The sequence below is a fragment of the Haliotis asinina genome, chromosome 1 (assembly GCF_037392515.1).
Source record: "Haliotis asinina isolate JCU_RB_2024 chromosome 1, JCU_Hal_asi_v2, whole genome shotgun sequence".
Taxonomy (NCBI): domain Eukaryota; kingdom Metazoa; phylum Mollusca; class Gastropoda; order Lepetellida; family Haliotidae; genus Haliotis; species Haliotis asinina.
Window position 1 is genome coordinate 5,137,343 of NC_090280.1, and position 72,089 is coordinate 5,209,431.

The window sequence follows — 72,089 nt, forward strand, 5'->3', positions numbered from 1 at the left end:
TAGCCTTCTGGGCAAATAAAGACTCTAAGCAAATCGTCGCATGAGAACCAGAGTGTTCTATTTCCACTTTTGGTAAAAATTAAGTTAGGGTGTCTAGGATAAGTATTGGGGTGTATTCTATCTCCAAATAAATTTTCATGGCTGTATGTGCCTTAGAAAGTGTTTTTCCAACAAATAACATAGGTTCTATCTCCAGAAATAAAACAGCTATTCAGTTCCAGAGTGTTCTATGTCATTAACTAATTGAAAGGCTCCATTTTATCACGTGACATGGAGATAGGACACTTTGGACCTAAGACCTTATCTAGACACAATGAAATGTTGAGTAACATTTTGACACTGTTTTTTTAAAACATTAAATATTAAGTAAAGAAAATGCTGCATAAGTGATAATTAACATTCACAATGCTTTTTAACTTTTCATAATTATTATTATCAATATAAGATTTTCATAAATATCCTGTTAAGTTTTGAAATGGAAATGGAAGATTCTAAATAAATGAAGTGTTTATATTACTGTGTACCAAGGACATAGAACATCGTTTTCGGATTTCAAAAAAATATACATTCATATCTTTTGCAGTTCTGAAGTAATGCTGATAAAACTATCAGAAGAGATCCTCATTTAAATTTGAAGTTTTATACAAATACAAGATTTACTTTTGAATGTGTGTAGAGTGTGCAAAAAATACCTAATGAACTAATCCAGAACTCCTCACGGATTTAGAAAGATACTGAATTTCATGGTCTCAAACTGACATATACTGAGTTGCAACCTCTCTTTTCAAGGTCACGCTACTTCAGGTTTTCACAAATTCCATTCACTAAAGTTGACTGCCCACTATTAGTTACAGATTACATATTTGTAACAGGTCTGCTGCAGGCTGAAGCATTACGATGGTTGAACATAAATCACATGTAGATTTCAACTCTTGGCTTTCTTGTGAGTGTACCAAATCTGGAACTATTAAATACTGAACACTGTACCCATTTATGTGATGCAGATTTCATCATTATAAAATCATGCAAAAACCTGGAACACCTCAATGTGAATCACACACATGACACGCCCAGGAGCTTGATGACAATATTCAGTTCAACAAGAAATACTATAACCTGGAGGCATTTGGAGTAAAGTTCACTCTAGATGACTGCTTTAAATTTTTAAGCATTGCATACTTCTCTTCTCTACAGTTTTTGTGTTTTTATCTAAGCCTGGGCGACACATTTACTGAAGCTGAGTTTGCATACTTTATCGTGGAGGAATTCGTTGATTGTTGGTACAGGCTAAATTATGTCTGAAATATTTGACGTCTATCACGTTTTAGCTCTGGTAACTGCTGCAGAAGATGTGCAAAATAATTCCGATGATTCAGCCCAGAAATGAGGTCAATGTTAAAGTTCATGACACCTACAGACAGAGTGTTCATGAGCAACTTAATCTCATAATCATAGTGAAATGCTGACACTACGGCAGAGAATATTTGTTCAGATGATGAGATGGTAGTGATGTTACAGTCAAAGATTCAATTTTGTGTTTTAGAGGAGTTCCAATACAGATACAAAAAGAGTAAACAATTATGTTTTTCTTGGTCATTAAGCTAGACTGATTAAGTTTATTGTTCCAAGATAATGTTAAGATAAAGTTTGATGTTAGTTCACATTTATACATTTGTTATTGACAGCTCTTGACTAGATACATGTCAAATCCACTATCTACACATGTTTTATTGAGGGCTATTATGTGAATGACAAGATGAATAACACCTCAAAATATGTGATCCAAAGTAAAAGGTGTTGCGTGTTAGTTTCTCGTTAACAAATTTGCTTATCAAATTATTAGAAGCAAATTTTGGTTGTGCCTTTTGAAATGGTCATGTTTTCAAATAATGGTCATTAATTTTTTTTTTTGGTCTTTGTGTCGTTCAAAGTGTTATTTAAACACACATAAACATCTCATCAACTGGTTTGTATAATTTTCTGTGTGTTTTTCCTGGCCTTTAATGCCTTTAGAGGCACATAGAACACTCTGGAACTAAGTAAAAGTTCCCTTGAATTTAGATAACTGTTCTCTCTCCAATCAATATTTTGGTATTTTACGGTTTTTGTCACCAATGTAGCGATATGTGATGATTTTTCTGGTTCTACATGACATACTGCATCTCTATACAAAGTTTCAAGCAATTAGGTATAACATTAGTCAAACCGCAGACATACAAATCTTTAGGGTCGTTTATCTCGAAACAAAGTTTTGGGGACTTAGAACACTCTGGTTCTCAGGCGACGAAATGTATAATAACAATAATTCCAACACAAGATCTCTATGATTACCAAATCGGACCACGACCTAAAGTTAACAAGTAATTTAGAAATAGAATTTGTGCAAATACAAAAGTCATATGCACAGGGCTTGGCATGACCAGCCGATTGGTTGAACCGATCCCATTCAAACACCCGTCTAGGCGAAGTCAGGGCCAAAGTGGTGTATTGAGCAACAGGAACACGGTTACAGGCCCCCATTGCCCTCAACCACCAGGACCCCTTTCTCCACCGACACAGGGCCGCAACCCACGGCAAACGGGTTGGTGGACCAAATATCCCCCCGGGTCCATAACGGGGGTGAACGGCTCTTGGTGTTACCCAGCACCCACCACGAGGAGGTGGCCGTTCACGAGTGCCTGAAGTAATAACTTGTTCTGATTGGTAAGCAACAATACCAATACCTTGTCTGGGACCATCTTCCTATCTTTCGTCTTTGCGTAGGAACATTTCTGATACCTCCCAGAAGCTTTCTTCCCGGTGCGTTAAACGCATTGCGGGACCTTCAGTCCTGTTCTGGAGATCTTCTACATATTCATGATTAGTCATGACCCCATTATTTGCGATTTCCACAGTTCACGTAAAACTTGTACTCTAATAATCTTCCTGCCATGCAATAGGCCAAACGATGAAAAAACGTAGAGACTCCCTCGGGTTACATCACTATTATCCGAATAGAAGTGCAGTTATGTGCCTATCCCAATCTTGAGGCCGTTCAGCACGAAACCTTTTCAACTTGGCTTTCAAAGTACCGTTGTATATCTAAACCAAGCCATTACATATGGGGTGATATGGTGTAGTGGTCAACTGTTTCAATGATAACAACATGCTAACCTCTTTAGTTACTGCAGAGGTAAAATGGGAACCCATGTCTGTCAATAACAACTCTACAAAATATCCCCAGTAATGCTTCAGCCACTTATTCGGTCTCAGTCTTCGACATAGCTACGGCTTCGGGATATCTAGTTGCATAATCATACATCAGGCCCAATCACTTCAACTGCTGTTCTCTGAAAAGGTGACACATAAAAATGGAATTCATCTTCAATACAGTTTATATACACATTTGACATATTCTATCTTCTTTGCTGATTCCTTGATATCTTCCAGTTTCAATAAATACGCTATTTTTACTGAGCAACGGAATTTTGCTGGTGAGGTTTTATATTTTCTTATTGTTAATATTGAGAGATAGTGTTCTGTATATACTTTATCCATCATCATTTTGTAGTAGAAACATTTACTTGATAATGACAGAGATGTTGACCAATTTTGAAAAAAATATATCTTTACGTCTTTGCGTAGCTGCACTGATAATAAGAGAATGCGATTCTACAGCTTGGTTTTGCCACACATCGCCAAAGTCGATCGATGATAACAAATATTGCATGTGGGTTACCCAGTTATCTTTCCCTTGACTATCATATAATCTCATCATATCATAACTTTTCTTGGTAATCTATAGGAAGGCATTGCTAATATTCTTAACCAATATCTGACAGTCTTCATATTTGATTCTTTATATAACGGATACCTTCCACATTCTCCATACACCATACAATTTGGCGTTGATAACTTAACTCCAAGAATTTCTTACAAGCCTATAAGTGAACTTTTTCGATAACAAAAAAATGATTTAAAGCTCCATACTTCAGCACCATATAACAGAATTGGATGTATTCTTGAATCGATTATTTTGAAGAATGAATTGTATGACAAGTCACCTAAAACACCTATATTTTTCATTATGCCGATAAGTAGTTTCTCTGCTTGCACGGATGCCTGTGATGTATGAAGTGTCCATGACAGGTGTTGTGTAAAATGTACACCCTGGTACTTATATGACGTAGTCGTTTCTGATCTGACTCCGTTGTACAACCATTTTTCATTTTTAGCTATTTTACCTCCATTTTTGAAAACAACAATTTTAGGGTTTTTTTCTGGTTAACTGGTACTTTCCAGTTCTCGCAATACCTCTCTAGTTCGTTACTTTCACTTTGAAGACCTTTAATTGTACTAGAAAATAATATTATATCGTCCGCAAACAGTAAAAGAAATATTTGAATAATATCTGGATGCAACTGGGCACCGTTCGAACAATTTTCTTGAATTGAATTGGCTAGAAATGTCCAATCTGTCCTGTTGCCATGGATTTCTTTTCGATCTTGTCTGTGCGTATATAAATTCCATTCTTGAGTTTAGTCTAATATAGTGTTACTTCGAGATAAGAGATTCCAATGACTACTGATGGATAAAGTACAAGATTCCAGTCTTGTTACCCATGTCTACTACTTACTTAAATAACGACATGTATAACACAGAGGATTATCGAACTTGGGGCTATACAATTATACTTGTGGACGTCCTCCTTGTACCGTCAACTTTGGTGTCTAATATAATAAAAGTTCCATTTTCATGTTTAGAAACTTTGTATATTCTTAAAATTGTTAAAATAATTACTAAAATTACTAAATAATAAATATATGTGTATCTACAACATATCTCGTCACTACATGACTGCAATATCGCAGATGTGACGTTAAATTTTAACTCACTCACTCTGGTGTTTGAAAGGAAGCAAACTATAGCAAACTGTATTTCCCTATATAATTTCTTTACCTTTTTGCGTCTCTGCACACCCCCTGCAATTCCTGATACTACCGTATTTTTGTTACTTATAGGCATAACATATATCATGTGTAGAATATGTACAACGGCATTGTACCCACTAACATACATTTCTATTTTTGTATAACTTAAAAACAGCGAAGTACCCAAGATCGCCACGTACTTCAACCGTTGAAACAACACAAGTCCTGGTTGCACGTGGATAATCAAAACTAACATAGAAAGATTATCATAAAACCCCAGATGACATCATTTTTGAAAGTAAAATGGAGTAAAAGATTAGTTTTATATAAACAGGGGTTATTTAGGTTTCTGTGAACGGGTACAGTATAAAGCAAACTAATAGAAGATAGAAATGGAAAATGATACGTGCGCTTTTATTTGTAATTACTACACTAGTCGACCTTGACTAAGCACCGACTCATTCGCGCACGTGTTAACTATCCTTGCACGGTAAGAGCCTGCCACATGCCAGGGCGACGTTAATGTTAGACACTGATGAGTGGATCTAATGTACATGTAAATCAGGCTATAGTAGTTCAAACGATAAGTCTGTCGAGCTGTAAAAGCACATCTCGAAGAGGCCCTTAAAGAACAAATTTCCGCAACGTATCAGGTGACCACTTTGGCCTAGATGCTGTCTAGACCCTGACAGAGTAGACAGCATTGAAGGAGATGTTCACAGAGGACGTGACTGACATCACTCCACAGGCCTTGCTGAAGAATCTGTTGTGAAAAGCGTCCTGAGAAGGAAGCAAAGGGGACATTAGGCCATAAGACAGTAGATAAGAAAAGAGGCTCAATCTTATCATTTGTTCTGGTTTTGATTGCGGCTTGTGCCCTTTTGAAACTAGGGTGCCCTTTTCTGTAGAACCTTCACCCTGTATTCCTGTTGTCTGGAGGAAACACTATATACTGTACACATATGCAGTTGTACATTTTCAATTGTCATATGTGTGGGAGCATATGTCCATTGCAGTACTGTTCACAGCAATGTACAGGTTTCATCATTGTGTACATTCATCAGCAATAACTATTTCTCAGTGCATCTGGCGTTTATGTGATTTTAGGAATACATTTACGCAAATGCTGTGAATTGGTTTTGAATTGCTTGAATTTTCACTTACCTTAATTTCTCTAGGTTGTCAATCCTGGGTATGGATGGGACTATGGGAATATGACCATTAGCAAGCGCTCATACAGAGGTCCGACACAAGGAATGCAAACTCTGTCATCACATATATTCTTCAACCACGGTCTAAATGCCAATTACAGACGTACAAACACATAATATTTGTTGCACAGGTATGTATGAGGAGACAGTAAAATTACCTTGCTGGTTGATAAATACAACAAAACAGCAAGCATTACATGCCAATTATACAAATTAAGAAAGTTACGGTCTGTTAACACCGGAGTACACTAATCCGTATATTTCCCTCACCTCTCGTGTATGGCATTGACAATACGAAGTGACCATGAATTTATAACTATTTGAAATCACAGACAATCAATCCTGGGCATGGTTGCATAGGACTGGGAATGTGACCAATGGCAAGAACTGATACAGAGATGCAATGAACATACACCAAACATCAACAAAAACACAAATGAAGTCCATATCACATACAGTACAGACAGCAAATAACAACACATTCGATAAAACACACAAGCAGAACTTGTGTGCTTGTAAACTACACAACTGGTTGAGAATTCGCGCGACAGGACGTTGTGGCCCCACTGTGCTTGCATATTTTTTAGCTACGGCAAGCTGCACACATATACTCTTGGAACGGGTATTATTTCCAAACCGGAAGTCATGCAGTCGTCAAGTTCAGCCTTTTGTGAGGTGGTTCTTCAAGTTTCAATTTCCAGTTTTCATATGTGTTAGTTTGTCTCTCAAATGCAAACATCAAATGGGTTAGGTCGTTTAGTAGCTCCAAACGACAATTGGGTTTGTAGTGCAGATGCATTCACATATGTGCCAGTCGACGCCAGTCTAGTGATCCACAGCTATGACCGCGCTGCGGGAAGTTGCTTTTAAGGGCCTCTTGGAGATATGTCCTACTATACCTCGACAGACCAGTCGTCCTATAGCTAGTATAGCTCGTTTTCAGGTTCTCCGAGACCCATAAATTGGCACGTGAGATTTAAAACATTTATGGTACTGGTAATATTTATTGATGCAAAATGGTTCTCTCAATCATGTAAGTGATATTCTTACTTCAATATATTTCATTGGTATCAGGATATCAACATATATATCTGCATAATTAACTCTGGAGTGCTGGCACGATTGTTGCTCGCTATACACAAAATACAAGACATACAGGGTACACAAGTTTATAAAATTACTTTCATTTTTTAATATAGTTGGTCCACAGATTTCTAATCCAATTATTGCTCCAGAGATAAAATACATATCACAAACATTGACACGGACACACGCGCTGTTGTAGCATCGTGTTGAAGTCACGTGTTACGTCACTTTCGTACGTTATCCGTTACCCGTTGATATATTTACCCACAAGGAAAATTTGCGCGCACCTGAGGCGTGTTCAGAACTGCTAGCGCCCGAGCTGTTGCCTCCCTCGAGCACTCGCATCGATCCTGAACGGAAGCAAGTGCTTGGTAACACTAAACCATTTGTCACCAACTGGTGTTATTCCGGGACAAGTCGAATATCTTATTGTCCTTTTGTTGAATATTACGGAAAGGGTCGAGTGGTGACGTATGACATTATAACACCTGATAAAAGAGCATGCAAACGCTCTGAAACGTCGTGTTATTCACAATAAAGACGTTGACACCCATAAATGTTACTTATCTTATTTAGGTGTTTTTCGAATGCCATTATATATGGTCACCATCTTGGTTCGCTTGGGGAGGCTGCTGTGGGGCTGGTTCGCTGGCGCTCGTTCGGGCACAGGCGTTCAGGGTCGAGCGCTCGCGGTTCTGAACACGCCTCTGCTCTTTCGTCAGCTAGTTTTATGGATTGCTTAAAGTTAAAACATTTGGAGTAATCTAAAATAATAACACGATCTGAAGTAGTTCATACACATTTTGTATTTTCGACAATTGATAAACGAACGGTTTGATATGAAAACTTAATAAACGATGGGGCGACGTACATGTATGTGCTTGTTCGTTCTGGAAATAGCATCAATCGAAATTTAAACAAGTGTTAACTGCACGGAAATACAGAGTACAAAAAGTTGTAAAATTACAACATCTACCTACACTTCTGTTTATAGTTGGTCCAAATGTATGTAATCCAGATATCATGAATGTTCCACGTAAGTATGTAAGTTTGTGTTTCTATAATCTTGAGGATTATTTACAGTCTCCCCATTTAAACTGCAGCTGCCTTGTGGGATATGCACATTGAGAGGTCACTTCCATCGGAATTCCATGGATTTCCTACTGAATGCACGGGACAAGATATGGTAACTGGGTTGTGAGATCAACAGCTGATGGTGACTAGCGGGTTTAGTTATCGGCATGTTCTTTAGAGGTATCAGTTGTTTACTTTCTCGTTCACACTCCAGGAGCAGTGGGGGCGTTAAGGTGCATTACAGTGACAGTAGTGCATATTGTACTGTGCACAGAGCTATTTCTGGGTGAAAATAGACAATTATGAACAAGGGTGACTTGCCTAAGGTGAGACCACGTGTCACACGCGCTTCGTTGTGGAGTGACTGACGTGCTAGAAACAGACAGGAGTCACACGGACGAACACGGTCACCCATCCAAGGCTCAACGTTGCTTAACTTCAACTGATTTGTGACCTGAGCTCACACATACACACACACGTACACACACACACGTACACACACACACGTACACACACACACACACACACACACACACACACACACACACACACACACACACACACACACACACACACACGTACAACTTGATAGATGCGGGTTTTAACGTTTGAGCGTGAAATTCGTCGCCCAGTGAGTGTACGGAATTCCCTATTACTTATGGCCATTCAAGTGATGAGACGATGATGTATTACTCTATATGTTTAATACTGGAGCTACGTGGAGATTTTTTGGTGTATTTTAGACGTATTTGATATTTTCAAGGGTTTTAGTGTTAAGTGTCGTGAGGATATTTTTTTCTAATTTGATTTTGACGTTGTGTATGTTTGATGTTGGGAGACGTATTGATGTCTCTTTGGTTCCATGCGGCGTGACTGTTGTGGGTTTGTTTGTAGTTTGTTTATGTTTGTGTGCCTATTGGTATGCCAAGTAAGCGGATGTATGTTGGGACAGTGGTTTGAAATGGGGGCGTGTTTGGTGTTGTCACTGTATGGACCTTTTCACCTTCTTTGTGGCCATATTGTGCATAATTTCTATTCGTTATTCACATACACATTCGACTGTGTGACTCGTGTACAGACAACCGTCGTATAGCAGTGATAATGCTGAGTGCGGCGTAAAATTAAATTCAATGATCTGGGTAAGTTTACCTCTAACAAAGTGGCATGTGACTAGGTGACATTGTCCCTTTGTGCGTTAAGTGAAGTGCTTCTCACAGATAAATCCCCTCTGCTCATAGCAATACATATCACTCATTCCGAATATGTCAAGTTGTCCACATCGTTGGTCTGCGTTGACGTCTGGTTCATCGACTCCCCATCTGATGTTCGTTGAGTTGTTGAGCCACTTATACACTGTGTTCCCTTCCTTCATCATTCCCACCCATGTAATATGATCTGAGGACACAAATGTCAAAGGGCATGTGTCAGTGTTGGTGAGGAGGAGTAAAACGGGAATAATGTGGCGTTAAAATGGTTGAATTTTTATAGCCATGTGAGTGTGTGTGAGAGATGGTTTGCACAAGTTGGCGCTAGTGACGCTCTTTTAGCGGCAATACAGCTGACATACAATGTCGCACTTCAACAAGAATACTCCTCTTAAATTCATTGAGTGAGTGACGACAACACAATATAGAATGATTTGTTATACTTAAATATCACAGATATGAATGTAAAACTAGCATATAAAACTAAAACATTTTAACTATCAATACAACATAAAACACGTGCTATAGATACGCGCGTATCGGTAAATTACATACAAGAGTCATCAGATGATGGCATATCCCCCCGGCCCCCACATATTTGAAAGGATAAATCATCTGACAGTTACTTGACAGTCTGTCTCAAATGTCTGCCAAGTTTTGCTGAAAGATACTAAATTGCTTTCGTGTTGACCTCCGGAAACGAAGCCCATCCCTCCATTTTGAGATTAAGTCAGAATCGTTTCCATGGAAAACAAGAAAAATGATGAATGATCAAAATCTGCAAATAGCAAAAAGCACCACTTGAGGGTCTGCCCCACATGTCTGCCAAGTTTAGCAGAAAGATATTAAGACGTTTTTGAGTTCTGCTCCGGAAACGAAGCCTGCCCCTTCAATTTGAGACAAAGCGTGAGTCGTTTCCATGGAAAATGGGAAAATGATACATCATCAAAACCTGTAAATAGCAAAAGGCACCATTTTGGGTTCTGCCACACATATCTGCCACACATATCAAGTTTTCATGACAGATATTAGGAGGTTTTTAAGTTGGACTCCGGAAACGAAACACACCTCTCACTTTTGAGAAACGTTTCCATGGAAACCGATAAAATAATAAATCACAAAAACTAGTAAATAGAAAAAGACACCAATTTAGGCTCTGATTGATATATTTACCAAGTTTTGCAGAAAAATATTCAGTAGCTTTTGAGTTAAGCTCCGGAAACGAAGCCCGCCCCACCATTTGACTAAGACCGAAACTTTCCATGGAAAAAACAGAAAAAAACTAAAAATGTCCAAAATCTGTAAGCAGCATAAGGCACAACCATAGGTTCAGAGTATTATATCTATCACTTTTGGTCTAAAATAGTGAACGGTTTTTGAGTTATGCTCCGAAACAATATGATTACGAACGGACGGACTGACAGGCGAGGCGTCGACTATATCCCCCCGCATTACATGCCGGGGAAATAACAAATTGTACCACAAACAATCCCTTCACCCCACTAATTTTAGTTATGTATGCTAACCTCCACGATTGTATCGATTCAGATATTTCACTATAAATGCATCCTTTTCCTCCGAGTCTAGGACAATGAGTTCCGCCCCGTCATCATGGCAGCGTTGTCTCGCCTTTTCCCATTTAACAAGATCCGTGAAGTATTTGAAGCAGAGAGGAATCCCAGCAATTGTGCTGTGAAGCAAATATCCTTCGTCTGTTGGGCAGGTCACTATGGAGTAGAAACAATATGGTGATGTTGATGTGTTTGATTATCCTTATCAATTCTCCGAGAGATCCATTTATGTTAAACAAACGAAGTTTTTTCGAAAAAACCCCAGCAAAACATAAATTAAAGGGACCACAACGTTACATCTAACTACCGCAGTGAGGGTGATTACACCACGAGGATATGGTTATCTTATATACGTGTATTGTGTTAAGCATGGTGAAGATTATTGAAATGAGTGCAATTGTATTTTTCAAATAGAAATAATTACTCTCGAGCAGTTAGTCAAGTTAGCGTTAATAAAACACTCCCAAAGAATAACTTTCCCTGGTGTTGTTACAAGTAATGCTTTTCATGCAAATGTTATGTCAGTGACACCGATACAGGTCGTATTTTCACAACATTGAGAACTAGAATATACCACGGGAATATTGTAACTGCGCATTATGTAATATTATGCGATTTTCAATGCAGAAAGACAATATCTTAACTTTCTTATGTTTTCCTTAATTATTTACAGGATAACAATATCGAAATCTTGAAAAGATGGTGTGTCAAACGTCGTCTGTGTGTATAATTGGCAATGATGCAGGCTTGACAGGGACGACTCAACGGAGTCGCTAATGCTAGGGTTACACTGTGCTGCACGACACGTTCGGAATTATCAGCGTCTTCACATGGGGTTTGAAAATCAGTTGAAGGTGCAAAGTTAACGCGACTTACAGCACTGATATCAAATGAATAAATCCCATAAGTCTTGAACGACGACTGTAGATTTGAATTACATGGCAGTTCACAAACAGAATGTTTTTGCAACAACAACGTTGGAATGTTCCTCGTGAATTTATGTCGGAGATTGTTATAATTCTTTGAAAACGGTCCAAAACAGTCAACCTCCTCAGGCTGTAGAACATGTGACTGACGTGTGCGCCGGTAAAACAAACATTATAAGGTAATATTCACGAGTCTAGGTCATCATTGATACTGACCCATGAGATCTACGTCAATTATAGAGAATGAGCAAGGGACGATCAGCTGACGCTGTGACGGAATTCTTCAGGAAATTGTGTTTAAGATTATGGCGGAATATTTCGGACTTCGACCATGCAGAATCAGAATCAGTTCCAGTTGGTGTTGGTGTCAGTGCTGTCATGTTTTGTTCACACACTCTGTTCCATTTGAATACAAAACACGGCGGTATTACAGCGCCTGTAGCACTACGCCACCTTACAGTGAGTGAGTGAGCTAGTATTTAACGTCACATTGGCAATGTTTCAGCCATATCGTGACACGCCACCTTATAACTGTAGTAGTGCTAGATCTTAGAAAGGCATATGCGGTGGCTTGACCTGACGATACAACGACCGGTGTGATGTTCAACAATTTCCTTCTCATCAGCGTTGTATAGCCGATGTGTGTTTTCCTTCAAGTTTTACTTGTCAAGAATCTAAGTTCTTTGAAGTCGTGTCGGACCGTTTCCTCAGACGTAGCCTTCGCACGCTGTAGATCAAGTGATCTCGCTTTTCGGCCTTTGAGATCAGGCCAACGAGGCAAGACGTAATTCATTGCATAAACAATTGTTTGTCTCTGGTGAATTGCTAAGTCAGTTGTAGGGCCGTCAACTTCTGAACGTGTATATCCAAAGCCAAAATCGTTTTCTTCCGTATCTGAACCAATGCTTGTTTCATTTCAGCTAACGTCAGCCGTGTCAGGCAGTTTAGTTTGCAATTGATGTGGGTTTTTTTTCAATATCAGGGTCTGATCTTTTAGTGTCACAAAGCAAGCAAGCGTTTGTGCCACGCGCGATACGTGATATCAAAATCCATGCAAAGTCTTTCGCTCTATGTTTATTGAAGATTATTTTAAAGATGGACAGAGGTCAAGATCTACTTCATTGCACATTGCTGTCTATTGCCAAATCATATCCTTCTTGAATAGATTTGACATTCTTCTTTTCATAATTCGTGATCGAGTAATCTGCCTTAAGGTTTCCATCAGCACAGTTGAGACAAGTTTATTGTTTCTGTTCAAGATTCATATTCATGAAATTAAAAAACTGAAAATATACTTACCACTTCTTACATAGCTAACGACACTTCTGTGAGTGACTCCAGGAGCCCTGAACACACGAGATCTTGAACACATCTTGGACAAGAAGGAGTATTGGAAGCTGTTACAATGGTCATCTTGACCACACATCACGCCACATTGAATAACCCCATTGACACTGAAGGCACGCCAAAGTCCAGATTCCAGGGGACGTTTGGAAATGACCACACTGGGAACCTTTCTCCATGATTGCTGGGTAATTGACCCCGCCCACACTGACGGCATGAGGAGGAAGAGCTGGATAAAATGGACAGCCTTACTTGTCATGTCTGAACCAAGTATAGATACATGGAATCTGAAATATAGATGTTTTTGTCTTAAACTGTGTTTTCATTTTGGGTTTCTGGGGTTTGACAGAAACCTGAACACAAACCTTGGATAGGTTTGCAATCTCATGATAATCAGGCCGTTTACTCTCTTTATGAAGATCCCTACACGGATCCGTATGTGCTTGCATCTGGTGAATCCTGATCAAACGTTTAGAGAAACCATTCAATGAAAGTAGATGCTAGTGAGGACAGCAAGTATCAGCTTCCTTCAGTCATTTGACTTTATTCTTCAAACTCTTGATTCTGAAAATGTTATGATCTAAATGAAAAACCGCTTAAAACACACAGCACATGAAGCCTATCTGTACACCCTTATAATGTTTAATCAGTATTCCACTGCGTATTATATTCTATAATATTGTAAAGCTAGTCACCATCGAATTCAGATCCACTAAGGAGAGTGACCAGAAAAAGCACCTCAGGTATCTCCCTCAACCAACTTCAAACCACTGTGAACATACGGATCACTACATCCACTACAAGCCTAACTCTTCTCGCGAAATTTAGACTTGTCATCTCTACATTAACCATGTGTGTCATGAATATTTGCTCGACAAAACTACAAGATCTGAAGAAAGCCTCTGTAGACGATAGCCACTATGAATCACAAATAGTCAGCAGAACTAATGTGGCAACACTTGTTACCTCACTCCAAAAGACGTTAACCAGATTTACCGCACGTCAAGATATCCACTCCATACCGCGGTAAATCATCATATCGAATGAGCTGACGTCTAAAACAACAAGCGAGCGAAGACACAAATCTTCACCTCATCCTTTCAACTGACACCACACATACAATGTTGATGAAATAAATCATATCTTGTATGGATCACTTACAACACACGTAATATTGTTGGCTATGCTTGTCTTTGATGACCAAGAAATCCCACTGGGATCCGCATCCCCAAAAGTCTGTTTCAACAGATTTCGCACGGTTAAACTGCTCCCAAAATTGAAGAAGAGAACCGTCTGTATTCTTCACCAAAGATGCTTTACACTCACGATGGCTAGTGAAGGATTACATATGAAACATGTAACTAAATATCACCAAAGCAGTCAGTCACGGTTACTCATCAACTTACCATGACCCCTGGGAATCAATCATAGAGTTGTATTCCTCCCCTTCCATATCTAATGGTGTAGAAGATACGTGGCTCTGTAAAAGATATGTCCGCTGTATCATGTGAGTATTTTATGTTGCGTATTATCTCTCGCTACATCACGAGTGTGTATGAAAAGTGTGTTTCTGAATAATATATCAAATTGATATCATTATAGAACCATGAGCACTGACGTATTTGAGAACCCTTGTTGGAAAGTGCAACTGTGTATATCTGGAACCACTTTATTCAAAATTCATGATAATGGTTTCATGGATAGTAATCGACAATGATAAGAAGTAATTACGAAGAAAAAGAACGATAGGAGGGCACAACAAACTGAGTCGGTGAATGATAGCGGACGTGTTGACTTAAGAGATATGACCAACTACATTTTGGAAAAGTAATAACAGAAGACACATGAAGATACGATGCAAATGTGAAATACTACCAGGGACTGTAGTATAACATTCTACTTTTTGTCAAAACTCGAAGATATAATCAAAGTATTTTATTGATCCCTCAGTTTACAACAGGTGAAACATTAGTCATGAAAACTTGATTAAAATACCCATTACAAAGGAAGATTTGGACTGGAAATAATACTGAATCACTGTCCACCAACTGGCGTATTAAAACTGTTTACAGAAGAATAGATAGACTTAAGTAAAAAGGAATGTGTTTAGAGCTTTAGAGTCAAGGGGCGAGTTTGATTTAGATATGTAGAGAGTCCCATAAAAGAGGGGCGACATGCTGAAAACCAAACCCCTCTTTCCAACAGAGGAAAGCCACACGTGAAGTACTTTCAGGAGCTATTGATCCTGGGAACAATAAGTCCTGACAGGTACATTCTGGATAAGAAAAGATGGCCGATATGGAGGAACAAGGCTATTGAGACACTGCTATTTTCAAAGCTTTCAAAAGTGTATGGTAATCTGAGCTTTGCTGTACGGACAAGGCTGAATAAGCATACTGAGCTTTACCCTTCAAAGCAGTTTGCAATATCATAGTCCATGACTCCCTAGGCCACTTGAGATTTTCAGCAAGCTTTTCAAAATGTAGAAAATATTTGTCTAGTTCTTTCTCATTAAAAGGGGGTACCAGTCTAGCATGCCTTGCAATATCAAAAGAAGAAGAATATCAGGGATGCGATGACTTCTCTAACTTTTCAGAACAGTTTCTAATCATTTTAATTCTATTTCCTTACTATCTCTGTCTCTTTCCATCTCCATCTCAAACGTTTTCATTTCCATTTCTTTTTCTTTTTTCTATTTCCATCTTTTTCAGTTCTAATTTCCAAGTGGTCTGAACATTCTTCCTCAACCATTTCTAAAACTTCAAGTTCTAAAACTCCCTCACCAATAAAGTGATTCAAAACAACCTCCAACCTTTCCTCAAAGCACGTTTGGCATCAAGTTTGAAATGTGAGGAAATATGTAATAAATCTGACTTGCACAAGTCAGGGTCAGGTGACTGTCTCAGGGTAAGGAGACTTAAGAAACCTTCCAAGTTTAAACACCATTTTGCTGGTCCTATTAACTTGTTGCAAAACAACACACATTTGGAATAAATTTCACAAATGATCTCAAATGTCAAATGAATTCTATCCCGGACGAGGCCCCAATTTAGTTACGGTCAAAAATTTGCCGTGACAAAAGGTGTAAGATATTTTCAATGATACTTTATATTGAGCAAACCAAAGGCAAAAATATACAGATTCACGGGAGAGGTTTCAGGTACAATACAACGGAGTCCAGTTTAAGTAAACTTATCCTCAGTACTTTTCGTTACACTCCACCACTGAGTCTAACAAAACCGTATGGGAGGTCGCGTCAGATAACCTTTGAGATTGACCAATCAGAGCACAGCTTACCAAATCGCGAAAGTGCACATTCGCACATCCCTTATCGAAAAGGTTCGTACCCGAACGATTCCGAATGCTATTTAGCGTACGATGGCTTCCGGGTGATGCACACGGCGTACGTACTGCCATGACAACGGTGAGTAAACAGTCGCTGAAAATAAATAGTGTTTTGACAATATTCAAGGATGTTAATTTGCGGAAATATTAGTAAATGGTAACCATGTCAACAGAAACCCCAAGCATATATACTGTAGGTCAAATAACTGTGTTATATGCTGATTTTTGTTTGTGTAGAGATCTGTGTCAGTGACATGAATATTTTAAAAGTCCCTCCGATCCCTAAATATTAGCGGTTGTCTGATTGGTTAAATATACTTAACCGTCTCGCATTTGATTGGACGGTCATTGATCGCTCAAAGGTTACCTGACGCGACCTTCTACTAGGTTTTGTTAGACTCAGTGGTGGAGTGTAACGAAATACACTGAGACGAAGTTTACTTAGACTGAACTGAGGCAATTCTAAAGTAATGGGTCACAAATATAATGTCAACTCACCGAAGTCTCAATGTGTGAGTGAGAAACAGTTATACAGAATAAAACACAGATGTGGCACATGTGTATATACTCCAGTAATCTGTGTCCGTGTCGACAACACGGCAACTAGCCTTTATATATACAGTCATTGATTCAAGAATTTTCGAGCACTTACGACCATCACCACTAGCGTAAAATTCTCTAGAACAGTGTTACTCTCCCGGAAGAAAACAATTAATCAAGGGAGGCAACTCTAGAGCACTTCCTTAAAGCCTCCTGCCAAAGTACGAAAAGTAGTGAAAATCTATGATACGAAATGTGACTCAAAATATTTATCACTTAAAACACTACAGGTTGTGACCCAATAATATTTATTACTTAATTAATAATACAATTACAGAAAATACGCTCTCGTAACAACACTTAAAGGCTGTGCACAGAACTTTCACGTCTGTTCGGTACTGAACATGGAGCCATTGCAAAGATTTTATCAGAGGAGTTATATGACCATATTTCGAACTTACTGATGTGATTCTAGCGGTTCACTTTCTGGAGTTTGTTTCTGAGTTTGTGTTCTTTGGATAGTTGACTGAGAAGGCTTTAGTAGTCTAAGCAGGGAAGCACAATGCTTCTGACCAGGATATTTGTACTCTCTTTAATGATTTATTTTGAATAGCACCACGAGAGTGAAAGTATTGTTATATTGCAAATATTTCACGCTTAATAACTATAATATTCAAAATGTATAAGAATTCACGAATGGACCTATGTAGTATTCTGAAATAGCATCTGAGGTCACGTGATGTAATTTGTGAACTTGCGTACTACGTCAGAACAATAAAGTGGGTGATTGGAACTACTCGCATGTCGTGTGTCCCTGTGCTGGCATGGATCCCACGAAGATACTACAATGGCGACGAGGATGGATGCGTCGTAACGCCTCAAGGGAAGGTGATATACACGCGACATGGACTATGTTAGTGATACGAACTCTCACTAATTGGTGGAACTTTCGAACAGAACTTTGTGTGAGAACCTTTGCACTCATGAAGACGCCATTTATTCTCGTGCATCACATGTATCTCGCCTGTCAGTGTCACGATTCACAGTATGTCGCAAGTTTGGTCTACAGCTGTCTACACCATTTCAACAGCATGTTTTCAATGTGAATATTTATCATATTTGTCATCATGAACTGGGTATTGCTAATATTCACCATATTTAGTCGAACTTGCCTTGACATTCATAAACTTTGACTTTTCCAAACTGTTTAAACAGTGTGTATCGAATATGGCTGAACCTTACCTTGTCGCAGCACCTGTGAACTTTAACGTACATTTACGTCCCCCGCCAGCTCTAAATATGAATTCTACTGATATGAGTAATCAATTTACTGTTTGGATGGAATCTTTCTCTATTTATGGGGTTGCCAGTAGTATAGAAACACAAGAGGATAAGGTTCGAAGGGCAACATTGTTGCACTGTTTAGATGTCAGAGAATTTGCCTTACATTGCCTGGTCAAAAGGACACTTATGATACTGCTAAAACTGTTTTTAGTGCATACTTCAATCCAAAAGAAATGTAGTGGCAGAACGATATAGATTTCGTTCGAGAGCTCAAGGGTCAGATGAGAGTATTGATAATTATGTTACTGACTTGTGAGAACTTGCCAAAACTTAAGAATGAAGATTTTTATGGATATCAACTTCTTTATGAGAGAACACAACGTTTCGGAGTTAATGCTTACTCCTTCATCAGGTGATTGAGAAAGGGATACAGAGGTGTATTTATATGTACAGGTAAAACAATAACAAAGTAACAAGTGGAATGAGTTAACGAAAGCTAGTATAAACTTGTAATTTTGGTGCATCTTTAGATTCAAAAGACCCCCTTTTGGTTTGAATTAAGCTTCTGAGGCATATCAAAAGGCTATGAACTATGTTTTCCATGATATTTCAGGTTTGGAGAAACATATTGATGACTTGATTTGTTATGCAGATTCTCTTGAAGAACTTGAAAATTTGCTCAGAAAAGTTTTTAAAAGATGTAGAGAGTACAATTCTAAGCTCAACCAGGACAAGTGTAAACTTGGTATGACAGAGATAGAGGTTTTAGGACATGTGGTTTCTTCTGAAGGTGTCAGACCTAATCCAAAGAAGGTGTCAGCTGTTGAATTAGTTAAACCTCCAGAAAATGTTTCTGAGTTACGTTCATTTTTAGGAGTGTGCAATTACTTGATGAAGTTTATTCCTAGTTTTGCAGATCTATGTGAACCATTACGTCTTCTCGCGAGAACCGGAGTAAAATGGAGATGGAATGATGTTTGTCAGTCAGCATTTGTATCTTTGAAGAAGGCTATTAGCATAGCCATAGCTTTCTATGATGTTGGTGCTCCAACTATTCTGGTTTGTGATGCTAGTCCAGTTGGTTTGGGTTCAGTTTTACTTCAAGAGCAAGATGATGGTAGTTTTCACCCTATTGCATTTGCTAGTCGTTGTTTGACACATGTGTCCTGGACATTGATTCAGTTACAGTAGATGAAATTAGGAATTGTTCATCCAAAGAATGAGAAATTGTGAAAGTATTAAGTGCTATAAACTCGGATGATTGGAGTGATGTGTCGGTGGAATATCTGAAATTTAAGAACGAACTCACAACATATGACAATTCTTTTGAGAGGAGAGAGAATAGTGATTCCTCGATCACTAAGGTCGAGAGGTTGAGTATAGCTCATGAGACACATCAAGGCATAGTACGTACTAAACAATTCCTTCGTACAAGATTCAGCTTACGTGTTAACGTTGATAGATTACTTTTCTTCGTATCCATTTGCAGTGGTGATTAAAGACATTACATCAAGTGCTGTCATTGAAGTTTTGGAAAGAATATTTTCTGAACATGGTTTCGCAGAGAGCATAGTTTCAGATAATGGTCGCCAATTTGTGAGTGTACAGTTTGTCAGATATTTGAGAATGGCAGGGATTAAGCATATCCGTTTCTCACCATATTTTCCCAAGAGCAATGGAAACATCGAACGCTTTCATAGATTCTTGAAGAATGCATTCCGTTCTGCATCAACTGATGGGAATGACTGGAAGCGACAGTTGCCCAGAATTCTACAAATGTATAGAGCTACTCCACCTCGAGCTACTGGTGAAATTCCAGCCATGTTATTGCTTCATAGGAACAGGGAAACTAAGTATCCAATGCTGTACTCCTCAAAACCTGATCCATTATTATCAAGAAAACTCTGTTATGCAGAGAAGATGAAGACATATGCAGATGTGAAGAACAGTGTGAAACATCATATGTTTAGTGTTGGTGATCTGGTGTACATTGCTAAGTTCGTGCGTGGTAAGTTAACTCCAGCGTACAAACCTGTGTAAAATATGTGATCATCAACAAGAAACAGCATGATATATACCAGGTTGTGAACTGTGATACAGGTGTTATCAGTGTAAGAAATGCTAAATTTCTTAGACGTGCTCCATGTGAGGATCCAGTGAACTTTGATAATGTTGAGATTCCTGATGATATGATTCCGAGAAACTTGGTATTAGACAGAACTGAGTCACAAGTACAAGCAACTTTAGTGCCAACAGAGAACTTTACTGTTCAACAGGATAACTTGTGTACTGATCTAGCTGTAGATATGAGTACTAATCTGAAACTGAAGACGAAAATGAACTGAGTGGATCTGCTACACTGTGAGCAGATACTGCTTGTTTAAGAAAATCTCAAAGGACACATCGTGCTCCTGCATATTTGAAAGACTATGTAAAGAAATGAATATTTGAATGTTTCATGTTATGTCATTGTTAGACTTGTATAATAATGAAAGTGGGATATGTTTGATGGTTTATATATTTGTTGTAACACATTTATTACATGTTTGACTGGTGATAGATTTAAAATATTCTCAAATATTATAAATGAAAATGATGGATGTTTTCAGTACTAACTGTGGGAGGATTGTAGTATTCTGAAATATAGTTAAATGCCTTATAGCATCTGATACTACAACCTGTTTTGCGATTTTTCCTTCTTACCAACAAAGTAAACCACTCAGGTTGTAAAATACATGACATAGACATGCTGTAGACAGTAGATGACTGTTTGCACTGTAGTTACCGTCCACATCACTGAGAAGCTGACCACGTGATGATAATCCCACGAACAAGTCGACGGTCAATCTGAAATGCTTCTGGCTAAATGAAACGGTAACTTTGTGTTTTTATTACAGTCGCACATACATTAGGACATTTATGAGAATATTGTATCAGTCAGGAACAACCGATGAAATAACAAACTGATAATCGTGACAACAATTTGCAGCTGCTACGCGTTCCTCCGGTATATGCAGTTTGATCTTCAAGTCGAATATACCTTGGAACGCTAGCATCGGAATATACCTTGGAACGCTAGCATCGGAATATACCTTGGAACGCCAGCATCGGAATATACCTTGGAACGCTAGCATCGGAATATACCTTGGAACGCCAGCATCGGAATATACCTTGGAACGCTAGCATCGGAATATACCTTGGAACGCTAGCATCGGAATATACCTTGGAACACCAGCATCGGAATATACCTTGGAACGCTAGCATCGGAATATACCTTGGAACGCCAGCATCGGAATATACCTTGGAACGCCAGCATCGGAATATACCTTGGAACGCCAGCATCGGAATATACCTTGGAACGCTAGCATCGGAATATACCTTGGAACGCTAGCATCTGAATATACCTTGGAACGCTAGCATCGGAATATACCTTGGAACGCCAGCATCGGAATATACCTTGGAACGCTAGCATCGGAATATACCTTGGAACGCTAGCATCTGAATATACCTTGGAACGCTAGCATCGGAATATACCTTGGAACGCCAGCATCGGAATATACCTTGGAACGCTAGCATCGGAATATACCTTGGAACGCTAGCAACTCTGATGTTATATATGTATATGAAGACATCAGCTAATGATAAGGTACGGTATTACAAGTAACTGATATGAATATATTGTACTCCTATATATTAGATTATACTTATCAAACATCAACTTATGTTGGACAATATATATTTTGTGTAATACCTTGCATGAAAATATATTAAAGGAGAATATGAGAGAATTTCAATAATTTGCTGTGTGAAAGAAAGTCAACAGAAACATATACCCAAAGTTTCATGTTGTGATGAAATAATCACAGTCAAGCATGTCCTGCTTGACTGTGTTGAATATTCCATCACAATGGATAAGTATTTTAACTCATGAACTTTAAAGGATCTTTTTAACGAAAATATTCCTCACTTAATTATTTCATTTTTAAAAGAATTAAATTTGCTAATGGATGTGTAAATAGGTAAATATTTTATTTCCGGAAGTTTGAAATAGTAACTCAGATTGTTAATGGCTGTGACACCTCGAGGGGGTAAATTTAAACTTTCCACTGAACTTATCAGTAGCATATCTTTTTTAATTTTTGGCTAGATCCAACTAGGGTCCACGCAGGTAGCAAAAGTACTGTAAGTCCCCATGGTCCCTAGTATGATGATCTACCTTCAGTTCATGGCAATCTATAGCCCATTTTTATGTTGTATTGTCCTCTTTAGTTAAACTGATTTAGATTTAATTACTAGTCTTAGATGGATATCTGTGATATATACTAGTTGTTTTAATGTTCTTTGTCAACAGGGTTTTAGTTTCTTCATTCATTCATTCTATAATTACTTCTCATTACTACTTGTTCTCGTCACAATATGGCAGCAACATTGCCCATTGGACGATAAATATTAACTCACTCACTCAAAGTTTCAAGTACAAATTATGAATCTTTACGTCTTAATCGCGAAACCAGTTTCTGTTACCGCAGCTTCGGCCATTATGAATTATTTGAAACACCGTATTTGTATAATGTTCAAAACATGTTGATGTCCTGCTAAGCTTGATATGTATGAAGGTGAATATAATATGCTCAAACCAATTGTAATATTGTATGAATTATATTAACTTTTTGATATATTTACATATTGAATTGAAATTAATTGTGTTATTAAATATAGCACCCAGCATCTGAATAAACCTTGGAACGCTAGCAACTCTGTCATCATTATCGTGAATTCATCTATATTATTCAAAGGCGGAAATTATCGTGAGAGAGCAAGTTCTCAGTAGCATGTCTTGTACAGATGATACACTTGTGCAGACACGGAAAGGTCAGACTATAGCTGTACTTTAAGGTCTTTAACTTGTAGCGATGAGCAGATACAGACAGAAGCAATCTTCACTTTTTATACATTTACCTAGTCGATGTGATGTCTTCCGACCAACAACAGATCAGTTTTGTCGTCACTTAACTTGGTTTACTTTCGGTCATTCATTCATTTCCGTAGTCAAGTTTCCACCTTGTTGTAAGATGTCCGACATTGATTCAGTGTTAACTCTATTCGTCACTTAGGCATCATCTGCATATGAGAAATGAAACGTAGCAAACTGGACAGTTATGATTTTGAGACAGCTTACGTATAAGACTTTGACACTCCACACGAACACTGACTTCTCTGAAGACTGTCCCGTGATAAGATGAAAAACAAGAGAGCGTTGTTCAGCTGAAACCAGCGTGATGCTGTAAGTATCCAGAGGTTTGGAAGTATGGAGACGCTGCACTGAGACCTAAAAAGTCAGCGTTGCCTTGTCACCAGAATCCTCTAGACACCTGATATCATTAACAACTCTCAGGGGTAAGGTCTCTGTTGCGGACGATATGCAGACTCAAAGTCATCAAGGATGCGATGGAGGCTGATATAATTCATCTCTTGTCTGGTAACAACTTTCTCCATAACTTTGGAAAGAAAGGTTAAGTTTGTAACGGGCCAATAGTTCCTGAGTATATTGCATCAAGTTTGGAATCTGTAACAGTTGACCAACAACAGCATCATTCAAACATGTTGGGAAAACACCAAATCAAAGACTTTTATTAACAATTGTCTGTTAAAACTGGAAGTAAATGATCAAGACGATCAACCACAAGATTGCCTGTTTTAAGACAGTAGAATTTCATTATTGACAGTTTGTCACTGCTCTATCGTTCGCTGTCAGTATCTATTTATGTTCGGATGTTCAAATTTCCACTATGGGGAGGACAATATATTGAGGAACAGTGTGTTTAGAAAATAGGTCGTATGATATATATGTTATTTATCTTTTGGGCTTTATGTCTACTAGTTCTCCAGTTTTCGGATTTGATGTTATTTTTCTTGCATACTTTCTTTAGCATAAGAGACAAACATGGCTGTAGTTCTCAAAGAAGGATAATAAAATCACAGATTGATCACGCCAGTTGCTTACATTAACGTCAGTGGTCTATACCTTTATACACAAACTCAATTCGTTTAGAGTCAAACATTTAAAGTTTGTCGATAGAATCCAATATTGCTCTTAAAAATTTGATGTTCATTTTCCGAGATAAAACGATTGTCTGTACGTTTGTAAATAGATGTGTATTCTTTTTAACCTCACTCAAGCATTGGAGAATACAAAGAGATGACCGCCAAACGAGGGTCTAATATCAAAGATACCAATAGTAAACATTATCTTGCTGCTCGTTAACATTCCTCTCTTGTTGAACTGACATTTCAAGTTTGACAATCGGACATATTTGTCAACATCTCCCCTGGTTAATACTGTACGTCATAATTTCCTGTTTAAGTGTTGTAGAGGTATTATGTGAAGGCGAATATAAGTGAGCGTTATTTTTATTACATAATCTCATCTCTCTTGCTGAACGGTCACATTTTCTCCACGCATTTTATCCTATTAATTTCTCTTCAGATGTATACTTATATTGATTCCCTTTTCACAGGATGAAAAATGTTATATACATAGGACACAGTTAAGTTACTTCTAACTTTCCCGGCTCTCGTCCGTCTGTCACTCCGCACTGCTAAGGATAACTGGCGTCTGGAACTACAGTGGATATTGTTTTACGCTTTGGATATCTATGATCAAAATCCTGTAGATTCTCCCTGCTCTTATCTTCGGGCGTCTTGGCGCTTTTTCGGATTATGAGCTATTTTATCTTCAAATGGGATTTGATTGGAATATGATATAAATATAGTCATTGATAAGATATTTTTTGCGTGCTTTAATTATACCATGACAAAGGGGTGATTTGTTCAAATTCACCCAGCACAAAATGGGTAGCAGGCAGCTTGGGTTATCAGGGTTATCAGGGCTATCAGGGCTGATAATGATCAGGCTGTGCGCTTTGAGCAGGATATTTACATGGAGCCCGTAAAGAAGGTGTTATATATATCCTGTTTATTATTACCGTAGTTCCTTCTCTAGCAGCAGGAGTCCGTATTTCAATTTCTGTATGGTTTCCACAGTTTTATTATCCGTGCATTTCTGCTTGTCGTACGAGGCGAGTAACGGAATCGGGTGGTCAGGATCGCTGACTTGGTTGACACATGTCTAGGTTTACCAATTGTGAAGATCGATGCTCATGCTGTTGATCACTGGATTGTCTGATCCAGACTCGATTAATTACAGACAGCCGCCATATAGCTGGAATATTGCTGAGTGCGGCGGAAAAGTAAACTCACTCACTCACTCATTTAGGGGTATATTTCAGTCAGATCATACGTTGTCATGAACGCAACACACCAGTTTTATACATGTGGAAATATGCATTAATTAATCTAAATCTCACAATCAAGGCACTCTCCGAACGATTAAAGACCTTAAGATTATAGTAGCCCTATATTCCTGGAGATTCGATACAGTTTTACACTTGACGACACTCGGTGGCGGGTGGCGGGTGGGGGTCGGGGTAGGGGTGGTATCCTACTTACTTTGCACATTGTATTTACTTTGTGCCTCTTGTATGTACAAGCTTCACCAGTTCTTGTACAATCTAACCGCCAAAATTTGTATGATCAACAAGCTACGTCAAGCATCTTCATGGACGATGTAAAATGGCATCATCCTCTAAATAGGAACACAAAGTCATCAATATCCGCCCCCAACCCCCCCCCCCCCCCCCCCCAGTAGTAAAACAATTTCCAATTCATTTCAATGTATTTCAGCTGTTTATTGTTTCCAAGCCAAATGACCCATAAGACACTGAATAATCTGTACGTGAATATCTCCATATGCGTATCAAAGGAGTTCACCCCGGATACGAAATACAATGCAATGTGTAGATATATTTTGGTAACATGAATTTATGATCAATTGGAATTCATTAAAAATATTAACCCATTGATATTTCTACTGTACTTGAAAATAAGAGGTACATCATCAAGAAGTTTTATACAGAGTTTGAGAGAGAGAGAGAGAGAGAGAGAGAGAGAGAGAGGGGGGGGGGGTAAGGGCGGGTGCTCAGTGGCTAAGTTTATTGTAACATATCCCTTTGCACAGGTAATCTGGTTGGTGGATGAATGTTTGGATTTGAACTAGAGATTGTGCAAAAATGGTCGAAGATATACATTGTGACAAAAGAGCACTTGCTCTTTGAATAACAAAAAGTGTGATATGTTCGAGGGACATACGGTAGCCTAATGGTTAAAGCGTCTACTGAAGACCCGGGTTCGATTCCCCAAAGGGGCATTATGTGTGGAGCCCATACATGGTGTCCAATGCCGTGATATTGCTTGAAGTTCGCTTATGATGGGGTAAAACCTTACTCACATACGTATTAGGGAGAAGGCAAGAGCAGCGTGCAAGTCACTGCAGAAGGCTGGATTGACTGTAGTTTGCAATGAAGTGGACATTTGTGACGTCATACTCTCCAACAATATTAATGCTAATGTGACAACTTCGTGTCGGTGAACACTTTACCCGCAAAGTTACCTCTCTACTTTAGAAAAAGTTGATACTGATTGTACTACGAATACGGTGCGGATGTTGAAGTCATCAGAATGTATGTAGTTATCACATCGGGTGTTGCAGCAGTACCGTCGTGTTCGGCTGTCCCTACGGGGTTCTGCCAATCGGGGTTGCTATCCCATCAGAAATGTAGAACCGCGGTGTAGCACGGACATCGGGATTAGTAGATTATCCCTCTGTATCTATCTTCAGACTGTTATCGGGGCTCGATGCATCATCTGAAAAGAACTATATTGTGTATATTTTATGTAGCTGTATTGTCATGACCGCAATAACAACACAGTAAAATGATGAGATACATTGTGTCATAAACGATCATATATATTGTGTATATTTTATGTAGCTGTATTGTCATGACTGCAATAACAACACAGTAAAATGATGAGATACATTGTGTCATAAACGATCATATATATTGTGTATATTTTATGTAGCTGTATTGTCATGACCGCAATAACAACACAGTAAAATGATGAGATACATTGTGTCATAAAAGATCATATATATTGTGTATATTTTATGTAGCTGTATTGTCATGACCGCAATAACAACACAGTAAAATGATGAGATACATTGTGTCATAAACGATCATATATATTGTGTATATTTTATGTAGCTGTATTGTCATGACCGCAACAACAACACAGTAAAATGATGAGATACATTGTGTCAAAAACGATCATATATATTGTGTATATTTTATGTAGCTGTATTGTCATGACCGCAATAACAACACAGTAAAATGATGAGATACATTGTGTCATAAACGATCATATATATTGTGTATATTTTGTGTAGCTGTATTGTCATGACCGCAATAACAACACAGTAAAATGATGAGATACATTGTGTCATAAACGAAAAGCTTCCTTGAAATGATGTATTAGCATTTTTCATGAACCGTGAAGGTCCTGTTTTTCTGTGAAAACTTCATTAAACATAAATCATCACTGACACCCACTTCCTCCAAATCCAATAGCAATTTGCTCATGGATAATTACAGACGGACGTACCTGTCAAACCGTTGTCATATTGACTGACGTGTAGCCACTGGAACCATATTTATTCACGGCATTTATCCTAATTTCGTAGACTGTTGCAGGTTTGAGACCACCCAGTGTCAGTTCAAGGGCGTGGTGGTCTCGAGGCATGGTCGGGTGGGTGGTCCATTGTCCGCCACGTTGTCTGTATTCTATGTTGAAACGTTGCTTGGTGTCTCCGTTGTATCCTTTATTCCATGTGATTGTAATGGAATTGGTGTCGACAAATGCAGCTTGAAGATTCGTCGGTGTATCTGGCTTTCCTGCACAAAAAGACAAATGTAGATGGAACGGCTCTCACAGGATGCGCTGAAGCCAAGGGACATAAACTGTAACTTGCACCATCAGTCTAACGTGACTAAATCACGGAGTCGTTTCATACATATTCCAAACAAATGCACACATTAAGACACACACGTACGCAGTCAAATTTACACAAACATATATTTCCCTTAACTCGTTCAGCAATAGCACGTCAAGGTACACCAGAAATAGGCTTCCAATACGGACGACCAAACGCTAACTACTGAATTACCCACCGCACCGAATTTGTAACATCACGGGAGGCATTTGTTCATTTAGATTGGAACCTCCTGAGATGGTGCGTTTTGTTCCAAAACATTCAAGTAAATTTAGTCTCTCCACTGTTTCTAATCGTAGAATATGTGTGATTTTAATATATTGCTAGATTTGTCTCAACGGCTAACGGCTGAAGGGATGATGTAAATCCAGCTAGGGCCCATGCAGGAAACAAATGTACAATCTATAGCCTATTTTAACATTGCAATTGTCATCTATAGCTAAACTGTTTTAGATTTAATTACTAGTTTTAAATTTCATATCTGAAATAATCTAGTTATATTATTGTCCTTCGTCGACTTTTTTTCATTATTTGCCATTATCTGCGATGTATGCCAGGTAATTGTTCTCATCACGATGTGAATGAAATATTGCCGATGTGACTCACTCACTCACTCACTCAAGCCCACCCACTCACTCACTAACTCATTTAGTTTGAGACAGTGTGGCCAAATTCACTCACTCACTCACTCACTCACTCACTCATATAGATTGAGACAGTGTGTCCAAATATCCAAACTGGATCATAATGAAACGCGATCATGGCACTATAATTGAATCAGGCGTCGCCACGGACTCAGACATTGCTTCATTGATGATCTACTGGGAGTGGTCGTAACTGTGAAGCTATGTTCTACAGCATCTCGCTGACCCACCTTCACTCTATGATCCAACATCTAACTGAAAACTTGTTCGCAGCAGCGTTATTCACTAACCAACCAACCCATCCACTCGCTCACTCACTCATTAACTCACTCACTAACTCATGCCCTTTTGCCATTTACCGTAGATATTAAGGTCAATGTCTTTTATCATGATGTTGCCCCCGACTGTACACCTGCAGGTGTATGTCCCATTTTCACCACTGGTCAGCTGGTCAAGCTGAAGACGCGTTGCATCCGGTAATACCACTGTGTACACCCTGCACACAGACAAAATGGGCACGTAAACTACAAAAACATGTAATTACATGTGTTCGTATCATGTATGACTGACCACAGGCAAAATGTTGCACAAATGGGGTTACGATCAGAAAGAAACTGACCAGTCGTCATGGATACGAGAGAAGCGAACAAAGGTTGGCAACGTACTTCCCTCACTTCGTTCGAAAATTATTTTTCATGTCAAAATAAAATATCGCCACCATCAACGGTATACATCCATTTCTTCACTGGGTGGTGCTCTCAGATTTCAAACCCCATGATTAGTAATTACTCACGTGAAATATATTTTGTTCAACAATGCAAGTGCAACTCGTGGTACATCAGACCGTTCTTCGCCTTCAATTGCCCTTGCCAGCTTCCGGTTCAACGGAGTGAAGGAACAGGGTACACTTGCACAAAGCGATCTTAGCGCTATAATGACTGTAACTCCCATTCCCCAACATAGGCTTAAGATAGTCGTAGTGCTAATATCGCTTTGTGCAAGTAGGATGAAGGGGCTATTATCCTTGTTGAATTACGAGAGATGCCGAGTAATACGGATATACCTGTTGCGTGTGGGACCATCTTTCATGTAAAGTCCAATGATATTGTCATGTTTGTCCAGCCACTCGAACTTGGCATCTCTCAGCTGTTTGCCTGAAAGTCCCTTCACTTTGCAATACATGGATCCTGAAGTGCCCTTCTTCCGCCTTATGCTGCTTTCTGCTGGACTTATAACGATTTGAGGAGCGGCTGAAATAAACCAACACACTTGTCAGACAAAAGTTGATGAAATTGGATTTATGAATATATTAGTTGGATGACAGCCTTGAGAAACTTGAAACGTATTTCAGTCTTGTCACAGCGCTATGGAATATGACAGTTACAAAGCTTCAGCAAACGAGTTAGCAAAAGAGCTGAAATCACTGTGCACGGTATTGGCAATCCGAGAAAAATATTCCATTTTAAGATGTGAACGAAGTCTTCAAAGTTTCGGGGATGGAGGTTTGCCTGAGTTCTGTGGCGACGACGATAATGTGGTCACTGCTGTTATGACACGTGTTAAGTGGCAGTGTTACCTGTGTTATAACAATGTTCCAAATGTTATTCATTAAATATGGGATAATGAGAAGTAGTGTGTTACACTTAGTTTCGTGCAATATCCAGACAGAATTCTGTGAGGTACAACAACGCTGTGGACTTTTCCACTATATTGTGACCCAGGGAGACTAAGAATTTTCTTGAGTCCCGTTCTTAGATATGTAATTAGATCGATATTCCAGCAATATAACGACTGAGGACACTAGAAATAGACGTCACACATTGAGCCTATGTGGGCAGATCGTGCGGGACGAACGAACACTTTATCCCACTGCCATTATTCCAGTATATAAGGTATACTGACGTTTAGCTCAAATCTCTCATTACGTCTCAAGTCACCAGAAGGCCATCAATGGCGTAGGGATCATTCCTACCGTGGATGCTTAGTCTAAGTTACTCCACCATTGTTGCAGCGGGGTGAATGTTACTATCTGTGCCCCCCACCCACCCCTTGCCATAATCAGTGCGTGTATTACAGGCTTTATTGTCATAATCACTGCTTGTATTACAGTCTTTATTGCCACAATCACTGCTTGTAGTACAATGTCGTTATTGTCATAATCGTTGTTTATATTACAGGCGTTATTGCCATAATCACTGCTTGTATTACATTGCCGCTATTGCCACAACCACTGCAAATATTACACTGTTATTATTTTCATAATCACTGCTTGTATTACAATGTCTCTATTGCCACAATCCCTGCTTGTGGTACAATGTCGTTATTGACATAATCACTGCTTGTATTACATTGTCGCTATTGCCACAACCACTGCAAATATTACACTGTTATTATTTTCATAATCACTGCTTGTATTACAATGTCTCTATTGCCACAATCCCTGCTTGTGGTACAATGTCGTTATTGTCATAATCGTTGTTTATATTACAGGCTTTATTGTCATAATCACTGCTTGTATTACAATGCCTCTATTGCCACAACCACTGCAAATATTACACTGTTATTATTTTCATAATCACTGTTCGTATTTTAATGTCTCTATTGCCACAACCCCGGTTTGTAGTACACAGTCGTTATTGCTTTAATCACTGCGTGTATTGCACTGTCCTTGTAAATATTTATTGTCAATCTGTTTCACACTGCCACTGTTATATATGTGATGTGATTTGTATTATGTTCTGAACGTAGTTAAGATGGATTATTATTGACATCGCTTTGGTTTCTTTTCTGTTGATTTACGGACCGATTCCGGATTAGTGGAGTCGTTGGGCATTTTTATGAATGGGTACTTCGTGTAAGTAACACAGTAAAGCTGTATGGTAACAATTATTGTGAGTGCATTTTCATACTCTTTATATGACATGATGTACCTTCGAAATACCCTGTGCTCTTGGTTCGCCGTATCACCAAAGACCTGAATGACTTTGAGTGCCCTTCCAAATGAAGATCATCATGATAGAACTTAACAACCCACTAGCTAATGTGCACGGTGCTCGTCATTGTCAGACGTTGACCGCTGTTTGTTAAATATACCAAAGCAAGAGCACGCGGATGGATTAAAAATTTAGTTTTTGTTCCTCGAATATTTACCCTGAAATTGGAGTTGAATTCCTTTATAGACTGTATTTCCGTCAATTTTGACCCGGCAATAATACTTTCCTTTGTCTCTTTTTAACAACTCGTCAAAGAACAGCGTGCTGCCCATGGAGGTCTGGTGTGCAAAGTATCTGTAACAACCATCTGGTAACTGAAGTCTTTTAAAAGGCAATACAGGCAGAGGCATCAGTAAGATGTTAACCATACCCTCTTGATATAACTACTTTTGCAAGGTACAAGGCTATCTGACATTAAATGAAGACGAGAAGAGAAATACTGACACCACATGCACGTCAGTCTGGTGACTAATCATATTGTAATGACGTTGAAATGATATCATAAATATAAACAGGATGCACTCATTTGTTCGGGTGCATGATGGGAAACAGTTCTACCTGTTTGATCGAGGACAACACTTCTCATAGCCAGATATGGTGTAACCGTTTGCGTACAACCAGTCCACAGTTACATTTCGGCCTCCTTGTGTTTCGGTCACTTGGCATTTGATAGCTGTGCCTGTCTGCATTTCCACCCTTACAACGTCTTCTTGTGGAAATGTTACAACCCCTGGAACAATAGAATTAGTAGATGAATTGGTAGAGGAGATCATACACAGAGAAGGAAATCTATGCATTTTAAAACGAGTAAACATGTGATCCTATGTAGTGTACATAGCAGTGGTGCATGGATGAACTTAGCCGTGGCATATTAATGCACATAGCAGTAGTATATGGATGTACACAGCAGTGGTATATTAATGTACATAGCAGTAGTATATGGATGTACGTAGCAGTGGTATATTAATATACATAGCAGTAGTATATGGATGTACACAGCAGTGGTATATTAATGTACATAGCAGTAGTATATGGATGTACGTAGCAGTGGTATATTAATATACATAGCAGTAGCATATGGATGTACGTAGCAGTGGTATATTAATGTACATAGCAGTGGTATATGGATGTACAAAGCAGTGGTATATGGATGTACGTAGCAGTGGTATATGGATGTACGTAGCAGTGGTATATTGATGTACATAGCAGTGGTATATGGATGTACATAGCAGTGGTAAATGGATGTACGTAGCAATAGTATATTACTATACATAGCAGTAGTATATGGATGTACGTAGCAGTGGTATATTGATGTACATAGCAGTAGTACATGGATGTACGTAGCAGTGCTATTTTAATGTACAAAGCAGTAGCATATGGATGTACGTAGCAATAGTATATTACTATACATAGCAGTAGCATATGGATGTACATAGCAGTGGTAAATGGATGTACGTAGCAATAGTAAAGAGATGTACTTAGCAGTGGTATTTGGATCTACGTAGCAATGGCATATGGATGTACTCAGCAATGATACGTTAATGTACATAGCAGTAGTATATGGATGTACGTAGCAGTGGTATATTAATGTACAAAGCAGTAGCATATGGATGTACGTAGCAGTGGTATATGGATCTACGTAGCAGTAGTATATGGATGTACGTCGCAGTGGTATATTAATGTACATAGCAGTAGCATATGGATGTACGTAGCAATAGTATATTACTATACATAGCAGTAGTATATGGATGTACACAGCAGTGGTATATTGATATACATAGCAGTAGTATATGGATGTACGTAGCAGTGGTATATTGATGTACATAGCAGTGGTATATGGATGTACATAGCAGTAGTATATGTATGTACGTAGCATTGGTATATTAATGTATATAGCAGTTTTGTATGGGTGTACATAGCAGTAGCATATGGATGTACGTAGCAGTGGTATATGGATGTACAAAGCAGTGGTATATTGATGTACAAAGTAATGGTATATTAATGCACTTAGCAGTGGTATATGGATGTACATAGCAGTGGTATATGGATGAACGTAGCAGTAGTATATTAATGTACATAGCAGTAGTGTATGGATCTACATGGCAGTGGTATATGGATGTACATAGCAGTAACATATGGATGTACATAGCAGTGGTATATGGATGTAGATAGCAGTGGTGTATGGATGTACATGCAGTGGTATATTAATATATACAGCAGTAATATATGGATGAACGTAGCAGTAGTATATTAATGTACATAGTAGTAGTGTATGGATGTACGTAGCAGTGGTATATGGATGTACAAAGCAGTGGTATATTGATGTACAAAGTAATGGTATATTAATGCACTTAGCAGTGGTATATGGATGTACATAGCAGTGGTATATGGATGAACGTAGCAGTAGTATATTAATGTACATAGCAGTAGTGTATGGATCTACATGGCAGTGGTATATGGATGTACATAGCAGTAACATATGGATGTACATAGCAGTGGTATATGGATGTAGATAGCAGTGGTGTATGGATGTACATGCAGTGGTATATTAATATATACAGCAGTAATATATGGATGAACGTAGCAGTAGTATATTAATGTACATAGTAGTAGTGTATGGATGTACATAGCAGTGGTATATGGATGGACACAGCAGTTCTATATTAATGTACAAAGCAGTAGCACATGGATGTACGTAGCAGTGGTATATGGATGTACGTAGCAGTAGCATATGGATGTACGTAGCCGTGGTATATTTATGTATATAGCTGTGGTATATTTATGTACATAGCAGTGCTATATGGATGTACGTAGCAGTGGTATATTTATGTATATAGCAGTGGTATATGAATGTACGTAGCAGTGGTATATGGATGTACATAGCAGTGGTATATTTATGTGCATGGCAGTGGTATATTGATGTACATAGCAGTGGTATATGAATGTACGTAACAGTGGTATATGAATGTACGTAGCAGTGGTATATGGATGTACGTAGCAGTGGTATATTTATGTACATAGCAGTGGTATATTGATGTACATAGTAGCATTGTATGACTGTACATAGCAGTGGTATAATATTGCACGTGGTAGCCGTCTAATGCTTCAGTGTGACCTACGTCTCACTTGATAGTTATTGACTTACCATAAACATTAAGACGAACCGATTTGTGTTTCGTTACACCTTCATGTGAAACTCTGCATGTGTATTTGCCGTGGTCTTCGGCTTTCACTTGATCAAACTTTAGCCGACATCTCCGATCACGGTGTACTGTGTAGACCCTGAAGCGGCAGGAGGTGCGACTATGTTCATAGGAAACATTTCAAACATATTGTTTGTGATTGGGGTGAGTTTTGACGCCCAGAAATGCCTTCAGGATTCCAAGACAGTGGATGAATCTTGCAAATTTTGGTACCTGGTAAACTAAAGTACTCACTTCAGAATTGTTCAGTCATATTGCAACGTATGTACATGATTTCACGTGCAAATCACGAGTGGTCTCTCCTTTACTGATTACTGGAGAGTCACGTGGCATCACTCTGGATTCAGAGCCAGAACGTGGGCGAGCACTTGTCCTCATTATCTGTGCCAGAGGTACATCATTCACGCCATGTGTTTATCTATAATTTGGTACGCCAGATTGACAACAACCATAAATGGGCCATCTTAGCCTTTACGTGTCATATTCCCATTCGTCCATGCAGGAAGTAAATGAACTGCAAGTCCCCATGGCCTTTCAGTTGTTGGCAATGTAACACTGTTCTAGATTGTATCGTCTTCTAACATTACACTGAGTTAGATATTATGTTTATATTCATAACTGTGAATAATTAATAACTATATTCTAGTAGGTTTTTCTGTCCTTTTTTGACAGGTGTTTATAAAATTTCCCATAGTTATTCTACAATTATTACTTGATTCTATTTTCGACATGGCTGAAATATTGCCGATGTTACTTCAAATTTCAACTGACTCACTCATATTACTACACAGTGACAACTGGATTAAACCACACATCTATGCACCTACGGGTCGAGTGGTTAAAGCATTCGCCGAAGACCCTGGTTCGATTCTCCACACAGGTAGAACGCTCGAGGTCTTATTCTGGTGTCCATACCCCTCCCTCGTGACATTGCTGTAAAATTTCTATAAACGTCGTACCTTCTCTTTCACCCCTAATATAGTGAACTAAACTTAAGCAGTTCATTATTTAGAACGTGGTATTGATGTAGTTCTTTATGTACATACGGGTTATAATATGTATAATGCAGTATATTGTGAATCATTCCACACAAATCAGTACCTGTTGGTTTTCGGATCACTTTCATTGAGCGGTCCAATGGGTCCCATGTTGTTGTCCAGCCATTCCAACTTCGCATGACCGCGGGACAGTCCCACAACTTCACAGTGTAGGGTATAGCTACCCGAGTCTTCGACTCGTGACGTATCTTCAGGTGGGTTGAGGATAATGTCCTGGGTTTCTAGAGAGTGGTTTAAGCATGAATACTCAAACAACTATATTTGAGGGTGACGACCAACAGACCATAGACAGTTTCTACTCACAAAAGAAGCGAGTGAAGAACGCTGGGCACTTCGAACAATATTTAAGGTAGTAATTGAGGAGGGCTGTGAATCAGGGAGGGAGATAGGTTTACCAATATTTGTCAGATTTTATGCAAGTGGCCAACCTTCGAAATAGAGCTGCACTGATTTACTCATGTTCCTGCCGAAGATATCACCTCTGCAGGTGTATGTACCAGCGTCTTTGTCGTTCCAGTTTTCGAAGAACAAATATAAGCTGGAGTCATACCTGCTTGCGAATATGCTACAAAGAAAGATAGGACAAGATAGAATGGGTATCGGGGATTCAAATTAAGTCAGACTGGATTCGGTTCTGTTCCCAGTAGACTGTAAACAACAATATCTATAGAAACAAGTACCAAAGCACAAGAAGAACGCTGTTACACAAAGAACGAGCACTAGGACCGTTAGAACATCCACACAGTATTGGGGCAACATACCCAACTTTAGTTCAACAACAAATAAACAGAACAGTAGAATATCATGACAGAATACATGATCATGTACCTTCGGTCGCTGGAGCGTCCAATAATATCGTCGTTCCTGTCCAACCATTCCAGATGCTCATAGCTGTTTGACAGTCCAGGAACTTTGCAGTAAATAGAAAACACTTTCGGGTTGTTCCCTATTTCATCTACTGGTGGGCCAATAACAATCTCCTGGGCAACTGAAACAGTCACGGTAATGTCAAGCAGTGGAAGTGGTGTGACTGCTATCTGACATCAGGGTGAGGCAGGTACATTGAAGAATATCACATCCCCATACTCATGATCTAGAAACTTATCCATGATCGCAGAGGGTACCTGCTCTCTGATTTCATCCTGGGGCACACTCAGGACATGATCCAGGACCTCCTTGTCTCTAATCTCACATAGGACCCGGGCCTCGTCGTGGACCTTAACCAGCACCTTACCCAGGGCCCATTCAAGGACATCATCCGTGATTTTAACCAGGACTTTAACAGGACTTTGCCTGGGTTCGTCTCCATGACCGTATCCGGATCTTACACAGCATCATGCTCGTGACCTGATGAGAATCTCATCCGGTATTTTATCCATGGCATTATCAGGACTTAACCCAGCATCTTATGCATTACCTTAACAGGGTGTCTCCCATGATCGTATCCATGTAGTCCTAGAACAAATGCTAGAAAGGTCCCTCACTTTTAGGATCTCTAAGCAGCAGCAAACGTGTTATCCAGTAATTACTATGACACCTCATACACCCCAAGAATTCTTGTTAATATGGAACTATCCAGAGGATGTATCAGGTTGATAATACAAACTGGGTTCTAGTGTCCACATGTTCATAGACCAACTGCATGAGTATTGCTCACATGGTCTAATGGACGGTGCCAAGCACTGGTATTCAACATGGTCAAGATATGCAGTATGGGCGATAAAGATGAGTGTATCATATTACCTGATGTTCATGCTGTCTCTACATTTGGCCTTGGAGCACATGATCTTATAAGGACCATATCCATGACCTTATCATCAGCTTTTCCAGGATCGTATCCATGACCTTATCATCAGCTTTTCCAGGATCGTATCCATGACCTTATCATCAGCTTTTCCAGGATCGTATCCATGACCTTATCATCAGCTTTTCCAGGATCGTATCCATGACCTTATCATCAGCTTTTCCAGGATCGTATCCATGACCTTATCATCAGCTTTTCCAGGATCGTATCCATGACCTTATCATCAGCTTTTCCAGGATCGTATCCATGACCTTATCATCAGCTTTTCCAGGATCGTATCCATGACCTTATCATCAGCTTTTCCAGGATCGTATCCATGACCTTATCATCAGCTTTTCCAGGATCGTATCCATGACCTTATCATCAGCTTTTCCAGGATCGTATCCATGACCTTTCAAGGACCTCACACAGGGTTTTACTCTAATAGTCATATGACTTCCATACTGATCATTTAGAAATGGCTGCCAACGTTGTTTGGCAATGTGACAATTACTAGGAGTTAAGTACCCAATAGGAATAACAAACTCTGTGTAAAAGTACTCAGTTCTTAACTAATGGGAGCATACGAAATGCTGGTTAATCCTGAAACATTTGTAAATACTCAGACATGGGAGTAAATACCCAATTGCTTGAAAACTTATCTGGAGCTATACAAGCGACACTAAATTAGTCCATAGTCCAAATTAGACCAGCGTAGGTTACCACATTCACGGACGTTGCTGAGCCACTGCATTTATATGGCATTTCACTTCCCCTCACCTGACCGATTCACGTGGATTGCATGCCAGGTATTTGTCCGAAATTTCAATCCAAACCAGTTAATGATCCAATATTAGATCATAAAACAACTACGGAATCAAAGTCAGTTACCACGACAAATAGTTCAAGTAATTAAAAGCAAGAATGAAAACGCCCTAAAACAGATATTTGCACTGCTTTATGAGGTAGAGCGATACGAGTTCAGGTCCCTGTTAGCAATACTAGCAATATCACGGGGGATATCAGAAATGGGCTTCAGCCATGCTTCATTTAGAAGAGTCCATGCAGCTGGCAGAAGTACTCTTAGTCTCCATGACATTTAGAATGGTGTTCTACTTTCAGTTGTCTGCGATCTGTAGCGATAGTTATCTTTTGTAGTTATGATATGGCTAAAATATTACCGACGTGACTTTAAATTAATTCACTCACTCATGTGAAAGGGCAGATTGTGTCTCCACTGGGATCCTCCCGTAACGTTCAAAAAACGTTCTTCTGACACACGGGACATGATAATCTGAACAAGACAGAACAGATTTCACATCTTCCATTCTCCGTTAGTCGTGTCGACTCATAACGTACACACAATATTTGCATAAAATATTTCATGATGGATCAGCTTGTAATCAATTTATACCCCTAAAAAGCTCCGTTTCTAATAAACTGTACTTACAGGCAGGGAAGGGGCTCAAACATATCACCATTAGCAGTGTGTACTTCATGTCAGCATGCGATCTTGTGGTGAGGGACACGTAGAATGGTTGTTGACGAGTCGCTAATGGACAGAGTGTCGCATTACAATTGACGTGAAGGAACGTTGAAGCATGTGTAAGTGTACACATCTGATCGTGTCAAACATTAGTTGGGATGATAACATGGTCGGCGGTTGCAAGGTCAATAACATGTTTGGCGTTTGTTCCCAGCTAATGGGGCAGACGAATTCAATCGTTGACATGTTCATATGTTATAGGCATGAAAGTATAATATTGATAAAGATAGAACATGGAGTGTAAGTAAATTCTTGGTCAGAAAGGGAGTCATGTTTAGAAGACAAATAGTTTGGTTTGGTTTGGTTTGGTTTGGTTCCGGGATTCATTGAATTCAACATAGCCAAAGATTAGCGTTTAAAACCGACGTGGGTTTGTGTCCTTGATGATTTTGTGCAGTTCATTAATACTCACTAGACACGGAAGTTGCTAAATTGTTCACCTCGAAACTCACAGCAGGACAGGTTATTATGGAATGAGCCACGTTTTCCACGTAAATCGGAAATTCTGCTGGCAAGGAAGGATAAGAAACTGTTTACAAGAGTGACGGGATCATTTCCTTTAGGTAAAATGACGATAAAAGGAATGGTATCCCAGGTATGGGATAACTAGCATGTGAAACACCTACCTGTCAGGTAAAATGGCGACCATCTTACCTTCAGGAGCTATTATCTACATATGTAGACCAACCTTCGCAACTCTTTGAACTTCTCCCTTCCATATACGAGATTGAAACATTCCTCAGCATCTTGTTTTCCATCTATGATGCGAATGTGGAACAATATTCCCATAGGAATAAGACAAATAGATTCTTTCACAGGTTTTAAATTCAAAATTGAAAGTAACTGTAGCCCCGGGGTTTTTTTTTGTCTGGTACAAGGAGATTGAACATTCTCCACACACAACTAAGGTACAATACAAGTCCGCTAAATTTCGTCTTATTCAGAATTATTTTAAGATAGGATGCTTCTTGTACCTGTGGTTGTTCTGGTGAAAACTCATGGCACTACCTTTAAGAATGTCCTTTATATACAACGCAACGTAAAGAATTGTTTGTAAATGTAAATACCCTCGTGAAACATCGCATACCCATAAATTTAGATTTATTGTCGTTTTGTCATGCTTCTGTCACTTCATGAACACGCAGTATTATATGATGCAATTTCAGAAAGTAGTCAAATGCAATATATGGCATATTTGGGATTTCACGTTCTCAGTAAAGTACAAATTCTAGTACTTTTTCGTTTGAGTCCCATCCGGGAATCGAACCCCCACCCTCAGAGTCAGGCACCTAATCGTCAGCACACAAAGTCAGCCGCCTAGCCCGCTCAACCACCCAGTTGTCCGACTTTCTGACTTTGCGGAAGCAACACAGGGCAGCCAGCAAAAGCAATGTAATTTGTGTAAATAATATACCACTTACAGTTTTATGATGAGAATTGTAATTCATGTAGTTTGTTTTTTTTTCATGTGAATAGTGCATCATGTATGATCAGCCGCCTAGCCAGCTCAGGCACCACGACTTCCACTGTTTTAACATGTACACAGATATATTAAGTTAACTGAAAGATTTTTGTAGTTTATTCTTGCATATATTATTCTTGCATATATTATTGCCACAAATCCATGTTGTCAATGTTTTCATATTGTAAATATGACATATGCATCTTCTTGGAGAGGGCGTTGCTAAGTTGGATAACTTGTGCCCAGTTCATTTCATTTTTGAATAAAATATGTTTAAACAAACAACAAAAATGGCGACTTTAAAGAACACTTTGGGAAGAAAGAACCCTTCGAAAACATACAAGTGTATTTTGTGACGCATGTATTTCATTACTTGCCTTTAGTAACAAGGAAAGGCTAAGATTAGACAATAATAATTACTGCATTTGTTATATAACAGCAGAAGAAAATTGAGATATGGCAACATGTGCATATATCTAAAAGGGATGGAAAAAGCAAGTGCCTCAAGTCTGCAGCTGCAAGAAGGGAAACAGCTGCATTTGAGCAGCATATCGAACAACGTTCACATCAGTTGTGTCAAAGGCATTTGGAAGTTGGTGGAATCAAACTAAAAATGCTTTATGGTTCAACTTCTTTATTATACAAGGTCACAACGTTTCGAGACAACGTCTCTTCTTCAGGTGAAGTGAGGGTAAAACTAAAGGGATGTAGTATATATACACATATACAGTAGACAGATAACAATTGGTAACAAGATATACAGGTTTCTATTAATTGACGTACAGGCTTCGATTGATTGATGTACAGGCTTCAACGTATGTACAGGCTTTAACTGATTGGCATGCAGGCTTGTACTGATTAGGTTAACGAGTTACAGGTAAAGATGTTTGGATAAAGGTTAGTCACTGAGGATAAGGTGGTTCCATGCACTGGGTAGGTAAACACCATCGTCTCTGTTGATTGAGGGCTTGTTCCGCTTGATTGCAATGGCTTCTAGGAGCTTCCGTCTTTTCATGACTAATGGGACAACACCAGGACATTATGTGTATATATACTACATCCCTTTAGTTTTACCCTCACTTCACCTGAAGAAGAGACTAGGAACTGTCTCGAAACGTTGTGACCTTGTATAATAACGTTCACATCAGTTTGTGCCATAATCTGAGATGTGGCATACGATGGTTGAATGCAATACGATTGGGTTCATCAGAAACCCCACAATCAAACCTTTGCCTTACTCTGTAGTACCTTCAAGAACCTCGTAAGTGCACCACAGTATTGCCCCACTGGACAACAGGATGTACAATGTTATATACGTACCACATAAAAAACATCCAGTTTTTCATATGTTTTTATTAACATCGTTCAAATTGTACGTATTGACAGTGTCAATGTATGTGCATACTGAACAGCAAACGAAACCCAAGTTTCGAAAAGATACAATTTCATTAAAGTAAGCATTCAGGTTTGTGTCTTTTATTTATAAACTTGATAAAAAACAGAGTTACATTTCTTTAGCTGTTCAGTATAGGTGTTTGCCCACACGATAACAGAGCCGTCTCAAGTCTGCATGCAACGATTTTGGTAGTAGATGACATCATATTTTTTCATGCAAATCTGCATTCGCAGTAGACATCCTGGTTTGGATAAGTAGAAATGAAGTCTATATTTCAGTGTTTCAATGTTTATCCTAGTTTAACGTGAGCAAGTCTGTCGAAATGAATGTATGATAACATGAAAATGCTATGACAATGTGATATTATATATCGTGATAATATTATACTTCTACGAGTCGTGATGACAATATGATAAAGAAGGTAATGCTGATATTATCACAACATATACCGTTAAACAACTAAGATCTCTCTTATAGTGTGATAACAAAGCAAATGCTTTTAATGTAACATATACCGTGTTGATAATATAGGAAGTGCATTGATTATAATATGATAACAAAAGCGGTGATGATGATATAAGAAACGTAGTTGTGGTAATGCGATAATATGTACCGTGCTGAAATATTATAACAATAGTAGTACTTGTGATGACATAGCGAAGCAGTACTGTGATAATATTGGCAGTGGGATAATATGATAATAAAGGCAGTTCTGATAATGTGATAAAATATATTCTGTTGATATATAACAAAAGCTTCATTGATTGCTTGAAACATAAGACTTGCTGATAAAAGATAACATGGACACGGCCGATAATATGATAACAAAAACAGCGCTGAAACGTAATTTCTGATAATATGATAAAGTATGCAGAGCTGATAATGATGAAATATATAATGCTGAAAATACGATACATATATAGTGCTGATAACATGAGGACCTGTATCGTACTGACAATATGACAACAATGGCTTCATCCTTTATATATCAACAGTTGCAGTTGTTCTGCATACATAATTGCAGACCCTGGGTTTCGACACCAGCTAACTTTCATCAAGAATGTCGCTCATTTATGCAATCAACATTTAATGCACAAATAAGTAGTTATTGCATACTATTATATACAAGGAAGTACAGAGCATCAGCGCCATATTCTGACATTGTTGTCACTAGAGGGAACTATATTAAAACACTGCAATGAAGGATCCACATTGCGTAGTAGAAGATCGCTGCAGCATGAGATCAGCTCACTTGCTCACCTCATCGCGTTGGCCCTTCCTACTTCCTACTTTCTCTTTTATCACTTCCCACTTCCTCGACGGCCCCCATCCCACCCCACCCCATCCCCCGTAGTCACCTCTCTCCCGTCTCTGTTGTCACGAGTCCGTCCCCTTGTCAAGATTCACTCTTGAACGTCACCTCGCACCATGCTCTGACCGTCCTGCCATGAGTCCAATGATACGGCTGGCTGTCCCTCACATCCTCTAGTCACGCGTCCTAACCTTCTGTAATCCCTCTCTCATAAGTCATTATTCCCCGCTTGTTGCCACGGTTATTCTCTCACACGTTAGTCGCTCCAACTATAGGCGGTAACATGGTCTCCTATTGAGTACCATTTTCTGGAGCTCTTGGATAACAGTCGCTGATAGTTGGTAGGGCATCAAATGGCGCCTGGATGCCAGATGTTTTTTGGGGTTTTTTTTGTAGAGGGACCAAATCTGTGTAGAACAGATCTCTACCTGGTCGATCTGTCAGAGTGTTATACCTATCTTCAGGTGCTGACTGGTCGCATGACACCGAGTTGCTCTGACTTGGTTCTGTATTAGGTCGATTATGCAGGGCCTTTGTGGCAGCATCTGAAGATATATAGCATACCTAATACATATTTACCTGACAAAACACAATGTCACCAACCCGTGAATATATGAGATGCAATAAGATGAATCATCCTATCATTTAAACAGATAGGATATTCAAGATCCGTGTTCTGTACAACTTCTTTCAGTAAATCAGGTAGACTGAATGTACTGTGTCCCTTCCCCTTGAACAGACCCGGTGTACTGTACGCTGCCTTTCAGTAAACACATGGTAGACCAGATATACTGTTGTCCACACAATTGTACACATACGGTAGACAAGATTAATTAACTCACATGTCTCTCTATGATGTTCTCTCCTTGCATACAATGAGCCGATTACACCAACAACGACGACAAGTCCAGCTGCTCCTCCTGCCGTGAAGATCAAGGTAAAGGGCATCATGCCTGGATAAAAAAGTATGAAAAGCAATTAGGTGTGAACCTAATCGACTAAAAGTACGACCCTTACTTTGATACAATAATACTTTGATTATATACAAAGCCGAAACTCATTATACTAAACTTGACAAGTAAACATAGTTTACTGCAGACATGAAAATCTGGGAAGTAAAAAGTTTATTATATTCATCAGATGATAATAATCTGCTCGATTTGAACATAATTATAATTTACTGCTGACATGAAAATCTTTAAAACGTCGCCTCTTTTTCTAATCAGTGTAGTCAGACTACACTGTTCCAGGTGCTCTAGAACTTCAGTCCCTACACTCAATCTAAATATAGTAACTGGCAACCCCATCCCCACTCCCCACCTACCCACCCTCCCATGAACTAAATGATCTCATGATAGCAATGGACAAGCAGAAAAAGGAATGGACACGGGAAGTATAAACAATGGATACAGAAATAAAGAACAATGGTAAGAATAAACAATGCACAAAGGAAGTGCACGCTCTGAAAACATACAAAAAACGTCCGAACAAAAAACACAGGAAGCCTTGAAAGCATTGTTGTTACTTACATATTACGTGCACTGTGACAGTTCTGGAAGACTGTTTACTCTGTCGTGTTCCATTACAAGTTGTGACAATATTGGCGGCAGTGCAGACATACACCCCACTGTCACTTTTCCGCATGTACTTCAGATAAAGAGTCCCATTTTCAGAAGTCATTGTACCTATGCCTTCCTTTGACCACACTAGTGACATCACTTCCGGGTGTGCATCTGCTGTACAGTTGATGGTCAGATCTTCTGATTCGTTGACAAATATCTGGGTGTGGTCAATGTGGACGGTCGGTGGATCTATGGAATGCATGATTGGAATGAGTCAATATCATTACAAGACTGCATCACGTATTAGTCAACTGATGTAACACACTACTTATGATCCCTCATAACTAACAGAAACAAGTAAGGGCTTAAATTGTTATTTGGTCTGACTCGGTCAGGGATCGAACCTATGTACAACTGCACAACCTGAGCTAATTGACCTATTGCCCTTCACAGCACTCTGACACTTGTCTGGTGATAACGAGGGGTCGGTGGTCTGAGGCACTGGCATGTGAATCTGTGTCTGGGTCCACTGGTCCCAGATGGATCTGTTTATCCTACAATGTCCATCACGTCAACAGTATTGATCACTAATTTCTCCACGGTCTTCTCCTCGGCACTATAACTTTTAAAGTCGGTATACGACACAAAATCGTGAAACAAACACGGTCAAAGTTTATACAACACATAATATTTGGTACTTACATTGAACGTCAAGTGTCACATTACCCTCCCCAGGTGGTGTTATCCCATTGTCTGCGACACATCTGTACAACCCGGAAGTAGACTTGTATACCGTGGGAATAGTGTAGATCTGATCTCTGCCAACAACCTTCCCTCCATAGTACCAGGTAAACTTAGACGGGAACGGGTTTGCTGCTGTGACTGAACAGTTCAAAGATACGTACTCCTCACCAAGCAAATACACGAATGCCGACCGTGAATCGACGGTAGTTATGGCAACCGGGAATGGATCTGAAATGAGGTTCCGTTCGCATTCATGAGCATGTAATATGCCGAGTACATAATTATTGTTATTAACACCATGTACTATCATATAGTTGTTATTATCACCATATGCTGCCATATAAGTGTTATTTACACCAAGTAGTAGTGCCATATAATTGTTATTAACACTCTTTAGAATCATATAATTGTTAATATCACGACGTGCTGTCATGTAAGTGTTATTACACCATGTACTTTTATATGACTGTTTTAAATACTATGTACTGTCATAAAATGGCTGTACACACTCGGGCATAATGTTTTTAGGCATGTCATGTTGCCCCCAAATTCTAAATATGGGTCGGTCATTTGGGGACAAAAACAACTGAAAAAAGCCAAACTATTTGAATAATGCTCTTGATTCTCAATTATTACAACGTATGACGTTCTTTGGACTGGGGTCAATGACTGATTAAGAGATAAACATTTTATATGACATGGCGGTACGCTTTATAGCTTATAGCTTACTTGCCATTTTCATGTCCCCATCTAACCATGTCGAACGTGCAACATATTTCTCATGTTGTGATCGTAGCCACTGAAGCCACTGAACTGGTTACGTCTTAAGCACCGTTCACCGTCTAATCATTTGTTGTCCTTAGGACATCTCGAGACTTGAGCCCGTGACAACCGTGTACTTTCATATAAGTTTTATCAGCACCATATACTGCCATATAATTATCATATCGACTATTAAATGTTGTCAACATGGTGTTGATGTTTTGAACTGTCGTTGTTTGCACAAGTGACTGAATTTCTTTTTTAAAAACGAGTAAAAAAACAGCAGTTGTGTTATCTGCTATATGAAATAATATTTAAAGCGTCAATACCATCAGAAATCGGTATGGTAAACAGTCCTGATTTTCCGGTCATAAAAGGCTCAGATTATCAACTTCAATAGGTTCCGATTATCCCTATCACGACTGTTAGGTTGCTGTTACCAATAGTCTCGGACATGGCAACATTATCAGTTTACGAGCGTCTGCGTGAACACCCATAGGCCTTGAGGGTAGATATTTACAGAGTCCAATAGGATTAGGCTAACATATAAATCATACTACGTATAAAGCGTATAAAGCGAAGAGAAATTTGCTCGAGACAGTTGGCAAAATATGTGCCACGAAACAAATGTATATTTCTGCAAAACATTCTTCAGAACAAGGAAACATACACATGTGGTTGAGAGGTATCAACTATGCAGGCTTAAAGGGTAGTTGATAAAAGTTCAGTCTCGTGCGGAACCCAGTCCACAAAACAGACGCAATGCAGACTATATATTATATCACATGTCTAGTGGTTTTGTGATTAAACTCCATGTCTGATATAACGGGTGGTGTCGTGTCTTAAATTTCACTAACCTTCTCCACATTTGATGTCCAAAGTGACTTTGCTACTCTTCTTTCCACCAGACTGACAGGTCCAAGGGGACAAGTGTGTCGCAGAGACATTCCTGATGATCAAGGCATATGTGTTCTCCCTTACATGGGAACACTCGTAGTCGGTACTATCAGTGGTTTGTTGCCCTGTATCGCTTCTGACTGCGCAGACAGTTCCTTGAGAGATCTCCCCCTTGAAGATAACCAAACCTTGGACGCCCGCCTTCACATGGCAGATGAAGGTGAACTGGTTTCCGTGTATAGTGGATGCATTGCGTGGCTCAAGTGTTATACTTCCACCTTTAAGAATACGCATGGCGTGACTTGACCAAAAGGCTTGGCTATAATTACTCACTGAGTGATTATAGCTACATTGAATTTAGATGGTCTTCTACATGAGTAAACTCGAGCAAGCATTTATGTTCACAAATATACTCGATCATAAAATAATGCTCTGCACAATCTGATCATGGTGAGTTTAGTTACATATTTATGCTTCTTTGCATTTTTCACTGTTTATTTGAACATATCACAACCCATCATCAACAACAACAACAACAAAATCCAAGGGAGTTGTTTCTAGGTTGATACTTCACAACCCAGAACAATATGTATTCTATCACAAAATAGGACTTCCTTGGTAAGAAGTAGTGCAGCCATAAAATAATCCATCCTTGGACACGAAATAATCCATCCTTGGTCACGAAATAATCCATCCTTGGTCACCAAATAATGCATCTTCGGTGATGAAATAATGTTCTTAAATATATAGTCAGACTTTGGTGTGAACGAAACTCTTTGAAGAGATGTTCCAAGCTCCTATTCAGTAATACTATAATATAAGAATGTAATAATATAAGTTGTTCATTGGTCACGGGCAGTGGAGTAGCCTAGTGGTTAAAGCGTTCGCTCCTCACGCCGAAGACCCGGGTTCGATTCACCACATGGGTACAATGAGTGAGGCCCATTTTCTAGTGTCCCCCACCGTGATATTGCTGGAAAATTGCTAAATGCGGCGTAAAACCAAACTCACTCACTAACTCACTCACTCACTCATTGGTCACATAGGGGACATGGGTTGATGTACCCTCGGTGTTTCTTTGTTTGTTTGTTCAGGCCAGGAGAACATAAAGAAACATTGAGGCCACATCAAACCATGAGCCCCGAGGGATCAGTGAACAAAGTGTTTATCTTCCTGAACATCTTAATGTTAATTTTGAATTGTTTGAAGCACGGGTAACAAGCGATTTGCACTCGCAAAACATCGGTTATTTCCGTGCGCTAATTCATGATTCAATGTCACTCGAGATGATGAATTTCATGGCTTTCACAGAGGGGTACAAAGAAAATGTTACTCGCTTGTTAGAGGGGTATATTGAAATTAATAGAATTGCGCTCATCTAAGCAGAAAACGACGTTTATGTGTGGGGCGAGATCATACATGATGCACTATTCACATGAACAAAAAATACATGAATTACAATTCTCATCATAAAACTGTGTTGCTTCCGCAAAGTCAGAAAATCGGACAACTGGGTGGCTGAGCGGGTTAGGCGGCTGACTTTGTGTGCTGACGATTAGGTGCCTGACTCTGAGGGTGCGGGTTCGAATCTCGGATGGGACTCAACCAAAAAAGAATTTGTACTTTACTGAGCAAGTGAAATCCCAAATATGACATGTGTTGCATTTGACCACTTTCTAAAAGGGCATCGTGTAGTCATAGCTATAATCAAATGGGGAACCTACGTGTGATACCTTCAGCTGAATACCGCTGTGTTTGTGACGTCATCCACCGTTGTTGTCTGTAAATCAATGACTAGTGCTGTGTACTAAGTAATACAGACACTAAACAGATACAATCATCTCATCGGGCATGTCAGCATGGATCTACGCGATCGGAGTACAATGCCTTGCGTCAACCAAGTCGGTGAATGTCACACCTGAGCCCGTTAGTAGCCTCTCATGCATGGGTTGCTTACCAATCCTAACCCGGATGTTCACGGCTCTACTACTAGTACTGCTACTACTGCTGCTGCTGCTGCTGCTGCTTCTACTACTACTTCTAGCTGCTGCTATCACACATTGAAAATATTTAAGAACATGACAACATTATCCAACAGAGGCAGTATTTCCATCAGATATACAGCACAAATTGTTTTTATGTACAGGACTTCTACATCGGTGTAAAAGCCTTAGTCGACTGTGCATTGTGCATTCTGGCCCTGCGTTAACGTTTATGACTCATACTGTGTTAAAGTCTGTTACTCGTACTATCCCACAGGGAGAATGAATCCTGTCATGCACAAGAATAATATAAATGCAAAACGATACAAACGATTGATTCGATAAGCAAGAAGAAAACATACTTACAAAAACAGAAAGACATGCAGATCACTCCAAACAGCAGAACATGAAACATGATCTGGACTGTTCAGAACACCGGCATTGAATGTTGCTTGTCTTATCAGGGAAGGAATTTATGATTTCCTGCAGAAAACCTTTGTAACAACAGATATTATCTGACTCTACAAGAACACGCTGTTTCTAGCTTCCTTGAAAATGCCTGTTTCTTGAAATCTCCCTGTCGTAGAACATCTAACAGACGTTCACCCCAGTCATGCTCCCTGGACTATTTTAATGGTTTTGTAAACAATAGTACACTAGGTTGTCCCACCGCTTCACACTTTCAGGTTTGTCTATCATCATATGTAACAATTCAGTTTCGGTATATTGTTTTTACATATTTGCATTATGTTTTGAGCTGCTCAGCATTATGTTTTACTGTGACCAGCTCTCAAAGCACAGCTCTCGTTGGGCAGGAAACAAATCACGCTGTTTGTGGAATGGAGTTTAGTCCTTCTGTCACATACGAGCTGCTGTGCCGACTGATGTGCTAACAGTCGTGAGATTGGATGCAACATGACATGTGTTTAAAACACTTAGGCTGTTTCTGATATACATATATTAAATCAGGGGACATTGGATTGCTACCCCGACTGATGGGAACATTGTGAGAGATGTTGTAGTTGTCGACAGGCAAGCATCTGACCACAGTATAGTAACATTCACCCTCTGTATTCAGAGGCCACAAAATCAGTACCGCAGGGTTTTGTGCAGAAATCTAAAGAACATTAATGAAAATGTTTTTAGAGAGGATCTGAGGTTGCAGAGATTCTTCAAAATCCTCCTGCATCTGTTGATAATTTTCTCAAATGTACAACAGTACCTTGACTGCACTTCGAGACAAGCATGCTCCGGCTGTTGAGAAACAGATAATACTCCGTCCACATGCTCCTTGGTACAACGATAATGTTCACGAGCCCAAACGTCAGCGACGTAGAGCAGAGCGTCACTGGCGTAAATCAGGACTGGAAGTACACAGACAGATCTTCCGACAACACAGAAATCACGTAACTTATCAGACAAGCCAAGAGAGATCACTGTCTAAATGAGATTGGTAACTGCCGTGGTAAACCTGACCGTCTGTACAGATTCATGAAATTGCTGATGGGTAGTAATGACGAAGACCAACTTCCCAAATCAATGACACTCTTAATAACAATAATTTCTTTATGTCAACGATAGAGATGATAAGGGACTCTCTGATATCTACATCGCCAGTCAATGAGGTTGATAAGAGTCCTACTTTCAGTGGACATATTCTAAGTAACTTGGAGCCTTTCACAGATATGGAGATCAAATCACTGGTTATGGGAGCTAAGCCTACAACATGTGAAACGGATCCAATGCCCACCAAACTTGTTGTGAAACACCTGGACTTGCTCATTCCTATAATCACTGATATTGTGAACAAGAGCCTACAACTAGGTGTATTTCCAAAAGCTTTTAAGAAATCCTTTGTTCGACCACTACTCAAAAAGCGCGACCTTGAGAAGTCTGAGCTAAAAAACTTCCGTCCAGTATCCAACTTAGCCTTCCTCTCCAAAATCGTGGAGAAGGCTGTCAGTGTGAGGCTGAAGAACCATCTGACAAGGTGTGACCTTGTCGACAAGTACCGATGTGCATACCGGGGACATCACAACACTGAGACAGCTCTTATACATGTCAGTGATATCCTGAGACAAATTGTGGATAGAGGGGACGCAGGGGCTTTGATACTTCTTGATCTGTCATCGGCTTTTGACACTATAGACCATAGCGTCCTGCTACAGACCCTCAAAACACGATATGGAATCTCTCGTACAGCACTCCAGTGGACTGCGTCCTGTCTCCATAACAGATGCCAATGTGTCACTGTCAGAAACAAGACATCAGAGAGCGTTACGGTACCTCACGGTGTGCCACAAGCCTCAGTATTGGGCCCACTGCTGTTTGTCCTGTACACTGGTCCAGTTGCTGACATCATCTCAACACACAATCTGCATCATTCATATGCAGACGGCAACCAACTCATCAAGGCAATTTCTTGCAAAAATCCCACTGACGGTCTAGGTGGAATTTCTGAGTGTACAAGGTACATCAAATCTTGGATGACTAACCATATGCTGAAACTAAATGACACCAAGACCGAAGCTCATCTGATTGGATCCAAACACCTGCTGTCTAAACTCCCTGCCAAATCTGTGACAAAAGCTGATGCTGTCGTCCCCGTCTGTTCCACTGCAAAAGATCTTGGTGTAGTCCTCGACTCCTCACTTTCGATGGAAGCTCAAGTCTCTCAGATCTACAAAACCTGTCACTTTCACCTTCGTTATATCAGTAATACCCGTCCCTATCTCTCAGTGGATGCCACCCATGCCTTGGTCAGAGCCCTCATAACTTCAAGATTGGATTATTGCAAAAGTGTATTGTTTGGCATTCCTCAGAAACTCCAGAAAATGTGACAGACTCCAGAAAATCCGAAACACTTCCGCCCGCATCATTTATCGTCTCCCAAAACGCCATATTAAACCAGTACTGAAGGAGCTTCACTGGTAGCCAATCAAAGCAAGGATCGAGCACAAGATACTGTTTTTGACCTATAAAGCCAAGCATGGTCTTGCTCCCCAGTACTTGTCTAACATGTTATCATCATACTCCAATTCACGCAATCTCCGTTCCAACAGCTCACTGTGCCCAGCTTTAGACTGAAAACTTTTGGACAGCGTTCTTTCACCTATGCAGTCCCTGCTCTCTGGAACTCTCTTCCTTATAACCTTAAAACTATTGACAATTTTGACTTGTGTAAGTCAAAAGTTAAAACACATTTCCTCCAGCAGTGTTTCCCTTAATATGCTCCAGTACCACTTCCGTACATATGTACTTACGTGACTCTGTAGCGCCTTGAGCGTGTCCGTCGAGGTGGATTAGGCGCACATATATAAATATACATTATTATTATTATACAGATTAAGATTGATATGCAGCAGAGAGGGTTCGGGTGATCCTGGCACAGTCAGGCTGGTCAAGCTCATCACCAGCTCAGGGCCCTCACCCCCTCTACACGCAGCCCAGACAGCAAATGGGACTTCTCCCAGGAAACACTGCCTAGTCGAACCCACCAAGAACTTTCCGGAGAATATGGAGACTCCCCATCACTGCAGCCTTCTGCATTACCCAGATTGTCAGAAGGGCTGTGCTCCCGGTGGAGAACCCGGGCACTCTCTTGATCTGTGCAAAGAGATCAGGAGGTACCAAACCAAGGGCACCGAGAACAATGGGGAGCCTGACGACTGTGTACTTGGGATGCAAGCGAGACATTTCGAAGGCGAGGTCCGCATATTTAACATGCTTTTCCTGAATCTTGCCAATCACATTGCTTTCAAAAGGGACAGAAAATTCAATGATATAAATAATTTCATTGGTTTTATCAAAAAGGACAACATCAGGTTTGTTAGCTGGAATTCGTCTCAGGCTGTATATTGGCCTATTCCACAGAAGTTTAAAAGCATCATTTTCCAGGACGCCCTGGACATGTTCAGGGTCGTACCATGGATGGACCTCGGGGTCAAAGCCACAGGCATGGCGGAGACGATAGTAAAAGCAGCGAGCCATGCCATCATGTCTTTTTCTTTTAAAGATACGCTGTTTGTGCCAAGGAAGGGCATCCACTGACAAGGTGTTGGACGGTCTCTGTAACTTCATTGCAAGGACGACATTTCATATTGATATTTTCTTTAAGAATCACATTCTGGCGATTGCGAGTGGGGAGTGACTGGTCCTGAGCAGCAAAAAGGAAGCCCTCAGTTTCACATTTGAGACCAGCCGACTTCATCCAGGCGATTAACATATGCAATTCATTTTCACCATTAATACCTTTGATCTATAACATAAACAAAATGTTTCATTAGAAGCAATGTTGCCTATATTCTATATTCCCAATTCTGTCATGCGAAACTCCACATCTGAAGTTTGAAAAGGCAGACTTGACATTTAAGCAAATTGTACAATTTTGTATTTTTCTTACATCGAATAGGGTGTTTCACTGATAATAACAAATCGCTTTTTTTCAATGAACGTGCACCAGGATTACTTATCGGATAATCGCTGCACAAGCGCGTGGTGCATACAGTAATAAGTTATCAATGTATCTGTTTATCCACGTTCCCCTTAATCAGTGTACATGCCTTGGTGTGTGCTTTCATGTATGCGTTTCCTATCATTGTTTTCATAAGTGGTTACGTCATTTTTGCAATAACTGATGCCACAAACCTGAGCTCTAAAAAATGCCCATGGGTAAAGAAGGATAACATTATAGAGAGAGCGACATGTCGGTGTAGGTTCTAACACCGTCATGAAGCGAGTTTCTAACGGTGTTAGGACCCATACCGAAATGTCTCTTTCATAGCAATAAAGATGTTGTTTATCTATATATTGTTATTCTTCCTTACTGTCCCAAGTTCTAAATGCCTCTCAAAGAGGTTATATGTAACACTAGATATTCACTAGTACAATATACTACCTAAGATCATCTGCATCTTTTATGTATCATGTAACAATTTGATCTGGAATAGAAACAAAGAATCATGCAATCAAACATTTTAAACACATAACATTACCCTGATTGTTTTCGCTACGATACAAGGATGTAGTCGGGGAGACCAACCTTCCACTATTTGCTTCTTTTTGTAGCTGAGACTCTGGGATGTATGGTAAGAAATAATGAAAACAATATAGGTATTGTCATCAGTGACAGGGAATATACACTGGATCATTACGCTGATTTCTTCATGGAACCGAGGAGAGTTTTGTCTTGCTATTAACACAAGTAATGTATTTTAGAAAATGTTAGGTTTGAAAATGGATTTAGATAAATCAAAAGCAATCTAGATCAACAGGTAGATGTAGTGATAAAATATGCAATGACATGGAAATTGAATGGGTAACTGGTGAGAAACTAGGTATTAAATTCTTGAAAAAACTAAGGGTAATTAATACCAGAGAGAGAGATGGGAAGAAATTATTGATAGATCCTTAGCATCATTGATATTTCACACCTGTTGGTCAAGTAACGGTAATAAAAACCCTAGCAATCTCCAAACTAGTTCATATTTTCAATTCTGTGCCCTAACCCACCAGCAGAATGTATTAACCACATTTCTTGGACAACTGTTTTACATTCAGTTAAAATGATAACAGTGATAAAAAAACGAGAAGTGTAATAAACAGTATGTATAAAGAGTCGTAAAAATGATTAAAACAAACAGATTTATTAAAGTTTTGAAATCTGCCACCTTAAGACTTTGTTTTAGGTAAGAAAACAATCCATACAACACACCTTTCAAAGATATAAATAATTTTTGAGCATACACTGTAGTGAAAAGAGACACAGACAACAAAAGATTGTGATGTCAAGTGGTATGAACTGGAAAAAGTAAATGGCTATCAATTGATTAAAGTTTACCCAAACCTTCAGTTTTGCAGATGCCAAAAACATGGTCGAGAGCTCAGAACAAACAGACAATTATGCTTCCATTGCCAGATCAAATCCTGAAGCAACAACAATAACACCGAAATTTTCTTCAAGCTGTCAGACAAACTTGAGTTGGGTGAATACGGGTTCCTCCCAACCTTTCTCAACTGCATTATCTACACAAACAGCAGCCTCACTTCGTGGTACACCTCTATTTCCATCTGCAACATCCCCTAATGATGACCTGTCGCCAACAGTCTCAGTCGCCAACAAGGTCTCAATAAAACCAAAAGTGAAAACCTCAGTGGCAGAGCCCCCAAAGAATAAGAAATAAACTAGAATTCAATTGTCCAACACATATGGATCACTTGAAAACATGGACGTATCTGAAAATGTCTGTTTTAGGACACACCGCTTGTCACCCACCAAAAAAGTGTGCGGTGGATTCCCAATGAATCAACCCAAAAGATGGGTTATCATAATAATATTACACACTGGAACTGCAGAGGACTAAGGACTAATTTCAATGAATTACAGCTCTTATTCCAAGATGATTTTTTTCCATCAGCAAACTGTGTGCAGGAGACTTACTTACAACACTTTTGACCCATGTCATTTTGATTGATATCACTATTTTTCACCCTCTGGTGATAGGGCTACTGGAGGATCTTGGATCCTTATCAAACAGTTATTCATACCCCTGTTTAACTCAATGCTAATCTCCAGGCGGTTGTTTTTCGAGTCACTTTACATGGTGCGTTCACCTTATGTTCTTTGTATAACTCACCGTCTTCAACTCTTCAGGAAACAGAACTTCAAGATCTCTATGGCCAACTCCCGAAACCCTGTGTTATTATGGGTGATCTAATACTAACGGTAAACTGTTAGAAGAGTTCTGTTCAGGCAATGATTTGTGCATGTGAAAATGGCGGCTCCAACACATATTTACATCCTGGCACAGTTACTTATTCAGCTCTTGATTTATCACTCACAGACTCACGCGTATTGAACGAATGGCCAGTCCACGATGACCTCTGCGAAAATGACCATTTTCCAACAACACTGCAGAACCCATCTGACATTTCCCCATCATCAAGAACGAATACAAACAGGCTAGGAAGGCATGGAAACATCCTGAGAATTATTTCCGTCTCCATCCTAGGGTCCATAATTTGAATTACTAACTGGTAAATCTGACAAAGCAAATAAACTTTGAGAAATTTTGGCCAAACATTCTTCTTCGTCGAATCATGTACCTCAATTTCAAAACTATATAACACAACAGAACAAAACATTAAGTTCAATTCAGATAACGGGGAAGACTACAATGAATTATTTTCAATTCGTGAGCTTTACATTGCTCTTGAACAAGGTCATGATACTGCTGCAGGGGCTGATAACATACATTATCAGATCCTGATGCCTTTATCGGATTCATGTTTAAAGACCCCCTTAAACATGTTTGATGGTATTTGGACGTCTCGAACATTTCCTTCTTCATGGCACGATGCTATTGTTCCCATCCCGAAACCTGGACGTGATCATACTGGTCCAATCTCTCTAACTAGCAAAACCATGGAACGCATAAATAATCTGCTTGTTTGGTACTTGGAACGAATAACCTTATAACGGATATACAGTGTAGTTTCCGTAAAACCAGAAGTACTGTCGATCACTTAGTGTGTTTGGAATAATTTGTTAAAAACGCTCTTATTAATAAACTACATGCTGTGTCTTTTCCTGATCTTAAAAAGGGATATGACACTACTTGGAAATGTGGTATTTTAAAAGGCATTTATGACTTTGGATTTCGAGGCCGTTTACTTCAATTTATATCCAACTTTTTTAGAAAACATGCAATTTCAAGTCCGAGTGGGTTTCACCGTCTCACCATTACAATCAAGATCGGGGTGTCCCACATGGCAGTATTTTATCTGTCACGCTGTTCAGTATCAGGGTCAGCCGTATATCAAAGGTTTTAATCGATGGATCACTTTTTATGGATGATTTTAATGTTCCTTGTCGCATACGTTGTTTCCGTAAATACAAACCACATAAAGACCCTGAACTGTTTTTAAACGGTACATCTATCAAAGTTGTAAAGGAGACCAAATTTCCGGATCTTATATTCGACTCCCACGGGACGTTTTTGCCGCATATTAAATTCCTCAAGCCAAATGCCTGAAAGCACTTGTTTTGTTAAAGGTTATGTCTAATTCAAAGTGGGGAAGGGATCTAGTCGAATACACCCGAACCGGCCCCAAGCCGAACAGGCCCCTGGATATATAACCCAAAGCGGCCACGCACCCAAACCGGCCACGCACCCAAACCGGCCCCTGGGTAACGGTAACGATGGTTCTGGTAATTATCTTTGACGGATAAAGAATACAATAAAAAAAGACTCATTTTTGGAGGGGTTAAACATCATTTATTTGGTTCTTTAAGGTTTTGGGAAATTGGCAAACAGGCAAATGTGCTTACATTAATTCCTCTCCCCACATTTTATTGAACATACACACTGAGACCTCACACGGTAGTTGGAAAACGGAACACATCCAGATTGATGATGGTGGCAACCAAGTGAAGTCAGACTTCGACTGATAGCAATGACACAGTCTTAATAAGGTTGTTAAATGGCCACAAGGGTTTTTTCAGCTAAAACACAGACATAATTGACAATTTAAACAGATACATATTTCAATTAGTTTATTATATATATACAGACACAAAGATTTCAATTAATTTGTTATGTACACACAGACGAAAAGAATTCAATTAATTTGTTATGTACACAAAGACGAAAAGAATTCAATTAATTCATTGTATACATACGGACAAAAAGATATAAATTAGTGTAGGTCTTTTATAAGAATATACGCAAGGTGAAGATAACGGTATACGGTACAGTTGACATAGTGAGAACACAATCAGTGTCAAGTAAAAGCATATGCTTAAGAGAACATGTACATTAATTCGCTCACGACAATCCGTTCAGAGAAATCTGAAAACGACACATTCGCTTTAATCGCTCAGCGAGACGTACATAAAATAACAGGTTAGTTTTTGAACTGAAGAATGTTTTACTTTTCATAATGTTAGCAGAATACACGCTGTGAAAGATGATTAAGGTGTGCTGAAAATATTGACAAATGTTTAACACATGGAAACGTGAGAAACCATGAAGGACGACATAATGTGTGGATTCCTTCCTGCAAACTGGAACAAAGATGAAACGTAAATTCGTGATGTGGGGCTTATGTGCCATTCTTATTCTGGATTAATATGTCTGTTGATACGATGCAACTAAATGTAAGTACACGTGTTATTAGAGTTTAACATATAGTATCGTTTTCAAATCGATTGTTTAGATTCTCACAAGGATTAGATAAAATGCCCTCCGTTATCGGCAGAACTTGCATTTCACTCGCCTCTCATCGACACTAATATTTTCAAACATCGATATTACGTGCAAAGGCTTATGAATAATATATATTTCAACATTTATCTTAAAGGAACTTTCATTTATATGTCAGTGTAGAAATGTTTAGGGGAAGTTTAGGGGAAACGAAACTTACCTTACAGTAATTGTGAGTGAGTTGATATTTAACCTCACATAGGCAATATTTCAGCCATATCGTGACGAGAACATTTAACACTGAAATAGAACATATGTATATCATAAAAACCTGTCGACGAAGGACAGTAAAACAGCTAGAATATCACAATTAGAATTAAAACTAGCTTGGAAAGTTAAAGCTAATATCACTGTTCGGACAACACAATATAACAACAGGCTATAGATTGCCAACAACTGAGGGTAGATCGCCATACTAGGGACCATGGGGACTTACAGTACCTTTGCTGCCTGCATGGACCCTAGTTGAACTTACACTATCCCTTCAGATGTTAGCAATTTAGTCACATCTAGCCACAAATAAAAAGTACACATATATTACGATGAAAAACAGTGGAAAGTCTAAATGCGCTTGTAATGTTTTGGGACTTACGTACCAAGACAATAATTCGGACCCGCATCCGAACGAAGAATTTTCAAACCATTCTCGTATATTTGAATTTGAAAATGATCCACTTATCCGGACGGAGGTATCTGTGCGCATGTGTAAGTGTCACGTCAGTAATCTTTACCACATGACTAAGTGTATTCACTGTAAATCTCTCGGCAGGTGTTTGATGTGAACTGAGTAATTACCCATCAAAACATTATGGACGACTGTTAGTCTGTCGGCAGGTGTTTTGAAGTGAATTCGTTACTTACCCATCAAAACACTAGGGGCATGTGTCACTTCAGTTGTGGCAGGAGTGAGAACTTTCTGACTTTCTTTCTTGTCTTCAGGCTTCTTTCTTGTAAACGCCCACTTTAAATTGAAATTATTGAATTAAATAATGATCTTGCTACTGGCCAATCCGAAATCATCCTCTGTTGGTTACCCAGCCACGTAGGCTTTTCTGGAAGTACAATGGCTGATTCACTTAAGTTGCGGCAGGAGTGAGAACATCTATAAATATATTTTCTGACTTTCTGTCTTGTCTTCAGGCTTCTTTCTTGTAAACGCCCACTTTAAATTGAAATTATTGAATTATATAATGATCTTGCTACTGGCCAATGCGAAATCGTCCTCTGTTGGTTACCCAGCCACGTAGGCTTTTCTGGAAGAACAATGGCTGATTCACTTCAGTTGTGGCAGGAGTGAGAACATCTATAAATATATTTTCTGACTTTCTTTCTTGTCTTCAGGCTTCTTTCATGTAAACGCCCACTTTAAATTGAAATTATTGAATTATATAATGATCTTGCTACTGGCCAATGCGAAATCGTCCTCTGTTGGTTACCCAGCCACGTAGGCTTTTCTGGAAGTACAATGGCTGATCTTGCTGCAAGGACGGCCCTCAACAAATCTGTGACACCATTTCTTATTCCACGCTCTGATTTATATATAAAGCCCTCATCAGATGTCATATCCGTGATCCGATGCAGACGAAGTGAGACACTCAAGTAGGTATTAAAAAATAACAAGCTCTAAAACCCTATATTGGTTGCATCTGGTTGGGTCTGTCCATATTTGAGGAGGTCTTCATGCGACGATGTCGCATTGGCCACACAAGATATACGTATCACATTTGCTTAAAGGTGAGGACCCTCCGTTTTGTATCCCTTGTGATGAAAACTCACTGTCAAGCATGTCTTACTTGACTGCGTTGAATATTCCACCACAAGGGATAAATATTTCAAATCCCGAAATTTGAAGAATCTTTTTAATGATAGAAGTTCTCATTTAATCATTGCAAGTTGAAAAGAACTAAAGCTGTTGAATGATTTGTATAGATAACTATTTTATGTTTGGAAGTTTATATTAATACTTTGATTTGAGTGGCTGTATCCTCAAAGGGAGTTAAAGTGCTGTAAAAGTATTTTCCCCCTGAGAGGGTACGTAATACTTTGAAAGTCAATTTAAAATAAACACGATTTTTAAACGTAGTATTCTTGCTGTTTTAATTTTGGCTAACAATTGGTGTAAAACCAACCAGGGTCCATGGAGGTAGCAAAGGTACCGTAAGTCCCCATGGTCCGTAGTGTATGGTGATCTACCTTCTGTTGTTGTTGGCGATCTATTGCCTGTTTTCATATTGTATTGTCCAAATAGGATTTTATAACATCCATACAAAATGTCATGTATCTTTTCAATGTCAGATGTGTTCCCGTCTTGATATGGCTGAAAATTAATATTGCAGACGTGACGTTAAATATCAACTCACTCAATATAACGGCAAATCGTTTAACAGTTGCTCCTAAGTATAGGCTAGGCAAATATATTACCTTCTACGTGAACCATGGAATATTTCTAGCAAAAGATAAATGGCGGAAGGTGGTGGATCGATTCGCGTTTATGAGGGGTAACAATGGCTCAACAAGGCTTCCACAATTCCATATCCGCCAGTATAGGAAAATCCATTGTAACTCAACAGAATATCATTCTGTAATAGTGTTTTTTTAAAACATGTAGACTCTGTGACAAACGTGTGTGATCACGATTGGCATTTCCTATTGCACTGTGAGAAACTTCTGCAAAGCAGAAATAGGTCGTGGAATAAATGTTCAGTATTATACAATATACATTAAGCAAGCATTGTATTCTTTGTAGTAAGACATCTCAAGGCGGAAGATTCTGAGCCTGACTTGTTTTCCCCGTGAGAAGTGCGGAAGGATGCTTCAAGATTTGTTTTCATTCAGCAAAGACAGACACCGAAGGGGGTCATGATGACCTGTACGAGCTGAGGCGTTTAATGATGTCGTCTATTTAATTGAATTATACACACAAACATATCGTAAATTATGTGAGTTTCCGGGTATATTGTACAGTGACAATAGTATGTCCTGTCAGCACTGTTAGGTTGAGGGCGTGAGCAACCTCATGTTGCAGTGTTAGTGAAACAACTCTGAAGTTTAGTTTAACCACACATATACAAACATACACTCGCAAACGCATACATACACGTGGATACGTATAAATATATATATACATATACACTTATGCACACATGTACACCTAAACACACAGTCACATGTACACACACAGACACAAATATGTGTGACCTTAAAATCTCAGTCGCAATACGTGACATCAACGTTTATGCAAAGTGTTTTGCTACGTGGGGTTATTGTTAAAACTTCTCAAATAACTTTTACTTTATGCTATTTTGTATGCACAGTTTCCTTTTTGGCTAGTACAGCAGTAACAGAAAGATTTGGTTTGTTGGCTTGTTGTACAATGCCACACTCAGCATGAGGTCGTCAACAACAAACTGGCACCACTTCTCATCGCCCAAGGTCCACGTGTGACGTAACGAGCAGAAGACCGTCAATTCGTCCTACGTCACCTTCGTGACAGATTTCTACCGGCTACACGAACCAGGGCTGAGATGTTTAGAGGTCGGCTGTCCTCACGGTTGCGGGCTGCCAATCTCGGTTGCGGGCTGCCAATCCCCATTCTCGAAGTCCATATCGTGGGCCAATATTGACGTCAACGTCTGCTGTGGGCCAAATGTCACCTCCGATGGACCCAGAGAAGCTGGAATCGAGTCGCCTTTAGCGATGAATCCAAGTTTACCCTCAGATTCGCGGACGGCATGCATAGAGTCTGGAGAAGACGCCGTGAACGGTATGCCCAATGTTGTGTACAGGAAGTCAACAGATTCGGGGGCGGAAGTGGCATGGTGTGGGGTGATTTCTGTGGGAACAACCGTTCCCTACTTCTGGTCATCCGTGGAAGCCTCAAAGCTGCTGCTTACCGCGATCAGGTGCTCACCTCTGAACTCGTTCCTTTCACGGCGACTCATGGCCCAGGTCTACAGTTCCAGAATGATAATGCTCGGCCACATACCGCGATGTTGACACGAAATTTCCCACAAAACGCTGAAATCAACGTCATGGACTGGTCATCGAGATCCCCTGACCTTAATCCAATAGAGCACATTTGGGATTTACTTGGGAGAAGGATTTGTGGTGTTTGGAATTTGCAGGAACTTGGCGCTGCCTTGCTAAAGCAATGGCACAGAATCCTCAACCACTTCTTCACAAGCATCGGGCAGTCGATGAGGAGACGGTGTTTGGCAGTGGTGAATGCGCGGGGCCACCATACACAATACTGAACTGAGAAATTTCGAACTTTTATTCTTGTGACTTGACATTCTGTATACTCATGTTTTGGAACGGCGGTGTAGCCTAATTGAACTAATTGTGGCACTGTCAGTGTATCGAGTACATCAAACATATCTCAGCAATGAAATAACAATTTGACCATCTTACCACCTCTTGTTCTTTTACTGCAGCACTCGCATATATGTAAGTGCAACAGTGGAACTGGAAGCATTCCAATACGCAGACATTGCAACACTCGCATATATGTAAGTGCAACAGTGGAACTGGAAGTATTCCAATACGCACACATTGCAACACTCGCATATATGTAAGCGCAACAGTGGAAACTAGAAGTATTCTAATAGTTGTATTTATGAAACATACAGTGTAACCTTCACTGCGTTGTGTGCCATACGACCTGGGTTCAACCATGTACTCTAGGAGTGGACTATTGTTTTCTAACTGGAAACAGTCTGTGTATTTACCGGTTTTCACGTTGATAGAAACAAGCTCGCCCTCGTTCCGTAAATGGCCACAAGAATAGGCACACTCAAGTTACATACACAATTCATCTTTCTCAAGTTATCGAGAGATTGATTATATTGTAACGTATCGATGCTCAAGTTGAAACTCAACTTTCATTGTGAATCCGAATTCTAGCACTCCAACATTATCAAGGAGCAATGTGATCTAAATGATATATGTTTTCTAAGCTCACAAAATAATACATATTGCAACAACGTTATAACAGCGACAGCACCAATAGATCAGAAGTATATAATTTAAAGCAAGATGATTCATAAGCTAAGTGATTAGTGATTACAGAACTAAAGAGAACTAAAGATAGATATTTACGGTAGGCCGGGTAACCAGGCTACAAAAAGATCTCCACTTGACTGCTGGTCTTCAAATAGCTGGATATTTTATTTGGACTGAGAAGCAGGAGTTAGCTCCCCTATACCCTATATAAAAGCAAGACGAGCTCATAAAATAGTAGGAAAGCCCATATCGTTCTCGCACCCTGCAGTACCTTCCAGAACTTTGTAAACTCAGCACACTACTACCCTACTGGACATCCGGATATACAATGGTATATACGTACTACAAAAACATATTCAATTGTCCATCTAATTTTATTGATATTATAATAATTGTAATCACTTCCTCCATAATAATTATAACGACGGAACTGGCCTTACTAAATAGAAATAAAGTCAGAATAATTTAGCTTACCAATGTTTATCATAGTTTAAAGTGATACATGGGCAAGATACATGTTTGTAGAGTTGAATAGATGATAACATTAACAAACTATGAGAATATTATAACATATAATGTGATAGCATAATGATAAGAGGAGCCGTGGTGATAATGCGATAGGAAGGTAATGCTGATATTATATAACACACACATATATAACGTGATGAGAATATAACCAATTGCAAGGACTCAGCAATGTGCGATAACAAAGTCAGCGCTGTTAATTCGTCATAGCCCATGCTGATAATGTCACAAGAACACTTCTGATAATAACGAATACTGTGAGAAGAAAGACTTCACTGATTATTTGATAACAAAAGCAGTGATGATATAACAAGCGTGGCTCTGATGATGTGTTGATTATATACCAAGGGAAATACTAATAATATGGTAACCGATAAGATATGTGATAACATATATCGCGATAATAATATGAGACCATAAGCAATGATGACAAAAGTTGTGGAAACAGCGTTGTTTCAAATGAGTCTGATGTTTCGGTGTAAGTACTAACACCGTCATCACATACTTGTTATTGGTGTTTGTACCAACACTTACACCTAGTTATCTATAGAACCTGGTTCTCCTTGATAACAAAGTCAATGCTATTAACATAACATATACCGTTATGGTAATATGTCAAAGACAATGTTGATAAAGACATTGAAACGTAATTCTGACAATATAATATATATAGTGCGAGTGATGTGATAACATATATAGTGCTGATAACATGATAACATATGTAGTGCAGCTAGTATGATAACAAAGGCTACAATATTAACTGAAGCTGTGCTGTATACATAATAAAAACTCTCTCCTGTCATGATCCCCATCCTAGGATCGTCCCTCCCTCCCTATTGTCACACCTCACACGCTCCTGTCACCCCTCTTTCTCTAAGTCATGATTCCCCGCCTCTTGATATGTTTACTCACTCACACAGAAGTCGCTCCAACTACAGGCGGTAACATGGTCACATAATGACTGCCATTGTCTACAGCGCTTGGGAAACAGTCACTGATAGTTGCATGGGCATCAGAAGTCTTCTGAGAGTCAGGTTGGGGTTCTTGTAAAGGGGACAGCTCTGTGTAGAACTGATCTCTACCAGGTCGACATGTCAGAGTGGTGTACTTATCTTCAGCTGTTGACTGGGCGACTGGTTCTAGGTAGTCCTGGCTTGGTACTGAATCCGGTTGATCTTTCCGTGTGTTGTCGTTGTCATCGTCTTTAGCCGCTTTTGCTGCAGCATCTGAAAGGATACGGGTGCCCTGCATAATACCCCGATATCAGACAAACCACATTGCCATTATATGCACCAACTCGTGAATATATGCGTTGCAATGAGGTGATTTATTCTATCATTTAAACAGGCAGGATAAACATGGTCCGTACACAGGCATGCAGCTGACCGTGTGTACTATAGTCAGCAATTCAGTGATTTGAAAAAATGGTAGCCCGTATTTAGCCTATCCAGCGCTTCGATAAACAGGATAGCCAGTATGCATTGTGCTTTGCCCTTTAATAAACGCAGGGTGGACAGGATACACAGTGCTCTACACTTCAGTAAACACAGGGTAGATCATATGTGTTAGATCTGCCCTGTGGTAAATAGTATACACAACATGTACTGTATTACATCGACCAGATGTACTTTACTCTGCTTCACTAAGGAGACTATGCTCTCGCGAACACAGAGTAGACCTCTTGAAAACACAGAGTAGACAAAATGTACAGTACTCTGCACTTTTGTAAACATAAGGTAGACACGATATACTGCACTCTGCCTTTTAGTAAACACAAGGTAGACCGAATGTACTCTGCCCCTTCTGTCAGTAAACAGAGCAGACTGCATGTTCTGTACTCTGGTCATTAGTAAACACTGGGTCGACCGAATGTGCTGTAATGATCCTTTTAGTAAACGGATTAGATTGAATGTTATGTAACCTTTAGTAAACAGATATGACCGGGTGTACTGCACTCTGCCTTTTGATAAACATCGTAGAATGAATGTATTGTACTGCACACAACAGTCAACACAAGGTAGAGCAGTTGTAATTAACACACTGTAGATGAATTAACTTTGCATTTAGACTACCTCTCACTCTACGATGTCTTCTCCTTGCATACAATATGGCGATTACACCAACGACGAAGACAAGAAGTCCAGCTGCTCCACCTGCCGTAAAGACCACGTAAAGCGGGGTCGTGGCTGAATAACAAAGTCGTTAGATTTACTCACATGCTCAGATCACGGGATACAGTGCCATGTTCATGACAACACATAAATGCTGTCACTTAGAACATGTATGACACAGAGACATTCATATTAGATAGAGTATCACTGATATACCACACAGCAACGTATACGGAAAACACAAGTTTTACGAGTGGAATTTGAGAATTACTCTTTAAGAATGTTAAGATATCCATTGATTTGAGTACTGGCGAATCATCAATTTACCAGATGCCAAAAAGGTAAATTAGCTACTTATGGATATATGTACATTGGGGGATTTAGAGCACTTTTGTGTCGGAAATGTGCAAGAACAAATGTGTATATTTGTAGAAACCATCCACAAAGCAATTATTTGTGAACGTTTTCTACCTTCAGGCAGTAGTATACCAATGTATAACCACAGAACATAGACGTTGATCTTAAGTTAGTCTTAATAGAATTATCTCTAGTTAACCAAACATGGCAGGGGACTCTATTAAAGCGCTGACAACCTCTGATGGAATTTTCAGCCTTCAGTGAATGTCCAAAATAACTGGAAAACTATAACAATCTATGCGATGTATGAACAAGAAGGGGACGTGAATCTACCCGACACAGTGGTAAAGCTTACAAAAGACGCCTAAGCAAAGAAACCGGCCTCAAAATAGATCTTCACAGACATGTTGGTCTAGCGATAACACGTAAGAGTATGACACTTACTTTGATGTTCCTAATCCGGTATCCATAAGTATACATAATAGCAGCGTGTAGCGTGTAATACTAAATTAGACAAAGCAGGTGCTTGGGACCTAAACAGTTTGTTTTAACAATACGAAGAATATAAGACTTGTGGCTATGAACTACGTTCCAGATGTCCTAGAACCTTCCAGACCAGTCTCCACACTCAATCTAAATGTAGTAACTAGCACACAGACCTATGTTATACTAACCAAACACATTGAACCAAGTGATGTCATGACAACAATGAACAAGCAATAGGCACAGGAAGTATAAACAATTGATACTGAAATGAACAATGGAAGACATAAGCAATGCACCAAGGAAGTACACGCCGTGAAAACGGAAGCCTTAAATGACTTCATGCTACTTACGTACTACGTGCACAGTGACAGTCGTGGTAGACTGTTTACTCTGTCGTGTTCCATTACAAGTTGTGACAATATTGGTAACGGTGCAGATATACACCCCACTGTCACTTTCCTGTATGTCCTGTAGATGAAGAGTCCCATTTTCAGAAGTCATTGTACCTACGCCTTCCTTTGACCACACTAATGAAGTCACTTTTGGGTGTGCATCTGCTGTACAGTTGATGGTCAGATCTTCAGATTCGTTGATCACAATCTGGGAGTGGCCAATGTGGACGGACGGTGGATCTATGGAACACGTGATTAATTAGTCAATATCATTACAAGATTGTATCACTTATTAGTCAACTTATACAACACACTACTTATGCTGCCTCCTAACTCACAATAAGGGTTTAAATTGTTATTCGGTCTCAGTCGGCCAGGGAGCGAACCCTATATACAATTGCACCACCAACTGACGTATGGTCCTTCACAGCACTCTGACATTGAAACACTGGTCTGGTGAACACAAGGGGTCGGTGGTTTGTGGCACTGGTATGTGAATCTGTGTCTGGATTCGCTGTTCGTGCCGCAGATGAGTTTCAGGATCTGTTTATCCTACAATGTCTATCAACCTGACACTATTACTCGTTAATTCCTCCCTAATTGATTTGAGATATCCGGGTGCACCTTACACCCCATACAATATACAGTATTCTTCTCCTCGACAATAAAACATCAGTATACGACATAAAAAATAAATAAATAAACACGTCCCCAGTTTATACAACATAAAATATTTGTTTCTTACAGTGCACGTCAACTGTAACATTGTCCTCTCCAGGTGGTGTTATCCCATTGTCTGCGACACATCTGTACAACCCGGAAGTAGACTTGTATACCGTTGGTATAGTGTAGATCTGATCTCTGCCAACAACCTTCCCTCCATAGTACCAGGTGAAGATGGACGGGAACGGGTTTGCTGCTGTGACTGAACAGTTCAAAGACACAACCATCTCACCCAAGATCACAGTATAACCTGTGCAAGGCTGCACTGGTGTTAGCTGTACTATTGGCGGAACTGAAAATAAATTGGCAGTCACATTATATAATCCACTAATTCTTAAACGCCATCTGTGTTCAGAGTCTTTGGCGTTTGGTTTCCAGGATTATATGTTTTTAAACACAGTCTCGAAATGAATTTTCTGTCTGACTTGATTCATGCCTTTACTGTTAAACTCAATCACCTGATTATCACACTTTTGTTTTTGTGTCACTGGCCTCCGACTAGTCACGACATAAACATCAAACAGACTCAGCAACACAAGTATTGTGGGTAACGTTCACTCATGTCTCGGAATAAACATCAAACAAACTCAGTAAGTGACGGGTGTAACGTGCTGTTCAGGGATGTTACTGGGATAATGTACCATCGATATGCAGATAAGCAGTTTAACACGTTGCAATGGGTTGCAAATGCTCTCCTTCTTAGAATTTGCCGTACTTACAGTGCACGTCAAGTGACACGCTGTCCTCTCCAGGTGGTGTTATCCCATTGTCTGCGACACATCTGTACAACCCGGAAGTAGACTTGTATACCGTGGGAATAGTGTAGATCTGATCTCTGCCAACAACCTTCCTTCCATGGTACCAGGTAAAGTTAGACGTGAACGGGTTTGCTGCTGTGACTGAACAGTTCAAAGATGCGTACTTCTCACCAAGCAAATACACGAATGCCGACCGTGAATCGACGGTAGCTATGGCAACCGTAGGTGGATCTGAAATGAGGTTTCCGTTCATATGTGCATTTAATGTGCCTAGTGCAATAATTACAGTTATTATCACCGCATTTTTTCGCGTTCTTTGGTCTTATGACAACGACTGATTAAGAGACAAACATTTTATGTGACGAGGCGGTACGTTTTAGGTTCGAGTCGGCGTTGTTGGAATAAATGAGTTTTTTTCAGGCGGTTCACCAATGAAATTAGAAGGCTCGGTCATTGAATGAGAAACACAGAAAATGAACATGCCTCCGTTATATGCATTAATATAACTGTTTATTGTGCTTGGGACATCGCAAGACCTGAACACTTGACAACCATGTGTTTTTACTTTATACAACACCGTATGCTGTCATATAATTATTATAATGACTTTAATTGTTGTCAGTATGTTTTTGGTCTGTTGCATAAAATATTTTAAGAACGTCAATATCACAATATCAACAGACACAGGTCGTCAATAATAAACGGTTCCGATTATCAACAATAAAAGGCTCCGGTCAACAATAATTAAAGGATCAGATTATCAATATCAATAGGTTCCAGTTATCCCTATCAGAAGTTTAGGTTGCTGTTACCAATAGTCTTGGACATGGCAACATTATCAGTTTACGAGTGAACACCATTAGGCCTTGAGGGTAGATATTTACAGACTCTAACAGGATTGGGCTAACATATAAATCATACTGCGTATAAAGAGTAAACCTTTTGAAATTGTACCAACTGTATGAATCCGCGTAACGGATTCTTGCAAAAGTTTGCACATTGGTTTTTAGTTTCATAATTCAATGCAACGAAAGAAATACACAGTCAATCCTTATAATTAAATTCAGCAACAAATACTATGTTACCACCGATTAACATTTTCGGTGTAAGAATTCGGTAATGGCGTGACATGACTCAGGTGACTCATTTACATAAAATGACACCCCTACCAAACCATTAGCCAATCAGCATAGAGCTACCCAAAACAACTGTCAATCAACCAAGCTAACATCGGTCGGCGAATCAGAGTGGAACAACTCAACGTGCCGCGTCCCGGTATCGGCAAAGTTTCAAGTTCAAACGTTTGAATTACTACCTGTGAACTGAAAGAGACAGTTTGAAAAGTGAGAATTGGAAATGAAGCCCGATCATATGAAGTTGGTGGTGGAACTGAGATTGTAGTATTTGCGCAAGTAGAAAGAGGCTGTGATGTGACTGAGATTGCGATGCCATGAACTGATGTTCCATCGTGCGCATGCTCTTGTCGAGTCGTTGCAACGTTATTAACGTTCACGGATAATTTTGAGTTGTTTGTTTATGTTATGTTAATTAAGGTACCCGAGTGCAAGGGAATTCCCTCGCTGTGTACAGGTATTCCCCAACATTCCTCAGGTCCGAAAGTAGTACGGTTCGGTGGGCGTGGCTTATTTTTTTCAGATTCATTGGGGATTCATGTTCCCAGCTAACCAATAAGTTTGCCAGAATTTTTATGAACACAATAAAAATTTAATTATTACATATTGACAGTAAACAGCCTTGTGTCATCAACAGTGACGACGTCATTCCAATCATATTGTGACGTAAAGTTAGAATGACGTAACAAATGAGCAGCCCCAGATGCTACCATGGGATGCAGCTGAAACGGCTGATGACACTTCACTGCTGTACCCGTACTCGATGTAAACGAGAGAAGACAGTAAAACCCTTCCGTTTACTATTGTGTTTACAATGTCAATAAACATCATGTGTTGGCCAATTTTAGACGGTTTCAAATGAAATATTCCCTTGCTTCAAATACTTAATAACACCCGGCAACTGGCCAACACATGATGTTTACCTCCTAAATGTGTAATAACTTTGTGAAATTATTAAACAGTGATATCTTGAACGGGTGACTTATTAAATTTCATTATGACTTGCCCATGGAAGATACTGCAGTGAAATATTTGTACGGCAATATTACATTAATGTAATACCGCTAGACGCATGACGTCATAACGCTTCATAGTTATGACGTCACAATGTAATGCCGCTATAGCAATGGTACTAGACCTTGCTTGACTCGCGGAAAACAGAGAGTCATCACATTGTAGGCAATAGACCGATCCAGTCTGTCTATCAAAGCTGGCGCATGCGTCGATTTCGGCCAATCAGCAGGCCGGGCGCGCATTGTGCATTTGTCAAACTTATTTCCGGGGTCAAACGAAGCCTCCGAAGCGATGAGCTTCGAATTCTGCCGTTCACACTCGCAATATCTATTATACATTGCTGCGATTTGATGAGTACCTTCAACAAACTTTTTGGGTGAAGACAAAAAACTGAGATTGATCAAAGAATGTGATAGGCCTCACGATCAGTTAATTGTCGGCACCGTCGTTCTGGAAACCTACGTCTGCTCGAAGTTCAGAAATTGCATGAATTTCCACACTTTCGCACATGTGCAAAACCATTACCAATTAGATGACAAC

The 72,089-nt window shown here is 39.5% G+C and overlaps 3 protein-coding genes across 4 annotated transcripts in view; all 3 read right to left on the reverse strand.

Moving 5' to 3' along the window:
• Positions 1 to 26,229: 26,229 nt before the first annotated feature.
• On the reverse strand, positions 26,230 to 39,668 carry LOC137279766 (neural cell adhesion molecule 1-like). Its single transcript, XM_067811840.1, has 11 exons — positions 39,574 to 39,668; positions 37,169 to 37,328; positions 36,769 to 36,905; positions 36,384 to 36,561; positions 35,225 to 35,361; positions 32,638 to 32,809; positions 32,237 to 32,373; positions 30,150 to 30,336; positions 29,446 to 29,582; positions 28,055 to 28,344; positions 26,230 to 27,259 (listed from the first exon to the last, which is right to left on the reverse strand). Exons 1-10 carry the CDS (start codon positions 39,620 to 39,622, stop codon positions 28,058 to 28,060), a joined length of 1,581 nt encoding a protein of 526 aa, XP_067667941.1. The 5' UTR covers positions 39,623 to 39,668; the 3' UTR covers positions 26,230 to 27,259; positions 28,055 to 28,057.
• A 2,361-nt stretch (positions 39,669 to 42,029) lies between these two features.
• Positions 42,030 to 48,098, reverse strand: LOC137266379 (carcinoembryonic antigen-related cell adhesion molecule 1-like). The gene is made up of 6 exons (XM_067801979.1): positions 47,765 to 48,098; positions 46,104 to 46,283; positions 45,369 to 45,650; positions 44,682 to 44,792; positions 44,268 to 44,384; positions 42,030 to 42,148 (listed from the first exon to the last, which is right to left on the reverse strand). Exons 1-6 carry the CDS (start codon positions 48,096 to 48,098, stop codon positions 42,030 to 42,032), a joined length of 1,143 nt encoding a protein of 380 aa, XP_067658080.1.
• A 15,207-nt stretch (positions 48,099 to 63,305) lies between these two features.
• The window catches only part of LOC137279927 (B-cell receptor CD22-like), a 13,897-nt gene continuing 5,113 nt past the window's right edge, over positions 63,306 to 72,089 (reverse strand). The window contains exons 3-7 of one of the 2 annotated variants that reach the window (XM_067811851.1): positions 69,364 to 69,633; positions 68,667 to 68,936; positions 67,880 to 68,161; positions 66,648 to 66,761; positions 63,306 to 65,801 (exon numbers count right to left, since the gene is read on the reverse strand). In XM_067811851.1, the coding sequence (XP_067667952.1) occupies positions 65,488 to 65,801; positions 66,648 to 66,761; positions 67,880 to 68,161; positions 68,667 to 68,936; positions 69,364 to 69,633 (1,250 nt within the window). In that variant the 3' untranslated portion in view covers positions 63,306 to 65,487. The remainder of the gene's footprint in view (positions 65,802 to 66,647; positions 66,762 to 67,879; positions 68,162 to 68,666; positions 68,937 to 69,363; positions 69,634 to 72,089) is intronic. The other variant, XM_067811859.1, reaches the window with a different exon arrangement.

What these genes read in the sequence shown, in the direction of transcription:
- LOC137279766 (XM_067811840.1), bottom strand. Translation starts at nt 39,622, where the DNA reads ATGAAGTACACACTGCTAATGGTGATATGTTTGAGCCCCTTCCCTGCC. An exon ending in TTTGAGCCCCTTCCCTGCCT is followed by an intron (nt 37,329 to 39,573) that starts GTAAGTACAGTT and finishes TGACTGTTTCAG; the next exon opens with TTGCCCAGGAGATTGTTATT. An exon ending in AATTCAACTCCAATTTCAGG is followed by an intron (nt 30,337 to 32,236) that starts GTAAATATTCGA and finishes GGTTTATTTCAG; the next exon opens with CCGCTCCTCAAATCGTTATA.
- LOC137266379 (XM_067801979.1), bottom strand. Translation starts at nt 48,098, where the DNA reads ATGCGTATTCTTAAAGGTGGAAGTATAACACTTGAGCCACGCAATGCA. An exon ending in GGACATCAAATGTGGAGAAG is followed by an intron (nt 46,284 to 47,764) that starts GTTAGTGAAATT and finishes TGAACTGTTCAG; the next exon opens with TCACAGCAGCAAACCCGTTC. An exon ending in TGTGACACTTGACGTTCAAT is followed by an intron (nt 45,651 to 46,103) that starts GTAAGTACCAAA and finishes TGCATTCCATAG; the next exon opens with ATCCACCGACCGTCCACATT.